Source organism: Urtica dioica, chromosome 9, assembly GCF_054948205.1.
Source record: "Urtica dioica subsp. dioica isolate 48M chromosome 9, U.dioica_male_clone48M_v1_H2, whole genome shotgun sequence".
In the NCBI taxonomy this organism is placed as follows: Eukaryota; Viridiplantae; Streptophyta; class Magnoliopsida; order Rosales; family Urticaceae; genus Urtica; species Urtica dioica.
The window spans coordinates 3,852,671-3,924,759 of NC_142764.1; the positions used below are offsets into that span (position 1 = coordinate 3,852,671).

The 72,089-nt window shown below is 45.5% G+C and overlaps 2 protein-coding genes and 1 long non-coding RNA gene across 3 annotated transcripts; 1 reads left to right on the top strand and 2 right to left on the bottom strand.

The window, feature by feature from the left end:
* Nucleotides 1-24,741: 24,741 nt before the first annotated feature.
* LOC149384646 (adenylate-forming reductase 03009) lies at nucleotides 24,742-34,582 on the bottom strand. The gene is given in 9 exon segments (XM_089625386.1): nucleotides 24,742-24,845; nucleotides 24,848-24,932; nucleotides 24,934-25,108; nucleotides 25,110-25,157; nucleotides 25,242-25,415; nucleotides 25,417-25,564; nucleotides 25,567-25,785; nucleotides 33,932-34,058; nucleotides 34,481-34,582. Coding segments are annotated over 9 exon segments (1,182 nt in total).
* Nucleotides 34,583-41,532: 6,950 nt separating this feature from the next.
* Nucleotides 41,533-43,085, bottom strand: LOC149384647 (uncharacterized). Its single transcript, XR_016301421.1, has 2 exons — nucleotides 42,872-43,085; nucleotides 41,533-41,785 (listed from the first exon to the last, which is right to left on the bottom strand). It is a non-coding gene; the product is annotated as an uncharacterized LOC149384647 (long non-coding RNA).
* A 2,114-nt stretch (nucleotides 43,086-45,199) lies between these two features.
* On the top strand, nucleotides 45,200-46,881 carry LOC149384648 (uncharacterized). Its single transcript, XM_089625388.1, has 3 exons — nucleotides 45,200-45,357; nucleotides 45,774-46,063; nucleotides 46,223-46,881. The coding sequence occupies exons 1-3, from the start codon at nucleotides 45,200-45,202 to the stop codon at nucleotides 46,879-46,881; spliced, it is 1,107 nt and encodes a 368-aa protein (XP_089481514.1).
* Nucleotides 46,882-72,089: the final 25,208 nt, after the last annotated feature.

The following is a 72,089-nucleotide window of genomic DNA, read 5'->3' on the forward strand; positions in this document are numbered from 1 at the left end:
AAAGGAACATAGTATTGTACTAGTTACCGAAGCATGCTTAGTAGCTGATAATGTATCAATGTGGATTCTTGACTCCGCTGCTACTAACCATATTTGTTGTTCCTTGAATGGTTTCAAGAAAACCAAAAGCTTAAAGGAAGGCGAGTTCTGTTTCAAATGGGGTGATGGGAGCCTGGTGTCTGCGAAGGCTGTGGGATCCGTGACACTGTCTTTTGAAGACCGTACTTTAAACTTGAATAATGTTTATTTTGTTCCTATCTTTGGGAAGAACTTAATATCCGTTGCTCGACTTCTTGAGCAAGATTATTGTTTCAAGTTCCTAAAGAATGGAATTCGTATTTCGTTTCCTGATAATTCTTTTGTCACTGATGCATGTATGAAGAATGCTCTTTTTTACATTTATCCTACTCAACCTTCCATCTTAGACACCGAAATAGATAACGATCTAATTAGGGAGCCAGAGAGGATCAAACTTTCTGAATCCTCAGATTTAACAAAATCAACATACCTCTGGCACTTGAGACTTGGTCATATCAGTCTAGATAGGATTAAGAGACTTGTGAGGGACGGTCCACTCCAAGACTCTGCAATAGGTTCACTACCTACTTGTGAATCCTGCATAGAAGGAAAAATGACTAAGCGACCTTTCTCCGATAAGGGTCGAAGAGCCACTGAGTTGCTGGAACTAGTACATTCTGATGTATGTGGTCCGCTCAACCAACAGGCACGTGGAGGATACGAATACTTCGTTACCTTCACCGATGATTACTCACGATATGGGTTTGTCTATTTGCTCAAACACAAATCCGAGACCTTTAACGTATTTAAGGTCTTTAGGGCTTTAGTGGAAAACCAAACTGGCAAAGTGATCAAAACCCTTCGATCTAATCGAGGTGGTGAGTATATGTCTGGAGAGTTCGATGACTTTCTTAAAGAAGAAGGTATCGCTTCTCAGCTTACCACACCTGGCACGCCTCAACAAAACGGAGTGTCAGAGAGAAGAAACCGAACTCTTATGGAGATGGTTAGATCAATGATGAGTTACTCATCCCTCCCTCTTTCCTTTTGGGGATATGCCCTTGAAACAGCCGCCTATATTCTGAACCAAGTTCCGTCCAAAACGGTTCCTGTTACTCCTTATGAACGATGGACTGGCCGTAAAGTGAATCTTGGCCGCATCCGAATTTGGGGTTGCCCTGCACACGTGCTGAGGCAAAAGACTAGCAAGTTGGCTAGTAGGTCAGAATTGTGCCTGTTTGTGGGATATCCAAAGGAAACCAAAGGTTTTACTTTCTATAGTCCCGAGGACGATAAGACTTTCGTTAGCACGAATGCTCGTTTCCTTGAGGAGGACTTTATGAAAGATGCAAAACCTAGAAGCAAAATTGTGCTTGAAGAAAAGTTGGGTGAGGAAGCTTCTACCTCATCTGTAAGAACTGTTCTTACCCCAACTGAAACACAACCTAACTCATCCGAATCTCGTCAAGTAGTACTTAGACGTAGTGGGAGGGCTACTCAAAAGCCTGACAGGTACATGTCTTATGGAGACTCTCTTGTAGCCGTCTCTGACATGGATGATCCTGTTTCCTATAGCCAAGCGATGGCTTCTTCTGAATCAAACCTTTGGCTTGACGCCATGAAAGTTGAAATGCACTCGATGTATGTCAACAATGTCTGGAAACTTGTAGACCTTCCTGAAGGGATTAAACCCATAGGGTGTAAGTGGATATACAAGAAGAAAAGGGGTCCTGATGGGAACGTCAAGACGTTCAAAGCATGACTTGTGGCGAAGGGTTATACCCAACAAGAAGGGATTGACTATGAAGAAACCTTCTCGCCAGTCGCGATTCTTAAATCCATCCGCATACTCCTATCCATAGCTGCAGCTATCGACTATGAGATCTGGCAAATGGATGTCAAGACAGCCTTTCTGAATGGCAATCTTGACGAGCGCATTTACATGGCTCAACTAGACAGTTTCGTGGAAGAAGGTCAAGATACCAAGGTTTGTGAGTTGCTTAAGTCCATTTATGGATTAAAGCAAGCATCTAGGTCATGGAATATTAGATTCGATGAAACTGTAAAGTGCTTTGGCTTTGAACAGTCAATAGATGAGCCTTGTGTTGACAAGTTAATGCACGAAGGTAAAGTTGTGTTTCTGGTACTATATGTCGATGATATACTACTCATTGGTAATGACGTGGGTAAGTTATTTGGGGTTAAGGTCTGGCTGGCAAAGCAATTCGATATGAAGGATCTAGGAGAAGCCGCGTACATTCTGGGGATCCAAATCTTTCGAGATAGGAAAAACCGGACCCTGTCGCTCTCTCAAGCATCTTATATTGATAAGATAATGGATCGCTTCTCGATGCAAGACTCCAAGAAGGGCCAAACACCCTTTAGGCATGGAGTTTCACTCTCTAAGGACCAGTCTCCCAAGACTGCACAAGAGATTGAAGACATGAGGAAAATTCCTTACGCCTCTGCCGTAGGAAGCCTCATGTATGCTATGCTTTGCACTAGACTTGATATATGTTTCGCCGTTGGCGTAGTTAGCCGTTTCCAATCGAACCCTGGACCCGAGCACTGGATTGCTGTTAAGCATGTTCTTAAGTATCTTCGAAAAACTAGGAACTTGATGCTTACATACTCAGGTACAGACCTGACTATGACGGGATATACCGACTCCGATTTTCAAGCGGATAAGGATTCCAGGAAATCCACTTCGGGATCTGTGTTCATCCTTAATGGTGGAGCTGTTGTGTGGAGAAGTATTAAGCAATCTTGCATTGCTGACTCCACAATGGAAGCAGAATATGTGGCTGCTTGTGAAGCATCCAAAGAGGCTGTATGGCTTAGAAAATTCCTTAAGTATTTGGAAGTTGTTCCAAACGTCGACGAGCCCATGACCCTTTATTGTGATAATAGTGGGGCTGTCGCTAACTCAAAGGAACCTAGAAGCCATAAGCGCTCTAAGCATATTGAGAGGAAATACCATTTGATTCGAGAGATCGTGCAGCGCGGAGACGTGGAAGTAAAGAAGATCTCAGCGGTGGACAACCTCGCAGATCCATTCACCAAGGCCCTAGCGAACAAGGTCTTCGACCAACATCGTGAGGGATTAGGCATGAAAGACTACACACATCTTCTTTGAGTCAAGTGGGAGTTTGTTGTCAATGGTGCCCACAAGAAGAGTTGTAATCTTTATTTTGTACATTTGATGTAATAAAGTCTCATGAAGACTCTTGCTTGTAATTGCCTATTCATTCATTAATAAAGTTGAAACGTTCATTCATTCTTTCTTTGTTTGAAGCTTTATGATAAAACCTTAGTCTTTTAGTCCATAAACAAACTTAACAACTTACGAAGAGACAAATGTAGATTTGCATGAACAAACTCTTCGTAGTTTGCTTAAAACGATATATTCGCAATCTTAGGGTCAAAGGACTATTGACCTCAGTACGATTGTTAGAAGAATCTATGATGTCTGGTTATGAGGCATTGAGAGTTGGAGACTCTATAGTTCTTCTAGGTATCTTCCGAAGGTACTGAATTGACCAGTGCACTTATAGAGACAAGATAGGAACAAACCATTTAACCTCTTATGTCTCGAAGTCACTATGTATGAATTGCATCATGCTTACCTTAATCCTGAAATAAGACATGTCATTTCACACCTTAGTATTCTCATTTGAGAAAGTCAGAGTTCGGGCTCACTATGTGATTCCGAACAGGGCCTATTGGTGAAGTACTAAGTTGTGAGTATGTCATGAGTAACTTTGTGAAGTTCTCATAGATATGGAATTCATGTACAAGATTTATGAAATATTGGTATGTCACCTCATGCTTTGTTCCTTGGAGTGTGAATAAATGAACTGGCCAGTGTCCAAATTGAGTCCTGACTCTTTTGGATGAAACAATGTGACTTGTTAGCTCCTCGTCAATACATTGTTTCTAACTTATTCACAGCTAGAAGGGTAAAATGGTAATTTAGTAAATCCCGACTAGCTGATGACATTCATGAAGGGTAAACATAGATAATATTCAGTGGATCCGCTCATCATAATTAGGTCGAATTCTTGAGTAGAAAATAAATTCATTTGAACCGAGAGATTTTCAGTGTCAGCTCTTTAGTGGAGTCAGTTGGCATTAAGCTAAACTTGGAAAAGGTTTGTGAACTTTTGAGTCCGAGTGTTTAGCTCAAGCTTTGTTCATTTGGGTCCATGAGGTCACTGTCACGAATCACATCGATAGGAATAGTTAAACTGGAAGCTAAGTCAAAACGAGAACGAAAATAGTCAAAAGGGTAATTTTGTCTTTTGAGACAAAGGATGAAATGAATGTCAATAAATTTTTTGACAAGTTCATTTGATGACTTAATGTCACTCGGCCATGACTTGATCATTGGGCCTCGTGAATTAATTTCATTTCATAAGAGTTTTATTGAAAATTCTTAATGGGCCTCTTTCATGTTCTCATGAATAAATGAAGAAGCTTCTAGAAGCTCCTTCTAGAGACATGTTGGGCGCCTACCCTATAGGGAAATAGGAGAGTTTATTTTGTGCATAAATGTATTTAGATACTTGCCAAAAGAAAAAGAGGAAACAAATTTGCATAAGGATGCATAAGGAACTTCGGCCATGTTGAGAAAAAAGGCAAGCCATGAACAAAATTGGAAACAAATCAAGGCTTCTACAAGCCCTTGTTGGCCGAGTGTCTCAATAGGGAAAAGAGGAAATTGGCTCATGAATATGTGATATTCTATAGAAGAGGAAACTACCTTATTGAAGGTGAGACCTCTCTTATAAATAGGAGCCTCATTTCCTCACATTTCATTCATCCAAGTTTAAGAGATTTGAGAGACTCTCTCTCTAGAACTTTGGCCGAAACTCCTCTCTCTCTCTCTCTAGTTCATTTTCGATTATTCTTGTTTTGGCACCTAGGTCCTCACTCCACCTAGTGTTTAGCTCTGCGACTTCAAGACTTGTTCTTAAGTCGTAGTGTTTAAAAGTGCCCACTCACTAATTCCTTTTATTTCGAGTGATTTAGTGATAGAAACTATCGTGGTTGCTCGAGGTGCCGAGGAAAGAAAGAGAGACGTGTTGCGAGGAGACGAGCATTGCAAACTTTCCAAAAGCTGCTACAAAGTTCAAGCTTCAAGAAAGGTTAGTAAACTTCTATACTCATAATAGTTTTTAATTACATGTACTTGCTCTTTGTCTATGTTAGTAAAAACCATTTTTACTTGAAAAGAAATTTTTAAAATTCCGCCGCTTCCCGAAGCGTTTAATCTTTTTCTTAAACCCTAGATCAATTCCAACAACCGCATGGAGGCGCGGGCTTCGTCTACGATGGTGCGCTCTCCGCGTGCCCTGACTTTTCGCAATATTCTCCCTTTGACCAAGTCGGTCAAGGGCCGAATGTCGGGAGTTCCCCTCTTAGGAGGCCACAGACACATCCCATGTCTTGGGTAAGGGGTTCGAAGGACCGATTTCAGTCATAGCGGGGAGTCCCCCATCCTTCGTGAGAGAAGTCTCGATGTCCTCCGAATCGCCAGTACCCTTGTAATCAGGGTCGCGGTCGCGACTTTCCTCATTGAGGCTCTCGGGATCCCTATCAGGGATCACCGCCTCATGCGTAGGTCGTTTCGGAGCCAGTCGGCTGTGGTACCTCGCGTTCTTCGCCTTTAGATGGTAGATATTGTCCTCCAACTCCATGATGCGATCGTCCCTGCTATCTGGAGTTGGAGATGGTGAGCGGGTCGAGCTCTCTTCAGGGAGCGACTCTTCGTCACCATGCGCTTGGTAGGGCAAGAAATATTTTTTGGTCCCAGTAGCGTTATCAGGGTTGTTAACGCCTTCAGAACGTATGGGTGGCTGACTACTCATCTTTTCTCGAGTCCGAGAAATTGAGTCTTCAAGAGAAAAGAAGAAGATGGACAGAAGGGATTTCGGGCTGAACAAATTGGGAAGTCCTCTCCTTCTAGCGCCAAAATGTTGTCGCAGGAAAACGAACAACTATTAAAAGCTTCGGGCGGTTCGACCCAAGGTCGGACCAAGTGGCCGCACCCGAGCCAAAGGTGTGAACTCGAAAGTCTCGACCTGGGTTCTCTCTAGTCGGATGGCTTCTCAGAGGAGAGAATAGGTGAATAGGAAAAGTGACCGTGCTTTGTTGGTGTAGGCTGCCTATGTACCTGTAAGTGGGATCAGGTCAAAACGTAGTTCAAGGCGTATGTAATGCAGTGTGAGGCGCGGAGCCTAGAGAGTTTTTTCAACAAAGGAGGCGGAGCACGGAGGAGTCCTCGGCGACGTCTCAGAACTTCGTGGGATGCATATGATGTACAAGTGATTTTCTGTCAAAAATCGCGGACGCGTCTAGTGTGCTAGACGCGTATGGGATTTTCAATGGAAAACCCTAGGAGCGTGCCTAGGCACTAGTCTCGGCGTTCGATCAGAGAGAGCGACGTCCGAGAGTCCCCGAGAGTGCTTCGGAAACCCTGAGAATGACGGAAACTTGTAGAGAGCCCTTCATGCCAAAGATGACATCAAGAGAAGCAGAGAGGAGAGAGACTATTCAAGAGACTCAATGGGTTGCTTCCCCCTCAATGAGATGGGTATTTATAGCAGTTGGAAGGCCTTAAGAGGCTTGTTTCTCGTCCATGTGGGACTGGGGGGGCGCGCCCCGCCAAGAGGAGGAGCGCAGTGTGCGCGCGGCGCACATAGTGCCCCGCGCGGCGTGCGGCGCGTGGGAAGTCTGGCGCGGCGTGTTTGGCACGGTGCGCGCCTGACTGGCCTTTGGTGGGTCTTAATGGTATTCGTTATATTTGGCCCGCTGGGCCATCGGAGCTCCGGATATCGTGCAAGTCGCGTGAAACATAAAAGTCTCTACTCGAGGAGTATGACTCGACTCGAGGAGCGAGGCCTAACTCGAGGAGAGTGACTCGACTCACAGAGCAAGGCTCCACTCAAGGAGAGTGACTCGGCTCGAGGAGCAAGGCTCGACTCGAGGAGAGTGACTCGACTGGAGGAGCTGAACGTTTCGGCACTAGGACTTGCTAGTGACTCGTGACGGACGGCTTTCCGCTCTTCAAGACCTCCGGCCTGACCATCGGCCCTTTGAGCGTTGTGTCTTCTCGGCGTTCCGGGTTTTCCGAAAATGACAAAGAACAAGGTCACTGTCACAAGTCATATCGAATAGAAATAGTTAAATTAGAAGCTAAGTCAAAACAAGAACGAGACAAGTTTTATGAAAATTGTCTAACGGGTATTTTTGTCTTTTTGGACATAGGACGAAATGAATGTCAATAAATTTTTTGACATTGTCATATGATGATAAATAAACCACTCGGCCATGATAAGATTTTGGGTCTTGACGATTTATTTCATTTCATGGAATTTTACATGAAAATTCTTAATGGGTTTTTCTTATGTTGTCATGAACAAATGAAGAAACATCTAGAAGCTCCTTCTAGAAGCCCTTGACCGTCCAACATAAGGAGAAAAAGAGAGATTATTTTGTGCATTAATGTATGAACATACATGCCAAAAGAAAAAAAAAGGAAATAAATTTCCTCTACATGGAAAGGAAGGGGGCGGCAAACACAAGGCAAGAGAGAAGCAAAAAAAAGAGGAAACAAATCCAAGGACTTGCATAGCAAGGCATTGGCCGTGTGACATAACTGAGAAGGATGGAATACTTGCTCATGAATATGTGATATTCTATAGAAGAAGAAACTACCTTATTAAAGGTAATCCTTCTCCTATAAATAGGGCCCTCATTCTCATTGTTTTCTCATCCCACATAAGTTAGAGATTGAGAGCCTCTCTCTCTAGACATTGTGCCCGTCCTCTCTCTCTCTCTCTAGAACTCTCTTTTCGTTTTTGTTTTGGCACCTTGGTCCACATTTGACCTAGCGTTTGTTTTAGCTCTTCGACTCTAAGACTTGTTCTTGAGTCGTTGTGTTTAAAAGTGCCCACACACTTATTCCTTCTTACCTCGAGTGATTTATGTGATAGAAACTTTTGTGGTTACTCGAGTTCCCGAAGAACGAAGAAAGACGGGCTTAGTGGGGAGAAGAGCAATTCAACATTTCCAAAGGCTTCTCAACGATCAAGCTTCGATTAAGGTTAGTAAACGAGTAATGCTCTTTAATAGTTTTAATTTAATAATATCATGTGCTTGCTCTTTGTCCAGGTTAGTAAAATTGTTTAAGTTTTTTAAAAGAAATTTTTTATTTTCCGCCGTTTGCTCAAAGCGTTAAATCTTTTCTTAACCCTAGATCAATTCCAACAAACATGCCACAATCCCCACTACAAAATTGGTTGCAAAAGTAGTAGTTAGATTGAAGTAACTCATGATCGCAGACTATTAATAGTGTAATAGGGTTTCATTACCCGTTACGTTGTTGTAGCATGAAAGTCTCGTACACGACGTCGAAAGGCAGTGAGCTATGATATTTCTCGGTGAGAACATTCCAAACCCGTTTACATAGTATGATTAGAATCAGCTCCGCCATCTGATCGATCAAATCGTATCTCCGGGTCCTCAACGAGTCGTAAATTGTGACAGACCTCTCAAGGATGGAAATCACAACAAGGACCAATGATTGCCTTGTACATGGACGGGAATATATATAGTCTCAGCAACGGCCTTTTTGCTCTATTATGGGGTCTCTCAGCAAGGATTAACTAAATCAACGAATGTCACCCAGTCCAGTCGTAATCATCCTTGTCTTCGAGTTGATCCCACTCTTCGTATGCTTTTTTGACTACCTGACAAAAGTGAGTGTTCGTAGTTTTGTATTTATGCTTCATCAGTCTTGCCTTTTTCCTCAGGTAGTAGAAAGCCACATTCAAGTGCTGCACAAGGACGTAAGTAACAAAAACAACTTCATTAATTAGTTATTCAGAGGTAACTAAAACGGTTTTTTTAGTTATTCATAGGTAACTAAAAGTATTTAATTAGTTATTCATAGGTAACTAAACTGTTTGTTTAGTTCCTCAAAGGTAACTAAAACTGTTTGTTTAATTATTCATATTAACTAAAACTATTTCATTAGTTATTCATAGGTAACTAAAACTATTTAATTAGTTATTCATATGTAACTAATTGTTTGTTTAGTTACTCATAGGTAACTAAAAAATTCTATACATTTATGTAAATCACTTACAGAACCACTTAGTCACGCTGCCGATGTCCAAATCTTGTAGAACCATGTCTTCTGTGCAATGACCTTCACACAAAAATCGAACGACTTTGGTCCTAATTCTTCTTCAAATTTGTTGTACATAAGGTCATCGTCAATAATCCTCTTTAACAAATATTATTAATGGTAACATAAATTTACAACCAATATTCATCCTCAAACATAAAAAAAAGACTTGCTTCTTTAATCCTTTCAAAATCCAATCCTGCATGAGTGCCACATCGCCATCGTTCTGGGGCGCGAAAGGGTTCGCCAGTGGATCTTTAATGGTTTGGGAAGCTCTCTTGTGAACTTTGAGTAGATATTTGGCTCCATTGTTGGAGTAAAGAGTATTGGAGAATGTCTTACACTTGTTTGTCTTTCCGAGGAGTCATAGGGAAATCCCCCGGTCGGAGGTCACCTTAGACGTCTCTCAATCCACTTTTTAAGAGCTTTCGGGTAGAGTGAAATTATATTCAGAGCCCAACAACAAATAGTTGCCCTCAAGGAAAGACTCAACCCCTCCATAAGAATATGACTGAGGTGAGCGAAGAGCTCCTACTGTGGTAGATATGCCATCACTGTCATCGTCGTTGTCTGAGTCCAACGCTTCTTCGAGACCTTTTCCACCACCACCACCGGGAACCACATTTTCAGTTGTTTTATCTTCTTTTTTCTTGCACGGTCCATCATCGGTGTCTATCTTGCGGGCTTTTTTGTCATTGCCTCTATTTTTGTCATCTTCATCATCATCTTTTTTTTATGCAATCTTCTCAGCACTTCGTCCCCACCTCCTATTTTTCTGCTTGTTTATCTTCCTCTTTCTCATGTTCTTTATCTTGTGCTTCCTCTTCTTCTTTCTTTCCGTCTTTTTCTTCCTCTGTTTCTTCTTCTTTCTCTTCACCTGCTTCTTCCTCTTTCTCTTATTTACCTGTTTCTTCCTCTTTCTCCTCTTTCTCTATTTCTTCTTCTTCTTCCTCTTTCTCTTTCTCTTCTACTATCTCTTCTTTCTCATCTTTCTCTTTCTCTTTCTCTTCTACTATCTCTTCTTTCTCATCTTTCTCTTTCTCTTTCTCTTGGTCATGTTCTTGTTCCTCTTCTATCTTTGTTTCTTGTTCCTCTTCTTTCTCTTCTTGCTCTTCTTTCTCTTTCTCTTCTCCTTTGATTGTTGTTTAATAACAAACCCCTCACTTTTCCCTCTCTCCTCTGACAGCTTTTCTGCCTGGTCCTCCAAAAGCTTTTGCTTCGCAACCTTTTGTGCCAGGAAGATGTTCAACGTTTGCATGACATACTTCATGTCCTCTGAAATCCTTCTCATTTCTCGATGAAGACCAATGAACTCGGTATGCATATAACTAAACACTTTCTCCAAATTTCCTAATCTCTCCTAAAATAAAGGAACATAAGTCTTTGAATTAGTTACAAACACGTAACTAATATATACACATTTGTTACATAGTAGTAATTAAAATCTGTGAATTAGTTACAAACATGTAACTAGGATCTATGAATTAGTTACAAACATGTAACTAAAATATATTTATTAGTTACGTAGTTGTAACTACATTCTGTAAATTAGTTACAAATACGTAACTACATGTCTGTAAAAGTAACATGTATATTACTAACATTTATGTAATTAACATGAAATATGTATACGAGTTTTACCTCATGATCAGCAGATGAGTTTTCCTCCTCGTAGGCAAACATTGTCAATTTCGTTGGAGTACAAACAATAGTAGGGATGGGCTGAGAGGGGGGCTCTATGAATGTCACTGCCAATGGCTCTAAAATCTACTTAGGAAACATAAAAAAAACAAGTACTTAGGATATGTGTGTCTAGCAAAAAATATTTTGCAATGTAAAAAGAAGTACCTCTTGTAACCGAATGGATTGTATTGCAGATTCGGATACTCTGAAGGAAGATGACCATCGCAGAATCAACGATCTCGCATCGTCAATAGAGTGCATAATCACATAGACTCCAATTTGGATATGCACTCGTACGCCTATACCTACAAAGGCAGTAGAAAGACGCTTTTAAATGGACCTTCTTGGTCTTCGATGGACTACTTGGGCTCTTTGTTTTTTCATAAAATTCTTCACGGTGACCATGAAGGATCCCATACAACATTTTCCCACGGGAATCCGTTGAATGTGCAAGGATCATCAACCATCTTTATGTATGATTTATTCTTCATGGCAACTGTCCGTTGGTCTGGGAGAAGCACATTGTATAGAAAGTGGAGAAGAAGAAACCAGACATGCTTCTCATCGTCCTTCCAGTCCTTGGTGTCCTTTGATAAGTGTTGCAATGTTCCCCCGAATGGCAAGTGCCCCTTTCTCGAACGTTTCAGCAAAAAAGCCCCCGGGTACAATCTCGTCATATTCGTTGGCTTTATAAGTAATCTATCATCTGATTTGGGAACTCCTCGAAGTAACCCATCCTCGACATAAGGATACTGAGGATCTTAGAAGAGCGGGTTATCGAAAGCATATCCAGAAAATGCCCAAAGCACTTCTCTCTGAACAGGTCTGATTCTTGCTTCGACATCACAACTTCTTCTTAGAACGACATGACGTTTCCATGATAATTAAAGTTGAACTGGTTGAGATAATCCTCTGAAACGTATCGAGTCCAACCCTATACATAAAAAGCAGTAAGATAACTAAATTAGTTACATTTTACAGGATTCAGTTACATAGTTATCACATACTTTGATCTAAATTTGTCACTAATAAATAAATATAATTTACATATTGGTAACTAAATTCTGTGTTTTAGTTACATGTTTGTAACTAAAATCTGTGCTCTTGTTGTTGTCAATGGTGCCCACAAGAAGAGTTGTAGTCTTTATTTTGTACATTTGATGTAATAAAGTCTCACGAAGACTCTTGCTTGTAATTTCTTATTCATTAGTAAAAGTTGAAACGTTCATTCATTCCTCCTTGTCTGTTTGAAGCTTTATGATAAAACATTAGTCTTTAGTCCATAAACAAACTAAACAACTTACGAAGAGACAAATGTAGATTTGCATGAACAAACTCTTCGTAGTTTGCTTAAAACGATACATTCGCAATCTAAGGGTCAAAGGACTATTGACCTTAGTATGATTGTTAGGAGAATCTATGATGTCTAGTTATGGGGCATTGAGAGTTGGAGACTCTATAGTTCTTCTAGGTATCTTCCGAAGGTACTGAATTGACCAGTGCACTTCTAGAGACAAAATAAGAACAAACCATTTAACCTCTTATGTCTCGAAGTCACTACGTATGAATTGCATCGTGCTTACCTTAATCATGAAATGAGACATGCCATTTCACAGCTTAAGTATTCTCATTTGAGAAAGTCAGAGTTCGGACTCACTATGTGATTCCGAACATGGCCTATTGGTGAAGTACTAAGTTGTGAGAATGTCATGTGTAACTGATGTGAACCTCGCTGCCTTTGCGATGAACGAAGCTCAAATCGTTACGGAACTACGTGGGTTGCCTCAATAAGTCTTTGCTTCAATTTGGATGAAGGTTTGCGGTTTTGTTGTTGTAAGGAATTTTTGGTGGTTTTTGGATAGGTTAAAAGGAAGTGTCGGTTTGGTGTTTTGGGTGGAGTGATAATCGCCACAATAGTTTGTAATTTGAACTATTGATAAGATTGAGGGGGGAATGAAAGACGCCACAATAGTCTATGGAATGAAACTATTGATAAGTCTAGAACTCGAAGAACGCCACAAAGTTATTTGCCTTGATAAGTTCAACGATTTAGAACCTAAGAAATTAGAGAGTATTTTCTCACAAAGTGTTTCAGAAATGTTCATTCATAATCTATCCATTACAAAATAGGTGCTCATGATTTATAGATTCATCAAGAGACTTTTCATAATCCAAAAACTGAATATTAATGCATAAATTAAATCTACTTAAACACAATAATAAAAGATATAATTAAATTAATCGAGAAGAACACAAAACGTCATTTTGAAAGCCCAAACGTCCGAATACGGCTTAAATCCCGAGACCCCACGTTGTGGGTCTTGTTTACTAGTTCGATTTCACTCAGAAAACACTACTCTTTTGTCCGTTTCGGTGATCTCAACATTCTTGAAACTATAGCCCACTTTGCCCTGCATCATTCTCCCCGTGTTTGACAGAATTCGTCCTCGAATTTGATGCATTCTTAGGTGGTGCGAATGAAGAATGACAATCTTGATGAACTCCAAAATACTCAATTCAACCTCAAATAAATAAGACACGGCAACGAAAATTGTATCACCTCCATCGGATTGATTGATAATTGGAGAAAGAGATATCTTCGTGTCTTCCTCGTCTTTGTCAAAGATTAGCTCATCGAAGATCGGATAGTTAAATATTGGCTCTTTGATGTTATATTTTTGGAAAATCGATTCGTCGTTGAATTCCTCGTCATGGAGTTCCTCGTCGTATATTGGATCACCCAATGGCTCAAAAAAATGTTCTTCATCTTCAGCGTCGTCATTGAACACGTATGACATGGGGTGGTCTTCAATGAACCCAGCAAAAAGTTGCATGATTCACGATCGTCTTCGGCTCTGATACCAAATGATGTGAACCTTGCTGCCTTTGCGATGAACGAAGCTCAAATCGTTGCGGAACTACGTGGGTTGCCTCAATAAGTCTTTGCTTCAATTTGGATGAAGGTTTGCGGTTTTGTTGTTGTAGGGAATTTTTGGTAGTTTTTGGATAGGTTAAAAGGAAGTGTCGGTTTGGTGTTTTGGGTGGAGTAATAATCGCCACAATAGTTTGTAATTTGAACTATTGATAAGATTGAGGGGGGAATGAAAGACGCCACAATAGTCTATGGAATGAAACTATTGATAAGTCTAGAACTCGAAGAACGCCACAAAGTTATTTGCCTTGATAAGTTCAACAATTTAGAACCTAAGAAATTAGAGAGTATTTTCTCACAAAGTGTTTCAGAAATGTTCATTCATAATCTATCCATTACAAAATAGGTGCTCATGATTTATAGATTCATCAAGAGACTTTTCATAATCCAAAAACGGAATATTAATGCATAAATTAAATCTACTTAAACACAATAATAAAAGCTATAATTAAATTAATCGAGAAGAACACAAAACGTCATTTTGAAAGCCTAAACGTCCGAATTCGGCTTAAATCCCGAGACCCCACTTTGTGGGTCTTGTTTACTAGGTCGATTTCACTCAGAAAACACTACTCTTTTTTCCGTTTCGGTGATCTCAACATTCTTGAAACTATAGCCCACTTTGCCCTGCATCAGTAACTTTGTGAAGTTCTCATAGATATGGCATTCATGTACAAGATTGCTAAAATGCAATGTATATCACCTCATGCTTTGTTCCTTGGATTGTGAATAAATGAACTGGCCAGTGTCCAAATTGAGTCCTGACTCTTTTGGATGAAACAATGTGACTTGTTAGCTCCTCGTCAATACATTGTTTCTAACTTATTCACAAGCGACAAAGAAGTTAAGGAAATAACAGCTAGAAGGGTAAAATGGTAATTTCGTAAATCCCGACTCTCTGATGACATTCATGAAGGGTAAACATAGATACTATTCAGTGGATCCGCTCATCATAATTAGGTTCAATTCTTGAGTAGAAAATAAATTCATTTGAACCGAGAGATTTTCAGTGTCAACTCTTTAGTGGAGTCAGTTGGCATTAAGCTAAACTTGGAAAAGGTTTGTGAACTTTTGAGTCCAAGTGTTTAGCTCAAGCTTTGTTCATTTGGATCCATGAGGTCACTGTCACAAATCACATCGAGTAGGTATAGTTAAACTAGAAGCTAAGTCAAAACAAAAATGAGACAAGTGCTTCGAAAATTGTCAAAATGGTATTTTTGTCTTTTGAGACATAGGATGAAATGAATGTCAATAAATTTTTTGACAAGGTCATTTAATGACATATATCACTCGGCCAAAATTAGATTTATTGGGCCTTGTGGATTAATTTCATTTCATAAGAATTTTATTGAAAATTCTTAATGGGCCTTTTTTATGTTGTCATGAACAAATGGAAAAGCTTCTAGAAGCCTTTTCTAGATGACCTTGGGCGCCCAACATACCCAAAGAAAGAGAGAATATTTTGTGCATAAATGTATCAAGATACTTGCCTTAAAGAAAAAGAGGAAACAAATTTCCTATACAAGGCAATAGGAATTTCGTCCAAATGGGTCAAGAGAGAAGAAAATAAAAGAGGAAACAAATCCAAGGATGTGCTTGGATCCTCTTGGCCGTGTGCCTCATGAAAGAAAAGGGGAAATTGGCTCATGAATATGTGATATTCTATAGAAGAGGAAACTACCTTATTGAAGGTGAGACCTCTCCTATAAATAGGACCCTCATTCCACACATTTCATTCATCCAAAGTTTTAGAGATTGAGAGCTTCTCTCTCTAGACTTGGCCGCCTCTCTCCTCTCTCTCTCTATTCAATTTCGTTTTATTGTTTTGGCACCTAGGTCGTCATTTGACCTAGTGTTTAGCTCTTCGACTTCAAGACTCGTTCTTAAGTCGTAGTGTTTAAAAGTGCCCACACACTAATTCCTTTTCTCTCGAGTGATTTAGTGATAGAAACTTTCGTGGTTGCTCAAGTTGCCGAGGAAGGAAGAGAGACGTGCTGCGAGGGGAGACGAACGTTGCAACCTTTTCCAAAAGCTTCTCAACGTTCAAGCTTCTAAAAGGTTAGTAATCTTTTATGCTCATATTAGTTTTTATTTACATGTGCTTGCTCTTTGTCTAGGTTAGTAAAAACTGTTTTACTTGTAAAAGAAATTTTTTAAAATTCCACCGCTTACTGAAGCGTTAAACTTTTTCTTAAACCCTAGATCAATTCCAACACTTGTTACATGTTTGTAACTATACACATAATTAAGTTACATATATGTAACTAAATTACTACGTAACAGCTTCAATCATGGGTACACTTTATTAAGCTATACCAAACCAATTTAAACACCATCAAACTACTCCAAACATCTACCTAAACAAATTCAACTAAATAAAAATACTCATTTGTCACATGTTTGTAACTAATACACGGAATTTACTTACATATATTTGCTTCTAAATTACTACATAACAAATTCAGCCATGGGTGTTCGAAATCAAAGTTCTAGTCACAAACAAATTAGTTAATCATAAAAAGTTAGACTTTATTAATCTATACCAAACGAATTTCAACACCTTTACAACCAATCCAAACATGTTCCCAAACAAATTCAACTAAATGAACTAAACACTTGGAATTGGGATTCTCTGCCTTCAACTAAACTTATAGTCATTCATGTCGCACGGGAATCGAAATATTCACCGTCTCTGGCTCTCAGCCACTTTGCATTGGGGGTTTTCATTGCCGGACTCATTCGCTTTTGACCTAGATGATTCTGCCACGGCCTTCTTGTCTTTGTATGCTTCTTCTCCGGCTTTTTCAGTGGCGACGACCCAACCCTAATACTCCGGCGCGGTGGAGTTTCATCGGGAAGTTAGGATTTTTGATTTTTTTTTTGGGAGTTTGCATGTCCTTTCAAAAGCTTTCTTTTCGTCATTGTACATGCCGATTTGGGTAATCTGTAAATGGTACGAGATTCGGAGAATGGTGGTGGTGGTTGAACTTGAAACTTGCGATTTGGGGTTAGGGTTTCACTGCAGAACACACCCCAAAAAAAAAAGAGAAAGTGGGAGAAAAATGAAAATATAGCGGACAAAATGAAGGTGAAAGGTGGTCTCGGCAGCAGTTTCTTTAAAAGTCGGCTCGATTTGGCATGCTTCGGCGAATAGATGGAGGGAAGCGGTGGAGAAGGAAATGAACAGTCGCGAGAGATTTGATTTATAGGGAACGGTTATGCAATATAAATGAAAAGGGGGATATAATTATGAGGACATATTTGTAAATATACACCTCATATTTAAATTCCTACTCCTAGAATTTTCATATTTCAAAAAATATAGTTATGTGTCTAATGGCACTAATTTACACCTACTTGTGGCAATTTCTAATCCTGGTGATAAAAAAAAAATTAAAATTAAAAAAATAATAATAATATCAAAACTAATCACAAAATCATCGCATCCAGTACATAGGCAATGGAATAGAAATAAAAAAATATTAACGTAACCAATGCGCAACTTAATCCTTTGGAGAACGTGGTACCTAGGATAGCCTAGTGGTAATTTCACACCATCTCATGTGTGGAGGTCGTGGGTTCAATCCTCACCGCAGCAAAGCTGCCCTAAAAAAAATCCTTTGGAGAACTAATTTCCCATAATTATTACTAAGAAGAAAAAAAAACTCACCTGAGTCGAAATTGGCCTTGGGATCAACTTCAAGGGGAATTTTTTTTTTTTTATTTAGGCTTTAGCTGACTATTATAGTTGATTTCGATAACAAAATGCCGCTTTTCTCTTATCTCTCTCCTGATGTTGGCGTTGTTAGCAATATTATAAATAATATTGATAGGAAAATAAAGACACATGCAAGGAAAAATTAAAATATAAACCGGAAATGAAAAGAACAGGAAAATGGCGAGGAAAAAGTCGAGGCCCGTTTGACGGTTTCCTTGAAGCTTTTTATCGCCCTCCCATGGGTGCTGGATTTCGTGAGCGAAAGCCTCCCAGGATACAACGAATACTAAGACGAGCAATGCACCACAAGACTCGGCTTCGGCGAACTAGAACCCGAGCGTCAGAAGCTATCACCGGACTACAAAAAACAAAACAATTTCAAAGCGAGGGAGAGATGAGTGTTGTTATATATGTTCGAATGAGAACTCAGGCCTTGCTTTTATAGGCACAATTGTGAGCAGATTTGAACAAGAAAACGCTCCAGAATAATGGCACTTGAACGCACTTAATGCTCCAGAATAAAGGCACACATGAATACTCGTCAGTTATGAACGTGAGCAGCCTTGGAAGCTCGCTCAAACGTCTCCCTTACGTCTCCTTTACTACAGAATAAAGGCAAGTCGTAATGCATTAAACCCATGCAAACCTTTGCTCCCAAATAAATTAATTCCCAACATAACACAAAAGTTATTTTATAGAATTAAAAGAAATCGTAAGTGAATTTTGCAATAAAAAGTTAAGGATAAGCCCATGGAGCCCAAAGCCCAAGCCCAAGCCCGAGACCGAGACATTCCGAAACCCGAACCCGAGCCCGGCTCGGCTCGGCGGCGGCGCGGGCGTGTGTGTGTGTGTGTGCGCGCGCGAGGGGTTAAGAGATAACCCACCCACACTCTCCTCTCTTGCACTTGCTTGACCACTAAAGAGAGAGGATAGTATATAAACACCACACAACACACTTACCCAACCCATGTGGGACTCTTGCAATTCATTCACTTCATTTACACATAACAAATGTGTTCTTTAAGCATACTTTGAGAATCAACTTCTCATTCATAATAGTAATGATTTTTGCAAATAAATAATCAATCTTATACCCGTCGCAACGAGGAATAAGAATACGCAAGAATTAACAAATTCTGATGAGTAGACCCCACTCAAATATTAGCCAAAAATCATCTATACACTTGTAAATAATGCTCTTTATTTACAATCCTTCCAACAATCCCCCACACGAATGAAATTATGAGACAACAATTATAAAGACACGACACGACTCAAGGTAGTGATAGATTCTACGGTTAATACCAGTATAGGATAGGTAGGTAGAGCCTTTGTACCTTCCCTCGGAAAGATATGTCATCTTTACTGACTACTCAGTAGACACGATGTCCTTGAACTGTTAGTCGTTTTGTATAAACGATAAACATATCTCCCACTGATATCTCCCTGACACAGGTTCAATTCTCATGGTTGTGTTCATTTTGGCCCTGAACATTCGCCTGGTTCTGCAAGAGTTTCTAAAGAATTAAGCCCAATTAATTCTCTTTCGAAGCGGCCCCACTTCTCTCTCACATAGGTGATTCTTTTTATCAAGAGTAATCCCGCATTACTCATTCGAAATCTCAACAATCCGATTTCACAAAATCATTAAAAGCTCTAAGCTTAACCTCGTACGGGAGTCACTGTTTTTAATAGGAATAGGATCAGGGGTTAATCCCACAGTGACCTTACTTAGCCATTGACAGTTAGATTTTCCCTTTGAACCAAGATCTTGGGATCTCCAGTCATCATGGTTGGGTTTCCTTTCCCTTGGCTTTATTTGCCATGGGCTTTAGTCCCATTCCTTTAGATGTCTTCTCTAGTTGGTTCCTATTTAACCCTTTGGTTAGCGGATCCGCAATGTTCTCTTTGGACCTAACATAGTCAATACTTATGACTCCAGACGAGAGAAGTTGTCTAACGGTATTATGTCGTCGACGGATATGTCTAGACTTACCATTATACATCACACTATGTGCTCTACCAATAGCAGATTGGTTATCACAATATACACATATTGCCGGCACGGGTCTAGTCCAATTAGGAATATCTTCTACGAAGTTCCTAAGCCATTCAGCTTCTTCACCACATTTATCCAACGCAACAAACTCAGATTCCATCGTGGATCTAGTGATCACAGTTTGTTTGGAGGATTTCCAAGATATAGCCGCACCTCCCAGAGTGAATACATATCCACTAGTGGCTTTAGAATCTTGAATATCAGATATCCAACACGCATCAGTGTAACCTTCAATGACCTCAGGATATCTTGTATAGTGTAGACCGTAATCACGAGTGAATCGTAGATATCTCAGCACTCTCACGATTGCTTTCCAGTGTTCAGCACTTGGATTACTCATATATCGAGCTAGTCTACTAACGGTTTAGGCCAAATCAGGTCTCGTACAACTCATCAAGTACATGAGACTGCCTATCACTCTCGCATATTCAATTTGGGAGATGCATTCACCTTTATTTTTAGACAAGTGTTGACTAATGTCAATAGGAGTTCTAGAGATTCCAGAATCGTTCTTTCCAAACTTGTCTAGAATTTTATCAACATCGTGTGATTGATCTAAGACAATTCCATTGACCGTACGAGTAATCTTGATCCCTAAAATTACATCAGCAAGTCCTAAATCTTTCATATCGAATCTTGAGTTCAAGATATCTTTCGTGGACTGAACCATGCGATTATTGCTACCCACAATCAGCATATCATCAACATATAAACATAAAATCACATAACCATTATCAGTGACTTTAATATACACACATTTATCACACTAATTGATTTTAAAACCATTTGACATCATCACAGTGTCAAATTTCTCATGTCATTGCTTTGGGGCTTATTTAAGGCCATAAAGCGACTTGACCAATTTACACACTTTCCTTTCATGTCCACGAGCAATACAACCCTCAGGTTGAGTCATATAAATCTCTTCTTCGAGATCTCCATTAAGGAAAGCAGTTTCTACATCCATTTGATGAATTTCTAAATTTCGTAATACAGCAAATGCAATTATCAATCTTATGGATGTTATTCTCGTCACGGGAGAATATGTATCAAAGTAGTCCAACCCTTCTTGTTGTCTATACCCTTTAATTAAAAGTCTTGCTTTGTACTTATCAATAGAACCATCGACTTTCATCTTCCTCGTGAAGATCCACTTAGAACCAAGTGTTTTACTTCCAGGAGGAAGATCAACCTACTCCCAAGTATGGTTTTGCAAGATAGAGTCTATCTCACTCCTTATGGCATCTTTCCATAAATGAGCCTCTAGCATATAGGTCAGAAAATCTGAACGAAATGATTTTTCTACCCTTGCTTGTTTGCTTCGTCTAAGTCCCTCGGACTCTATCTCGTCCTCAGACTCGTCATCATTTTCTTGAGTTATTTCCTCAATATCGTCAAGTAATTGGTTTGATGAACTGGGTACATCTTCCTTAGACTTATAAGGAAACACGTGTTCAAAGAACGAAGCGGTTTTAGATTCCATAATTTAATCTTTGTGTATATCGGGGTTTTTCGAGTCATACACAAGGAATCTATATGCATTACTATGTTGTGCATATCCAATGAAGACACAATCTACAGTTTTTGGTCCTATCTTCATTTTCTTTGGAGGAGGAGCTATTACTTTGGCCAATATTTATAGGAAGGTCTCTTTCCTTTAAATAACTCAGACGGAGACTTATCCTCCTTCTTTCGGGGTATCTTGTTCAAAAGGTAATTTACAGACAAGATTGCTTCCCCCCACATTTCTTGGGGTAACCCAGAACTCAACAATATCGCATTCATCATCTCTTTGAGTGTGCGATTCTTTCATTCGGCAACGCCGTTTGATTGAAGAGAATAAGGAGGAGTGACTTCGTGAATAATACCATGTTGTGCACAAAATGCCCCAAAAGGCTCAATATATTCACCTCCTCGGTCACTTCGGACCTTTTTAATCTTCTTATTAAGTTGATTCTCAACTTCTAATTTGAACATGGTAAATTTCTCAATTGCCTCATCTTTGCTCTTAAGCAAGTAAACGTAACAATATTTTGTATAATCGTAAATAAAAGTCACAAAATATTTATTACCACCTCTTGTTGGCATGAACTTTAAATCACATAAATCGGTATGGATTAAGTCAAGAGATTCGTTACTTCTTTCAACGTTATGGAAAGATGTTCTCGTTAATTTTGCTTCAACACAAATTTCACATTTATGTTTTGAGTCAATATTAAACTTTGGAATGCAATCCAAGTTAATTAACTTTCTCAACGTGTCATAATTCACATGACCTAGTCTACCATGCCATAAATTAGAAGACTCAATCATATAAGCGGAATAATTATTCTTATTAATTTCATTGCCCTTGATGGCAATTACATTCATCTTGAACATCCCATTCTTAATATAGCCTTTGCCCACATACATCCCATTCTTAGATAGTACAACCTTTTGAGACTCTAAAACCATTCTAAACGCATGGTTGCACAGCACAGTTCCAGAGATGAGATTCTTCCTTATATCGGGCACATAGAGCACGTTCGTGAGCTTCAACTCCTTCCCAGATGTCATCTTCAGAAAGACGTCGCATTTTCCCTTGACTTCAGAGGTGGTAGAGTTGCCCATGAACAGCGTCTCTCCATCTTCCATCGACTCAAAGGTAGAGAAAGAGTTTCTATCAGAGCATATGTGGCGGGTTGCTCCAGAATGCAGCCACCATTCCTTGGGGTTCGAGTCCACCATGTTCACCTCGGAAACCACAGCGACGAGGAGTTCATCATCCCCCTCCACGACATTGACCTCCTTCTTCTTCTTTGGCTTCCTACAATCGGTAGCACGGTGACCTTCTTTGTCACAGTTGAAGCATTTGCCAACGAATCTTGGTTGATGCTTCTTCTTCTTGATCGTCCCTCCCTTTGGCCCAAGCTTGTGGGCGGGTTTCTTTCCCCTCGAGCTCTCGCCATGTTCAACGACGTTGGCCTTCTCGGAGTCGGTCTTGAACCTCTTGTCGGAGCCACGGTTTTATCTTCTTCAATTCGGAGACGAACAACCAAGTCTTCAAAACTCATCTCCTTTCGCTTGTGCTTGAGATAGTTCTTGAAGTCCTTCCACCCCGCGAGTAGTTTCTCGATGGCAGAGGCAACTTGGAATGACTCGCTAATGGTCATCCCCTCGGTATGAATCTCGTGGATGATAAGTTGTAGCTCTTAGACTTGACTCACCACGGTCTTCGAATCCACCATTTGAAAATCGAGGAAGCGACCCACGATATACTTCTTAGAGCCCGCGTCTTCGGTTTTGTATTTCCGATCCAATGATTCCCAAAGCTCTTTGGAGGAGCGTTTGGCGCTATACACATTGTACAGCGAGTCGTTGAGACTATTCATCACGAAATTCCGACACAAGTAGTCGAAATCCTTCCATCCGCTATACGCCATTAGCACATCACGATCGGTTTCGTCCTCGTGAGGAGTCGGCGGATCTTCGGTCAGGAACCGTGCAAGACCGAGCGTCGTCAAGTAGAACAACATCTTTTGTTGCCAACGTTTGAAGTTCAACCCCGTGAACTTCTCGGGCTTCTCGGCCGGTATGACGGCGGGCACGCGTGCCACGGAACCGCTTGAACCGTTCATGGCCATCAAAGCCATTGGTTGGACAAGACCCGCAGGTCCATTCCCGGCCGTAGCCGCCATCGAGTCTTGACCCAAGGTCACAGGAAATTGACCAAACATCAGGGCAGTCGGGGTATTCACCGCGGAGGGATTCTTGGTGAGGCTCCCATCACCACTCACATTCGTCGTGTCGTTTGCGTTAGTCATTTTTCTACAAAAGAAATCAACAAAAAATTAGTAACCTATAAAACCAAATCCGGAAAAGAAACACAAGATCAAAATACTTCTCTTCCTCGCAAGCTGTCTTTAAAATAGTTAAAAAGCTTCAAGATTGTTAGCAATATTATAAATAATATTGATAGGAAAATAAAGACACATGCAAGGAAAAATTAAAATATAAACCGGAAATGAAAAGAACAGGAAAATGGCAAGGAAAAAGTCGAGGCCCGTTTGACGGTTTCCTTGAAGCTTTTTATCGCCCTCCCACGGGTGCTGGATTTCGTGAGCGAAAGCCTCCCAGGATACAACGACTACTAAGACGAGCAATGCACCACAAGACTCGGCTTTGGCGAAATAGAACCCGAGCGTCAGAAGCTATCACCGGACTACAAAAAATAAAACAATTTCAAAGCGAGGGAGAGATGAGTGTTGTTATATCTGTTCGAATGAGAACTCAGGCCTTGCTTTTATAGGCACAATTCTGAGCATATTTGAACACGAAAACGCTCCAGAATAATGACACTTGAAGGCACTTAATGCTCCAGAATAAAGGCACACATGAATACTCGTCAGTTATGAACGTTAGCAGCCTTGGAAGCTCGCTCAAACGTCTCTATTACGTCTCCTTTACTCCAGAATAAAGGAATAAATTAATTCCCAACATAACACAAAAGTTATTTTAAGGATAAGCCCAAGGAGCCCAAAGCCCAAGCCCGAGACCGAGACATTCCCGAAACCCGAACCCAAACCCGAACTCGAGCCCGGCCTGGCCCGGCACGGCTCGGCTCGGCTCGGCGGCGGCGCGCGCGTGTGTGTGCGCGCGCGAGTGGTTAAGAGATAACACACCCACACTCTCCTCTCTTGCACTTGCTTGACCACTAAAGAGAGAGGATAGTATATAAACACCACACAACACACTTACCCAACCCATGTGGGACTCTTGCAATTCATTCACTTCATTTACATATAACAAATGTGTTCTTGAAGCATACTTTGAGCGTCAATTTCTCATTCATAATAGTAATGATTTTTGCAAATAAATAATCAATCTTATACCCGTCGCAACGAGGAATAAGAATACGCAAGAATTAAAAAATTCCGATGAGTGGACCCACTCAAATATTAGCCAAAAATCATCTATACACTTGTAAATAATGCTCTTTATTTACAATCCTTCCAACAATCCCCCACACGAATGAAATTATGAGACAACAATTATAAAGACACGACACGACTCAAGGTGGTGATAGATTCTACGGTTAATACCAGTATAGGATAGGTAGGTAGAGCCTTTGTACCTTCCCTCGGAAAGATATGTCATCTTTACTGACTACTCAGTAGACACGATGTCCTTGTGAACCCCGTGAAGTGGACCCCACGCACCCACACGTGGCTCGGCAGCTCCGCAACGAGCTTCCTCGTGAATCTCCCAATGCTCCGGCCACCATCATGTGACCCGTCTCTCTGTCCGAGACATTTATGAACGCGTGCCACTCCAGAAGTGGAGACCGGCTTAATTATCCGCCCCACAATCCCCGTCCTAACTCCGCCGCCCTAGAATCTCAGGATCGCCGCATGGTTCCCCAGCGGAACGTCGACGCTCACTGGGACCCGCCTAGCTATGACCCACGGCAGGACTATGAGCGCAGTTGTTGCGAGGGTCAATCCCAGCTCCTGGCTCCTCAGCGCGTCTTGACTCTTGGTCAATAGTCAGAACTAGGAAGGCCCAGAGGAGAATGAGAGCAGCCCAACCGGCGACGTGGTGAGTCGCCTCGAAGGCGTTGTGGTAGAGGTGCCGAACCAGACGGAACGCCATCACGGAAGATAGGACGAGGAAGCCGAGGATGGTCGACGAGAGCGCCACGATCTCCGGATGAGCTTTCGGTGTCTGGCTTAGAGAGAGAAAAACGGCATAGGCGAGCCAGGCGACGGAAGATACGCCGCCGTCATTGTGGATTCCTCCGACGCTCTGGAGGAGGGAAGACAGAGGGCTAGACGAGGAATGCGACGGCGAGGAAAAGGATGAGTCTCATGAAGGCCTTGCTCCGGCAGAGAGTGAGGACGAAGATGTTGCCTATGGAGATATTGCTTTTACTATAAGAAGGCCTTTCCCTTCCGTAAGGGAAATTCCCAATGGCTGCTAGCCCAGGGCTGTAGTGTTTACGGCGAGAGAAAGCGCAAAGAGTCGCTTGTAAACCGTGAACACACCTTGGTCGCGTAGGATTATTGACAGCCTCGACGATGACCATGCTGGCTTCTGCCCCGCAGCCTTGTGCTTGGTTTGTTTTTTACTAATTTTCCATGGAAGACTCGGCTTCTTCTTCTTCTTCGAGGTCGCAGAAATGGGAGCTTGCTCTGCTGGCTGACCTGTTTATAAAAGCTGGGGAGATTCTGGAAGTGATGGAGATTAGTTATCAGATTTAAAAAAAAAAAAATCTTAATATTTTATACCCAAAATATTTTGTAATTAAAATTGTTTTGTTATATTGAGTAGTTACTTATATAGTAGTACGTATGTTATATAGTACTAATATATATTGCCTATGATATTCATTACATACATATTAGTTCTTCTATATATAATAGAAATTATGCTTTATGGTACGTATCTTATTTATATATATATATATATATATATATATATATATAATTAGGTTTATTTAATATCAACGTATTAAGATATTTAATCGTTTATTATATTTAGTTTCTGGTATTAAATTCGTATTAGTTATTCGGTTTCATATAGATAAGCTTTTACGTCTCTTTGTAAAAGAAGATTTGATGAATGAAAAAACTCCTAAAGAGAAAGTTCTATCCGATTTTCTTGTTTTTGGTAATCTTTGTGTATCAACGAGTTCAAGACACTCTTAATCACGTATTTAAAATCTATCGGAATTAACAAGTTTTAGGAAAAATCTTTAGTCGGTATTCGTGCGCGAATCAATTGTTACCGGTCCATCCCGGCCCGGTGAAGCGACGACGGCCGCAATAGCGGCCGTCCAAGGACTCTCTCGACGCACGGCCGGCTCAGAGCCGGCGCTCGTCCGATGGCCGGCTCAGAGCCGAAGCTCGCCCGATGGCCGGCTCAGAGCCGGCGCTCGCCCGATGGCCGGCTCAGAGCCGGCCCTCGCCCAATGGACGACTCAGAGCCGTCCCTCGCCCAATGGCCGACTCAGAGCCGGCCCTCGCCCCATGGCCGACTCAGAGCCGGCCCTCGGCGTAGGGACCCCCCAAAAACGTCCCTAGGCCGCCTATAAATAGGAGGCTCGACCCCTCGAGTCAGGTAATCCGAATTTGAGTACTGAAACGCTATCGAACTCGTAACTCGCTCGTTTCTCTCAAGCCTCGGCCTCTAATCGCTCAAACCCTCTACATTCTACCTTAACCCTACTAATGTTGAGCGTCGGAGATGTAAACAGAGGCAACCCCTCTGTTTCCCCTTGGTATCGAGACGAGGTGAGCTTCATCTACCGCTAAGGGACGACTTGGGATACCAAGTCCGACACGCTCGAGCCGGAGTGAGACCAATTGGTCTGGCCTTGGGTCTAACCATTTTGGGCTCCTAAATAGTTGTCCGAAAACGAGCGACAACATTTTGGCTCTAGAAGGAGGGGACTTCCCGGCCTTAGCACGCTCTCCCTTCCATTCCTCACTTTCACTACACCTACGACTCTCGAGAGATGAGTCACATTCCCACTGCCTCCGTTGGTACTCGAGCGATGAGCTCGAGGTACGGTCTCCGAAACCTCGCGCACCGTCTTGAAGGGCAACCTCGTGATAACGAGAGCAAGCCCCAAGACCCGGTGAATGACCCCGAGGCCGCGCTCCGAGAGGACACGGCTCGGCGGCTCGCGGAGCTCCTAGACCGTCCCGGCGTCGACGGCACGCTCATCTTCATTCTCCTCGGCTACGACGTCGAGGATAGATCCGCCTGGGACGACTCCGACCCCGACTATGTGGGGGAGTCAAGAACCGACGGGGCAACGCCAAGCCTCGCCCCCTCACGGTCCGAGATGACGAACGGCAACTTGGCCGGACCGGCGCGGCAGTAGGCATGGTCACTATCCCGAGGACTCGCCCCCTCGGTTTCAAGAGGCGGCCAGACACGGCCTCTTGCCGGGGAGAGAGTGACCTTGGGGGACGACGGGGCTGATAGCCGTAGCGCCCGCCGGACAGTCCGGCCAAGAGCGGCCTCGCCCCGCGAAGCGCCGAGCATGGACCTTAGAGAGCGCCTAACGGTGCAGAGAAACTCCCGAGGGGAGGATCTCCGCCAAAGGCTCAACTCTCGGAGGGACGCACTCCCCGCCACGACTCTCGGCCGACGCCGGGGACCAAGCGTCCAACGAGCGCCAACAGGCGACTCCCGCGGTCCCGGCGGTCAGCCCTGCCAACGGGCTCGACATGGTGACTATGATTCAAAGCCTCCATAATAAAATCATCGAGATGAGGGAATCGGGGAGGCAAAGGCCTTACAGAGGGATCGAAGAGTCATACTCTCCCTTCGCCGCCCAAATCCTCGCGCAGCCTTGCGTGGGGAACTTCAAACAACCATCCATTCCCCCTTACGATGGGCGGACGGACCAAAACTTCCACATCCAACACTACGAGACGTGGATGACAGTGCAAGGATAGTCGGACGCGACCCTCTGACAAGCCTTCAGCCTGACCCTTACGGGGTCGGGATTTGAGTGGTTCCGAAGCTTGAGGCCGAGAAGCATCCCGTCCTTCCGGGCCTTGCGAGAGGCTTTCCTTGCTCGTTTCGCCACACTCGTGGCGCAAAAGAAATCGAAGACCTACCTCCTGTCTATCCGGCAGGGGAGAGACGAGACCTTGAGGCAATACCTCGCACGTTTCACCGAGGAGTCTCACAAGGTCGAAGGGTTCGACGACAAGGACACCATCACGACCATTCCCGAGGGAGCTCGCACGAGCGACTTCCTCAAGTCTATTGTGGGAAAGGTCCCGCGGGACATGGCGGAGCTAATGTCGAGAGCCCGCACATATATGGGAATCGAGGACTACCTCGATGGCCGAGACAGCCGGAAGTCAGGGGGACAGGGTAGTCGCCGCCGCGACAAGCAAGATGGAGATCGTCCCGATCCTCGAAAGAGGAGGAACAAGGGAGGCCAGGCCCCTAATGGTCGCTCCCTCCCTGGGCCGAGACCACTGCATGTCGATAGCTTTCGAAAGTTCTCTACATTTACCCCCCTGAACACTCCACAAGAGCGGATCCTAGCTTTGCACTGCGACAAGCTAGGAAGCCCCGCTCCACTCACGAAGGATCCCGCGAAGCGGGATCGAAGCAAGTTCTGCGAATACCACCAGGATCACGTGCATCTGACGTCCGAATGTTACCAACTCAAGCGTCAGATCGAGGCCTTGATTCAAGACGGGAAATTGAAAGAGTACGTCCTTAGAATGATCGGGACGGCCGCGGCGCACGGAGAGCGCCCGCGGCAAGAGAGGAAAGGTCCGGCGACGGTGACCGTCACGGACCGAGCAACAATCGAAGAACCGGAGAGCTCACAGCTGCATATCGTGGGCTCAATCATGGGCGGCCCAGAGTTTGGAGACTCGAGCATGCAAAGGAAGAAGTATGTGCGAGAAGTTTCCCAAGGGAAAATAGCGCACTACATCAACCATACATACGAGGCTCCTCCTCCGGCCCCATTCGAGTCCATGTTCTTCACCGGCCAAGAGGCGGTGCGAGTTCTCCACCCGCACAACGACGCGATAGTCGTCTCGGCCCCGGTCGCCAACAACCTCGTCCGGAGAATCCTAATCGACAATGGAAGCTCTGCCGATATAATCTTCAAGTCGGCGTTGGACATGATGAAGCTATCCGGGATGCGACCGACCCCGATCTCGACCCCACTCTTCGGCTTCTCCGGGGAGAAGGTCATGACGGAGGGCACCATCGACCTCCCGGTTACCTTCGGGACGCCGGGGGGGATCGAGGTCACCCACATTGTGTCGTTACTGGTCGTGGATCAGCCCTCAGCGTACAATATCATCATCGGCCGCCCGATCCTCAATCGGTTGAAGGCCATTACGTCCACCTACCACTTGATGATGAAGTTCCCGACTGATAAGGGGATTGCCGTAATGTTGGGAGACCAATCAATGGCAAGGATGTGCTACATCCAAGGCGTGGAAGGGAAAGGAAAAGGAAAGATGGTGAGCACCATCTTCCAACTCGGAGACAAGCTCCCGTGCAAGATAGAGGAAGGAGGCACCTTCGGAGAACTGGATCGGAGGGACGATGTCGAGCGTCGGAAGGTGGAGACACTGGACGACCTCGTTCCCGTCGTGTTGGACGACGCCAAGCCTGACCAAGTAGTCAAGGTAGGCGCCCAACTCCCGTCCGAAATCCAAACCCATGTCGCCTCCTTCCTCCGCGAGTTCAAAGACGTCTTCACGTGGACACACGCCGACATGCCGGGAACGACCCCGAGATAATGGTCCACCGTCTCAACGACGACAAGAGAGTAGTTGAGCGCGTTCAACCGCGACGGGCGTTCAGCGGAGAGAGGTACCAAGCCATTGGTGAAGAGGTTGACAAGCTTCTCGCCGCCGACTTCATTAGGGAGGCGGAGCACCCCAAGTGGGTGTCCAATGTGGTGATGGTCAAGAAGCCAAACGGGAAGTGGCGGATCTATATCGACTACAAAGATCTCAACAAAGCCTACCCGAAAGACAGCTTCCCTCTCCCGAGGATCGAGCAACTTGTGGACGCCATGGCGGGCCACGAGTTGTTGAGCTTCATGGATGCCTACTCAGGCTACAATCAGATCCGCATGCACGAGCCGGATTAGATCAAGACCACCTTTGTTACGAACCGCGGACTCTATTGCTACAAGGTCATGCCTTTCGGCCTCAAAAACGCGGGAGCAACGTATCAAAGGTTGGTGAACCGAATGTTCGCCAATCAAATTGGCAAAACTATGGAGGTCTACGTGGACGATATGCTTGTCAAAAGCCTCAAGCCCTGCGACCACATTCGAGACCTTAGGGAAATGTTTACAATCTTGCGGCGCTACAAGATGAAGCTCAACCCCAGCAAGTGCGCTTTTGGGGTTGAGTCTGGAAAATTACTGGGCTACATGGTTAGTTGCCGCGAGATTGAGGCGAACCCCAAGAAGATTAAGGCGATCTTAGAGATGAGGTCGCCACAAAAAGTCAAAGAAGTGCAGAGTTTGATGGGAAGGATCGCCGCCCTAAAGCGATTCTTTTCCAAGGCAACCGATAGGTGCCAACCGTTCTTTAAGGCATTGAAGAAGACCGACAGGTTTGTATGGACCGAGGAATGTGAGGAGGCGTTCCGCGAGATGAAGGCCTACTTCAGCTCCCCCCCGTTCCTCGCAAAACCGAAGGATGGCGAGACCTTGTATGTCTACCTCGCGGTTTCCGATAGGGCCGTGAGCGCAGTTCTCATACGCGAAGAAGACAAGGTAAAGTGGCCGGTCTACTACGTTAGCAAGGCGCTCCTCGACGCCGAGACTCGATACCCGGAAATCGAGAGATTGTCCCTCGCCCTTGTCATGAGCGCGAGAAAGCTCCGGCCCTACTTCCAAGCGCACCCCATCGTGGTACGCACGGGACACCCCATCGAGAAGGCCTTGCAAAAAGGGACCTCCTCTCGAATGGCCATATGGTCCCAGGAGCTGGGCGAGTACGGGGTCGACTTCCAGCCGAGAACCGCCATCAAGGGCCAAGCCCTCGCCGACTTCATAGCCGAATTCACAGGTGCACCCTCAACTGACAAGGGAGACAAAGGCAACGAGAACAAGGAAGACAAGGAGAACGACCATAACGGGTCGTCGAAGAAGAGGACCAACAGCCCGATAGGGCCGGTCTGGGACTTGCACGTGGATGGTGAGCTGGCGCCGGCGTTGTGCTCACAAATCCCGATAGGGAAAAACTGAGATACGCCCTACGGTTCGAGTTCAAGGCTTCCAACAACGAGGCAGAGTACGAGGCTCTGATCGTTGGCTTGGAACTGGCAAACAAGCTAGACGTCCGAAACCTGCGCATCCTCTGCGACTCGCAGTTGATTGTGAACCAGGTTAAGGGCGACTACGCCGCCAAAGAGCCGAACATGATCGCGTACTTGTCGAAGACCCAAAAGAATCTAGAAGTTCTGTCATGGTTCGAGATAGTCCAGGTTCCCCGAGAGGCGAACATCGACGCCGACGCCCTGGCGCGCCTCGCGTCCGGGATAGATGAGGAGGGAGAGGGCAGCGTCCCCATAGAAGTGTTGACTCGACCCTACGTCTCGAGAGGCGACGTAGGGGAAGTTGACGGGACTCCGCCCCCCTCATGGATGACGCCGCTCGTGGAATTCCTTAAGCAAGGATTCGTCCCCGAAGACGAAGAAGATGCCAGAAAGCTGAGAAGCTTGGCGCCGAAATACACAATGAGGGAAGAAAACTTGTTCAAGAGAGGCTACTCCATGCCCCTTCTCCGTTGCTTGACCGAAGTCGAGGCGAAGAAAGCGCTCCGCGAAGTGCACAAAGGGGTGTGCGGGAACCATGCCGCCGGACAATCTTTGGCGTTGAAGCTCCTAAGGCTCGGATATTTTTGGCCAACCTTGAAAAAGGACTCCCACGAGTGGGGGAAAAAATGCGACAAATGCCAAAGGTTCGCCCACATCCCGCGCCAAGCACCGGCCCCGTTATGCCCGATCATTGTGCCACGACCCTTCGCAAAGTGGGGAGTCGACCTCATCGGTGAGCTACCTACGGCCCCGAGGCAATATAAGCACGCGATCGTGGCTATCGACTATTTCACAAAGTGAGTAGAGGCCGAACCGTTAGCAAAGATCACCGAGGCAAACACGACGAGCTTCATCAGGAAGAACATTGTCTGCCGCTTCGGGATCCCCGCGTCAATTGTGACCGACAACGGAAAGCAATTCGACAACGCGCGCCTCCGGGACATGTGCGAACAATTGGGCATTAGCGAGACTTTCTCTTCTCCCCGCCATCCACAGGCCAACGGTCAGGTCGAGGCGGTCAACAAGACGATCAAAGAGAACCTGAAGACGAAGCTGGAAGAAAGAAATGGGGCTTGGGCCGACGAGCTTCCCATGGTCTTGTGGGCATACCGAACCACCTCACGAAATGCGACCGGCGAAACCCCTTTCGCTCTCGCGTTCGGCGTCGAGGCCGTGGTACCCGTCGAGACCAAGCTGTCAACCTTACGCATTGAGGAGTATGATGAAGCCGCCAACGACAACACAATCAGGCTCGAGCTGGACCTCATAAACGAGAAGAGGGCGGACGCACTCTCCCGCCTTGCCGAGCAGAAAAGGAAGGTCGAGAAGTACTACAATTTCAAGATCAAGCTGCGGAAGTTCGCCGACGGAAGCCTCGTCCTTAGAAGGGTGTTCCAAAACACCAAGGTGCAAGGGGCAGGAGTTCTGGGCCCCACCTGGGAAGGTCCGTACCGTGTGCATCGAGCCATCCACAACGGCACGTACAAGCTCGAGAACCTGGAAGGACTCGTATTCACACACCCGTGGAACGCGGAGCACCAGCGACAATACTACCAATAGAAGCCCGTTCCCGATTGCCCTGTGTTTTGTTATTTTCATCTTATTTTCGATTTTAGCAAAAGACAATTTCAAATTTCAAGTACGGCCAACGGCCTGGGAATGTAATTTTTAACTATTTCGACATGATAATTGAATTACATTTCACTTCGAAACCTTTATCCTATTGTATTATAATTTCTAGTCTCCTCTACGAGTACACAAGAAACTCGGGAGGCTAATGAGGATAATAGAACCATTTTTCGCGCGACGCACTCGTGCGACTCCACGTTTCACGCGCCGAGAGGTAGCGAAACATCAACCAATCTGATCCGCGCATCGGATCTCCGACCCTCACGCGACGCTCTCGCACGATTCGATGCCCCACGTACCGATAGGTAGCTGGGTGTCGGCCTATCACGTCCGCGCACCGGACCGTCGATCCCGGTAGTCAAAACCCAAGACATGACACGCGTACCGACAGGTACCACGCTCACTGGGAACTACGTTTACAACAAACCCATCCTGGTGCATAATGCGCACGCCGATAGGTAGCGTTCCCACCAGAGGATGGGCGCGACGGCCGCCCAGCTCGCACACGCCGATAGGCAGCGAGTCATAAATGGATGGCAGAGAGTCGTACTCGCCGGACGAAACTGGTCTAGCCAGCGTCCATGGGAAACTTCGCCGCCAGGTGTGGCAGTAAGCCGTGCAAACCGGTTACGCTAGACATAGTAAACCGAGGATCGTAAGACACGCACTAAACGGATTGCGCAAATCGATTACACTAGGCATAGTAAGTCGAGAAAATAAGACGCATAATACGGAAGCAAACGATATCGCATAAAACAACTCAACAAAAAGATTGCGAAAGTACGGCGAATATCCAACAAGGAAAACATAACAAGTATCTGAAAAGAAACGCAATGCGAGCGCTAAACAAGTGCGCGAAAAACCAAAGAAAAATTGGCTACTCTGAGCCGAAGTCGATCTGCTCCTCATCGTCCTCGGGGCGAAGGGCCCCCGACCCGTCGGTAGCTTCTCCGTCAAGTTGGCGGTTCGTCGATTGGGCGGCCTCTGCGGGGACTTGGGGACGCGGGTCGTTCGCCTGTGGCTCATCGACCAAAGGAGGGAGCATAGCATGGAAGAAGGAAAAGGTGGTCCCGCGAGATGCGTTCTCCTTCGCGGTCGCGTCTCGCACCCGTATGGCCGCTTCGTAATGAGCCACCTCCAACGCGAGGTCCCAATCGTCCTCCAGGTCCGTCTTGGATCGCACGGCGTCGTCTTTCTCCTCGACGAGGGTTCGCACCTCCACCAGCAAAGAATCCCTCTCCCTCTCGGCCTTAACCCGGGAGATCTCGCTCGCCGATAATCGAGCGTGGACGATGCTCAGCTCCTCGTCTCGGCTCGAGAGTGCCGCCTGGAGCTTCTTCGTCTCCCCTAAGAAGGGTCGGCCGCCTGCTCCGCCTTCTCCCGGGACGCCTGCTCGGCTACGCGAAGCGATTTCTCGGCCGCCGACTCCTCGCGAACCCGCTTCAGCTCCTCCTCAAGTGCTTGAAACTCCTGGGCGGTCCGAACCCCCGTTAGAGCGGCAGCGTGGTCGGCCGCCGCACTCTCCTTGTCCTTCTCCATAATCTGCATGCGCCGCAACAAGTCCCGGAGAATGCGGTCGCTTCGTTCTTGGCGCGCGAGCATCTATAAGAGCAGGAGATATACGCATGATCGGAACGAGCATAATGGCTGCACATGAGGCAAGCGAACGAATCATACCTTTCGGGCGTCGCCAATCCCGTGTTGGAAATGCTCAAGGTCGCTCGTCGTCAGCAGACCCTTGAAATCCTGCAGAGAGGTTTCAAGGATCCATCGGGAACATTGGTCCCTCAGCTCCGCCGCCTCCGCCAGGAGCATCGAATCCATGCTATCCGGTGCCGCCGACGTATGGGCACGCTTGTGGCCAGAGGGTGAACCGAAGGAGGTCGACGATGACGGTCGCTTGTTGGAAGAGATCGCCTCGTTCCTCACCCGCGTCGGCGACCCCCCGCGACGAGCCTCAGCTCGGGAACGAGCCGCGGCCGCGGCTTCGACAGTAGGTTCCACTCTCGGCACTCGCGCGTGCGATCGATGTCGGGCCATGGTATCTGCAAAAGAGAAAAGGCGTCAGTCGGTTAGAACATAGCAATAAGCATAAGACAACGAAAGAGGCAATAACGCAGAAGCATGTGTATGACTAGTACCCCCCACGTCGGGGGGAGGGGCGGACGAACCCCCCACCTCTGATTCAGGATCCTTCGCAACCTCCGCACCAAGACAAGAGGAGCGTTGTCGCCAGGCACGAACCACCCAGTCCTCGCCATTAGGTTGGGGGACTCGAAGAGCGATCCCTGACGCCTCGACTCCGGAACAGCTCTGATTACCGCGTTGAGCTCGGAGCCCTCAACGTCGCCTACAAGCAAAAAATTGGCCACAGGACCAAAGGTGAGGGGCACGACCCCGAAAGCTGACTCTGACACCCACACCCAGGGATATCTGTGCTTCGAAGTGATCTTGGTGATGATAGCCAGGCGCTTCCGATGTGATACTAGATAGGAGCCCGGCTTCCCGGGGACCCCTCGCACCATCATGAGGTCCTGAATATCGTCTGCGGTAACGGCCCTCTTCTTTGCTCGGTAGAGCATCATGTGGCACGCCGCAACCACTTGGTAAAAGGATGGGGACATCTGCGAAGCGTGTACCCCTAATCGAACTAGCAACTCCTGGATAACCGGTTAGAAGGGCAATCTCAGACCTCCGCGAACACTCGCCTCGTGGATCGCGGCGTACCCCTTTCGCGGGCGAGTCGAAAGGTCGTCAGATAATGGTCTTAAGATCGACACAGACTCTGGGATGCTGTAACATTTCCTCAAGCTCATGAAGCTAGTGATCGAAAGCGAACTCGGGACGTCGATGCCCGAACAATCAAGATCGCAACGGTTGGCCGACTCTCCGATCGGGAAAGTTAAGGCCCGCGTTTCCTCCCGCGCAGTTGAGGAAAGAGTCACTACAGGTGTGACGTGGCGGCACGACGAATCGCTCGAATTCTCGGCGTCTGGGGCGTTGCTCGGGTAAAGGGGGACCCCCTCCCGGCCGCCTGATCGAGCCGGTTGGCCTCCTTCGGCCTCGGCATGGCTGCCCGGGCGTGCGCCCGGCTGCCGGCCGGCCAGGCTGCCTTCGTCAGGCCGGCCAAGCCCCTGACCGGCCGTGCTCCCTCATGTGCGTGCGTCCAGCCCGAGGACCCAGCTCACCTCCTGGCTAGTTGGCTCCTCCACAAGCAGGCCCGGCCCAGGCAATCCCTTGCCTCCAACGCGCGCGTCTGGCCCGTCGGCCCGGCCCGGCTCTTGGCCGGCTGAGCCTTCGGCCCGCGGACCCTGCCCGGGCACCCCAGCGCTCGTCCCGTGCTCGCCCAGACCAGCGGCCCGGCCCGGCTCTTGGCCGGTTGGGCCCTCCTCGTGCGCGCCCAGCCCAGCGGCCCAGTCCGGCCCCTGGCCGGTTGAGCCCTCCTCGCGCGCGTCTAAACCAGCGTCCCGGCCCGTTCCCTGGCCGGCCGGGTCCTCATCGCACAGGCCCGGCCCAATCGGGCCTAGGGCTTGCCCAGGGGTTGGGTAGGCCGCCGCCCCTTGGCCGGCGTCACCTGGCCGGGCCACCTCCTGCCCGGCGTCGGCCCCTCCGTGGGCGGTGTTGCCCGGCGCCGGCGGCTCTCCAGCGGTGCGCGTCATCGCCGGCGCGGCCAGGCCCGGAGCGCTCTCCTCCTGGGCGCGATCTGCAGGCCACCCGACGGCCTCGCCCGGCCGAGCGAAGGTCTCCCCCGCGCGGGACCGACCCAGAAGACGTCGACGCCGGCCGGCGCGCCCCTCCTGGCGCCGGCCTCGCCAGGCGCGACCGCCCCGGATCCGCTCGCTCCGCCCGGGCGTTCCCCTTCGCTGGCATGCCTAGTGGTCACCCAGACGGCCCCACCCAGCCGAGTGGGGGCTTCCTCGGCGCTGGGGTCAACCCAGATCGCGCCGCCCCTGGTCAAGGCGTCTTCCCCGGCGTCGTACTCCCCCGGCGCGTCTCCTCCAGCACCGGCCGCACCAAGCGCGGCCTCCTCCGGCGCAAGCGCGTCGCCCAGGCCACCTGTGCATGGTTGGGCGTCGTTACCCGGCTTGGGTGGGTCCTCCCCGACACCTCCAGCACCAAAGGCTCCGCCCTGAGCTGAGACGCCTCCTCCGGCGCGCGCGCCGTCCTCAGCGTCCACCTGCCGGCGCTGGCCGTCTCCACCGAGGAGAGATCTTCCCCGGTCATCTCTATCGCGTTGATCGAATTCGACGAATGCAATGTGTCGGAGATCGTTTAAGGGGGCGAAAATTGGGCCCAAAAGTTATCCAAGTCTACGTGGTTGTCCCCGAACAGGTGAAGCAAATTATCATCAATGGTCCCACACCCCGATAAGCGGTCGGTGGGGTCCATGGGCGCAAATAACGAGACAAAAAGTGATCGGTGAAAAGGAAAAATAATAATTAAAGACGTCTGAACATACCTCTTTGCGACGGGCTACTCCGATGGGCCAACGTCAGCGGGGACTTTGAGTTTACCACGCGAGTTACACTCGATGATAAACTCGGGGGGCTAATGTTACCGGTCCGTCCCGGCCCGGTGAAGCGACGACGGCCGCGATAGCGGCTGTCCAAGGACTCTCCCGACGCACGGCCGGCTCAGAGCCGGTGCTCGCCCGATGGCCGGCTAAGAGTCGGCGCTCGCCCGATGGCCGGCTCGAAGCCGGCGCTCGACCGATGGCCGGCTCGAAGCCGGCGCTCGCCCGATGGCCGGCCCTCGCCCCATGGCCGACTCAGAGCCGGCCCTCGCTCCATGGCCGACTCAGAGCCGGCCCTCGCTCCATGGCCGACTCAGAGCCGGCCCTCGCGCCATGGCCGACTCAGAGCCGGCCCTAAGCCTAGGGACCCCCCAAAAACGTCCCTAGGTCACCTATAAATAGGAGGCTCGACCCCTCGAGTCAGGTAATCCGAATTTGAGTACTGAAACGCTGTCGAACTTGTAACTCGCTCGTTTCTCTCAAGTCTCGGCCTCTAAACGCTCAAACCCTCTACATTCTACCTCAACCCTACTAATGTTGAGCGTCGGAGTGGTAAACAAAGGCAACCCCTCTGTTTCCCCTTGGTAGTTCACGTACTCTCTACTGTTTCTCAGGTATTGAGACGAGGTGAGCTTCATCTATAGCTAAGGGACGACTTGGGATAACAAGTCTGACAAGCTCGAGCCGGAGTGAGAGCACTTGGTCTGGCCTTGGGTCTAACCACTTTGGGCTCCTAAATAGTTGTCTGAAAACGAGCGATAACATCAATAATTATGGTTGTCTATCTTTCCGTTACATCAATTGGTGTCAAAGCCAAAGACGATCGTGAATTATGTGGTATGTCACCGGCTTTGCCGATATTATCCCACTGTCATACGTGTTTGAAATTCATAGCGAAGAACAATAATATTTTTTTGAACCATTGAGATATGCAATTTACGATGAAAGTGTTGGAAAAGGTTTTAGGTAAATTGTTTGAAAATTTGGAGGCTTGTTATTAACTAGAGAGATAGGATAATTACTTTGTAGAAAAAAAACGAACTTTTTATTTTAGATTGATACAAAAGTGTAGGATTACATATCTATTTATAATATTCTAAGGAAAATTTTTTATATTCCATTTTCTAGAGAATTCTCCTAATTAATTACTAGCCTAACAATTACAAAATTATTCTATAATTTAATCTCTACATACTCTAGGTGTATCAAGAATATTCTACTTAACATGACAGTTTAAATAGGCACAAAATACTAAAGGTCCAAACTACAACTAGAAATAACTAGGCCCAAATATTATAACCCAATTATTCTTCAATGCTTCACGGAAGTCTCAAACTTGGGCGGTTTTGTATATACGCATGCGCCTTGGTACTTATACTTCATCTTGACTTTCTTTCTTTTTAGAAAGCCATTAAGAATCATCGAATTTTCATCCATGTCGTAGATTCTCCATCTATTTTGGTCTACCATAAAAATAATTAGTATTCTAGTTTCGAATCGATCAACGGGAGCGAATACCTCATTGGAATCAATGCCTTGTCTTTGACTATAGCCTTTCGTTAATGGTCCATCTTTGTGTCTCTCCATGTCTTCGTTAGCATTCTTCTTCGCCTTGTATTCCTGTTTTACTCCAATTGCCATGTGTCCCCGTGCTAGTGTAGTGAGTTCCCACGTACTATTCTTTGTGATGCACATGATTTCTTCGTCCATGGCGTCCTTAACTTCACATTTTTCACCGCTTTTTGATAGTTTAGAGGTTCACAATCCTTAGAAAATTTAATTTCATTTTGGTCTTTATTTACCTCATAAAGCTCTTCAATGTTGATTAGTCGCAGTGTCCTCTTACTTGAGCTTGCTTCGAACCTTATTGTAGGTGGAGTAGTATGCTCTTGAAGCACTTCTATCTTTGGTTGTTCCATTTCATCTTTTTCTCCATAGCAAGGAAGAAAATTGAACTTGTCTTTTAGAATGTTCCAATCCCAAAGATCTTGTATGAAGATTTCATAGGATTTCTCTTTGTTTTTCATTGGTATCTCCGAGTCATCTCGAAATGTGATATTACAATTTGTCTCTTCATTGAACTAGATAAACTTGCTCCAATGTCCATATATATGGATGTTTTCACCAGTATCAAGGTACCAATTATTTTCTTGCTCATCAATTTATCTTTGGATGTGAGTAATAGTGTTTCTTCTAGTCCGCCTCTTTCTTCAATAAAATTAGCTTTCTCTTCGACCTTCTTCGAGAATCTACACTCGGATGCGTAATGACCAAACTTGTTACAGTTGTAGCACTTGATATGAGATTTTTCGAACCTTGACCATGAATTTCCTCTTCCACGCACGCTCTCTTGTCGTTTCTCACTTATTTCTCCATTGTTGAACTTGTTTGAGTAGTTGTTGTAGACGCCTCTTCCGTCTCCTCCTCGTCTTCTTTCTCGACCGCCACCTCTTCAATGTTGTATTCGACCGTGATCTTCAACTATTAAATAGAACTGCATCTTGAATGTGTGCTTAACGGTGTCTTCCTTCTTTTTCTCTTCTTCGTAAACTTGGAGAAACCCCGGGAGTTGCTCCATTTTCATGACCTTCAAATCTTTTATCTTTTCGAAGATAGTGACAATATACTCGAACTTCGAATCCACGGATCTAAAAACCTTCTCCATTTTTCTCACATCAACTAACTTCTCGTCGTTTCTTTTAAGGTTATTGGTAACTGTCAAAACTCTAAAGATTCATTGCCGTGGAGAAAACAAATTCATTGCCGTGGAGAAAATAAATTCCTTGCCGCAATGAGAAGAAATCATTGCTCTCGGTAACTTTCTCGCCGCGACGAATGCTATTTCTCGCTACGGCAAGAACACACACACTGTATTCTTTGTTCATCCGGAGATTACGGCTTGGAAAACTATGGTGTCATCCTTGGAGATCCAATCGACGAAAGTCCTATCGTCATTCCCAAAGTTTCATAATCAAGAAAGGAGATCCAGATTGATAAAAATAGAAGATTCAAGACTAAAGATCAAAGCTTGAAGATCGAGTAATTGGAGCTCAAAATGGATTCACAAAGAACTCGAACAAAGTTTTAAGTAGCTAGCTGAATACCAAACACGAAAGTTTTCTAAACATCCTTTCGTCTCTTATGCAGCGCTTGGTTAAAATTGCTCTCTATTCGTTAGCATTCAATTAGAAAATCTAGATCGTTTATATAATCGTTTAGTTAATTACCGCGAATAGCATAATTTTATATATTCCGCAAGGTTATATGGATAATAATTCCCAACACCCTCAACATTTCTAATTCCTCACAACCAAGGAAGAAGATCTCCCAGTCATGATGTGTGAAGTCGGAATCCTCTGTTGGAAGCACGTTGTAAATGATGTGCGAAAAACCGCATTATCAAGCATCGTACACCATCCTAAAAAAATGGACCCAATTTTTAATTGTTGGTCCTAGCCCGCTTGGCAGATTGATGATCTGCAGAACTGGAGTTACACTGTGAGCGGCCCCGAGCTGGAGATTGAGACCTTACCCCCGAGCCCAAATCGAGGACCGCAGGGCTAACTTGCACGGCCAAACTCAATCCCGATGTAGCTTTCCCCTTACCCCTTGAGGTATTGACAACACCGGACCTGACTTCTACTTGATCTTCGACCAAAATTCTCATCTTCGTTCTTCCAGTGACCAGAAGATTGGCAGCCCGCTTCAACAACCTGCTCCTCGTTCTCGCGAATAGGATCCTTATCCATCTCTTCCTCATCCCCACACGATCTCCTCATTGTTTGTGCTCCTTCTGCTAGACAGCCCGTTGCGAGAGTCTTGCTCGGTGCGAGGATTGTTCGACATACTCCAGAACTTCTTCGCACGGGGCTTGAGAAACGACAACAGCCAACGCAACGAGAACTTGATTCTTGGTGACTCGCTAGGATTGGCCTGCTAGACAGCAGTCGTTCTCTCAACAGCAAGCTCAGCGCGGTAAATAGCATTGATATCCATATCAGAAATATATTAAGTGATCAGAATCACAGACATTATATTCAAAATCTATCTCGCGATAACTAAGATTAACAGAGAGATCATAACTTCCTCCCTCAAGATTTGGTACTTTTCCCACGATCCTGAACGACGAATACGATCGTCAGTGAATCTGACCCATGACATCCTCTGAGCTGGAAAAACTCCAAGCCATCTTTTCTAGGAATCCGAAAGTTCTGGTATACCAATATTGGCTGCAAAATAAAGAAGAACCATCAGACCATATCTCGTATAAAATATTAGGTAGCCCATAGAAACACGAAAACCAAAATTCTACCCAAATAGTTCGCCCAAGAAAGAGGAAATCCCTCATAATGGGGACCCAGGTGATCTTGTTAACCGAGAAATAAAAGAAATTATCAGTCCATGGATATGAGTAATCATGCTTTGACCACTCTTGGCCGCATAGGGATCTCACAGACAGTATGAAATTGTTCAAGTTCCCTACCGCTTAACGAATATACTAAGTTACGGGGTTCGGCCCAAGGATCGCCTTACCGTTACCGTTACCGTACCGGGACCCCAATTTTAGGGGGATACCGCTTACCGAAGAGGAAACCGAGGGGGATTCAAGAAAAAAAAAAGGAAACCGATACCGGTAGGAACCCGTTTACCGGTAGGAACCCGGCAAAAAATGTAGGAACCCGAGGGGGATTCAGACAAATATTTTACAATAATAAAAATAGTTTTCATAGTTCATAACTTCATAGTTCATACTTCAAACAAAGGTTCATACCAAACATAAACTGAGTTCTTAAACATAAAATACCATAAGTAGAGTATAAAATTATTACAACACGTACAATAAAACACACTAATTATCACAACTAATCTCGAAATTAATTAAAATTCAACAATATCATCGCAATAATCATCAATTCATAAGTACAAATTGAAAAAAAAAATCATAAAAAATGAAAAACTCGGATGATACCTCGGGTTCCCCGGGATCTGGACAAAAATGGCTTCGGCTGGGAGGGATCCGGCGGGTTCGACCGGGATTCGACCGGGTTTGGTTCACGGGACCGGTTTATGCAAGTTCCGTCCCGGTCCCCTCCGGTTCAGGGGATCCCGACCGGAACCCGGACGGAACCCGCGGGATTGCGAACCTTGGTTCGGCCACATTCAAAAGATTAGACGAAGATGCCATGAGAAAAATACATTTCTATTAGAAAAAGGCGAGCAAAAACAAACAAAAAAGGGTGCAGAACAAGAGCGTAACAATGGTGGAGAATATTGAGGGAAATATAACAAAATAAAGGAAGAATAAGGGCGTGTACCTGATAAATGGAAACCGAAGGAGATAAAGCAAACTATTCTTAATGACTGTTCGCCTCTTTCAAAGAGTCAAATCAATTTCAATCATACTCGTGAAAACCACCTCCCCATGTTATGTGGATAATCTAGGGAATTTAGAACGATTTGGAAAATTATTTATGGCGTACTCAGAAGAAAGTGGGGCGCCTGGCGATGCTTAGAACCGTGACATGTGTGAGTTTCTGCTGCCAAATTTCAAAGTAAATCTCAAACAACGCAGTAATACGATATTACTAAGGATAAAAGACATAGTTACCCCCTGAACTCCCGTGAACTATGGCGGTGACGAAAATACACCCCTTGTACTATAAAATCGATCAATTTACCCTTTAATATCAGTTTTGTAACATTTGTGGTCCTTCCGTTTATTTTTGGATTTGATCTGTTAGTTATATATACACACTTTTGTAACTATATATGTAAAGGGAGGGAATTTTCGTAAATACCCTTAACATCTATTAAAAAAAATTAAAATTAAATAAATCATACGCAATTACAATCTCTCTCTCTCTCTCTCTCTCTATCTCTCCTCTGAATCTCCCCGAAGCTTCTCTGCTCGCAGATAAACCCAACATTAGAGAGAGAGAGAGAATGTATTAATTCTTTATTTTAATTTCTTTATTAATGACTTTCTTTATTAATATTATTTTAATTAATTTATTTAACATTATTTTATTAATCTTAATCAAGATAAAAATTAGAATTACATATAATATCCTTATTTTGAGTGTCACATGATATCCACATGCTTATTTAACGGATGATTTAACAGAATTTTAGACGGAATGACAACATTGAAATTAATACAAAGATGAAGGGGAAAATATCGAGTTTTTAAAGTATAGGGGGTGCAGTCTTATAGACGCCATAGTTCAGGGGGCAAATATGTCTTTTATTACTCGCCACGAAAATAGCATTCAAATCGAACAAAACCAGCATATCATGTAAGTGTCCTACACTTAACTTAACGAACTGGGGGTGGGGGGCTGAGGGTTAGGGTGTTTTCCAACGTTCAAATGACCTTTTTGGCGTTTTTTTTAAAAGGTCGGCAATAGGTCCTCTTCAATTATTTCTATTTATGTAATTACCATTATACCCTTATTTATTTTATATTTATTTTTTTGTAAGGAATCCCAAAAACTAAACCCTACTCTCATCTCTCCTTCTTTCTTTTCTTTCATTTATTATCGGTTTCATCTCCTCCATTGCACTTGTTTCATCTCCTCCATTGTCTCCGTCGCATCTCCTCCATTGCGCTTGTTTCATCTCCTCCATTGCCTCTGTCGCATCTCCTCCATTGGCGTCGTGTCTCATTATCGTTCGGGTGTCTGGATCTCAGCCGGCGTCCCTCCTCCCTCTCTAATTTGACGGCTATCCCTCCTCTCTCTCTTAGTTCGCACCGTCCGTCGTCTTCCAAGGCCACCCACCTTCACTGTCGTCTCTCTCTGGCCGTTCCGGCGCAGCAAGCTCCCACATTGACACTCTTTTCGCTCTTTATTCCGGTAAGCTCCCTCATACATAGTCATTTTGTTACAGTGTTTGTGACCAACGTTGTCACGAAAGCTTCAGCATGACTTCATATTTCGTGAGAATATAGTCACAAAACGAAATTATTTTGTGACTGTCACGAAACTAAATTTTTTCGTGACACCCATAGTCACGAAAGCTTCATCATGACTCCATATTTCGTGACAATATAGTCACAAAACGAAATTATTTCGTGACACTATTGTCACGAAACTAAATTATTTCGCGACACCCATAGTCACGAAAGCTTCAGCATGACTCCATATTTCGTGACAATATTGTCACGAAACTAAATTATTTCGTGACACCATAGTCACAAAACTAATGTCTTCAATGACAACATAGTCATAAAACATGAACGACATTATATAATATGGATTCAAGAGCTTATTATATATCTGCGCAAATAATAAATTTTTATGAGAAAATAATTTAATGTGACTTTATCTCCACTATTTGCAGTTCTGAAAGACATTCATACCTTCGTCGAGCATAGCGGTAGATGGGTGAAACATGAACGATACGACGCTGGCCCTGGGTGTGCAGTGGGAATCTTAATACCGGCAAAAGCAACGTACAAGGATTTTATGCAGTTGTTGTATGTCACGCTCAATCGCTCACCTAAAAATCAAGTCCTCCTTGTTTCTTATGAGACAGAAGGGTCGGTACCGCAAGTAAGTATTGACTCCGACCTAAGTTTGAAATGTTACTTGCATCTTCGGAAGGAGAAACTGGACAGATCCAAACTTAGTTTGATAGTAGATATGGAGCCGTTGAAGCAAGAGCCGTTAGTTTCGGACTCAGGCGTTGGTTCAACTCCGAACACCGGTCAACCAGCACAACCGGACATGTCGTCTCCTAAGTCGGAGGCTAGTTCTCCTGAGATCCCCGACCCGAATCAGAGTCATTCAGGCACACCATGGTAGACCCCTCCGCGCTCAGGCACTCCAAAACGCTTTACGCCTTGCTCTAGAACGAGGAGGATGAGTCAATGTGCTATGCCTTCCACGGATAACCAAAATATGCATCCTGACCTTGATGTGTCGGATATTCACTCTCCACTGAGACTAGTCAAAGGAGGACTGTATGCCAACAAAGCAACTCTGAAGAAACATTTATGCATGTTAGCAATCAACAAACATTTTACGTTCAAGACGAAGACTTCTAACAAACGGTATATACATGTTGTTTGTCGAGATGACACATGTGCGTGGTCTGTTCGTGGAGTAAAAAAGACTACATCCGAGATCTTTGAAGTGAGGAGGTAACTTATTACTTATTTCTACATTGATATGATCGTGATCACCCGAAATTAACATTGCTCATACATTCTTGCAGGTATGATTCTGAGCACACGTGTGCTACACAATTCAGACAAGGAGAACATCATCAGGCTACGTCCACATTTGTAGGCGAGACTATGAAACACAGGTACATTGATCCCTCATGTTCACCATGCAAACCCAAAGACATCATGTCCTACATGCAACAAGATTTTGGAGTGGACATGTCCTACAAAAAAGCATGGAGGTCAAGACAGGCGGCACTATCATCATTGTTTGGCACTGATGATGCATCGTATAGATCTCTGCCTAAATTCATGTACATGTGCTCGACTAATAATCCAGGTTCATCATTCGACCTTGTCACAACTCCTTGATCCCACCGTTTCAAATACTTCATCATGTCGCTTAGTGCTTGGAAAAGGGGGTGGAAGTATCTGCGGCCCGTAGTTATCATCGACGGCACTTTTTTGAAGAGTTACTATAAAGGCACAATGTTTTCAGCATGTGGTATGGATGCGAATGAACAAGTTTACCCCCTCGCATTCGGCGCTGGTGATTCAAAATCTACTGAATCTTGGGTTTACTTCTTGACAAAGTTAAAGGAAGCAATCGGGGAGAGGTCACATCAGGTCATAGTGTTTGACAGGAACGCGGAAATCATTAACAGTGTGAAAAAGGTTTTGACTAACTTAGACCATGGTTATTGCATGTTTCATCTTTTGAAGAACGTGAAGAATCAAATCAAAGGTCTATCTAAAGAGGTGAATTTGACGTTCTATGTTACAGCAAAGGCATACACGTATGCAGTGTTTGAAAAGTATATGCTTATGATAGATGAGGAAGATCCAAGAGTCCGAGCGTATCTTCAGAATGACGTAGGCCACGAAAAATGGGCTCGTAGTTTCTACACGGAGAAGAGGTACTCAATAATGACATCAAACAATGTTGAGTCGCTGAGTGCAATGAATGTCAAACCGAGAGAGTTCCCTATTGCCAACCTATTTGATTTTCTCTGGGAGAGAATGAGTAAATGGTTTTACGAACGTAGAGAAAAAGCGTTGGGAACGTTGACGATCCTTTGCGTTGATGCGAATAAAAACATGAAGAATACCACGCTAAATCTACTGGAATGGGGGTACGTGATAGGCATTCAATTTTAAACTTTTTTATAATATGTTGTTTAATATGTCCAGTTTTTCGTGACAACGTTGTATGTACTGAACAGGATTTCGTGACTACCTTTTTTTTATCACGAAAACTTGTTATCGAAGTATTTCCCAAAAATTATTACTATTATAACCCGTAAACAAAATGGTATTGGGTGTGGAACAGGTGCATCCATCATCGGTGTACAAGTTTGAAGTCATTGATAGAGAGGGCCAAAAGTGGGCTGTAAATTTGAGAGAGAAGACATATAGTTGTCATGTCTTTCAAACTGACGACTTTATCTGTCCCCACGGCATTGCGGCTTGCGGTTTTCGAAACTTCGCAGTTGAGAAGTACATATCAAATTACTACACCACCAAATATTGGAGAAGTTGTTATGCAGGTGTAATTCATCCAATTGGCTGTGAGGAGTCGTGGAATTTTTCAGAGGAAGTCACGCAAAAAATAGTAAATCCACCTCATGTTGCGGCTCGTGCCGCCAGAAGACCGAAAAGAAAAGAATACCCTCTCAATGGGAAGGGGATGAGGATAGAAGGAATAAATGCAGTCGGTGTGGTGGAGTAGGACATAATCGAGCCACATGTCACAACGCGATCCCGGCCCACCATAGCCGACCCCGAACATGAGTTCGATTGTTCTTTTTTTTTAGACTTTTTATTTGATGTGCCAGTTTGGAGTGATACTTTACTTTATTTCTTATTTAGTTTGTTATGTTTGTTATGGATTTTTATATTTCTAATTCATGACGTTTTAGTCCCATTAAACAATCCGTGTAGAAGTCACGAAATCTCAATTCTTCGTGACATAGAAGTCACGACATCCAAATTTTCTGTGACAGAAAAGTCACGAAATCCTCATTTTTCTTGACATAGAAGCCACGACATCCAATGTTCTCGTGACAGAGACGTCACGAATTCCCGAAAGTTCCCAAAAGCTTGTGACATAGAAGTCACGAAGTCCGCGCCATTTACGTGAAACATGATATCTTTCGCTGGTTTGACCGAGTTGGTAATTGGGATATGGATGAGACGTCGGAGATGCCTTCAGGAAGTGCAAACTCGACCGCGCGATACTACTTGATTCCATGTTCGCACCTTCCCAGGAAATTTAAGAAGCGTCATGACATGAGCGACGCTGAATTCAACGAGTATGTAGAGATGCATGCAGGTGAGGATTACAATACTCCGTTTTTGATGGATAACTCTGTTCTTCTCGAAATATTTGGCAAGAATTGGGAGGAATTTTTGAAAGCAAAGGGAGCTATTGTCAAAGACCATAAAGATTTGCCGGCTTGCCAAAGGGGGGTGGACGGAAAGAAATAAAATGTAGTTCGAGATGAGGTACTCAATATTTACAATGCTTTCTGCAATGATTTAATGTTTAGACGATATCACATGTTTTAAAACTATTTGTATAATTCTCCTCCTATTTCATATGTTTAAGACTTTTTATTAATGTATTTATGTTTGGTATGGACTTTTTTTCATGACACGAGTCACGAAATCCTCATGTTTCGTGACATATAAGTCACGAAATCCCGGAATATCGTGACATAGAGGTCACTAAATAGTACTGTTTTGTGACTTGAAGAGTTTTGTTTCGTGACAGGAATGTCACGAAATCCCGGAATATCGTGACATAGAAGTCACGAAATAGTACTGTTTCGTGACTTGAAGAGTTTTGTTTCGTGATAGGAATGTCACGAAATTTCATTATTTTGTGACAGATACAAATGATAAATATAAAAATTAAAAAAGAGGTATTTTACAATACCTCATTTTATTATTTTGTAGTTGTTTAACTTGAGTACGGTACGACCTTCGAACCCGTTACCTAAAGGAAGCCACATAGCAACCGCTAGGCTATCGGGAGAGTCGTGATAGGTGGAGCATTAAATTTATACAATTAAAAGCTGGAGTTCAGGATAGACTCGTTATACTCATTGTTCTTGACATTTTAATAACAACACTTCGAATTTTGTCCCTTTGAAATGATGAAATGGGACAAATGAATGTATGTCAACAATACTTCACAGTACAAAACACAGTAGTTCCTCAAGATGTTCTAGGTAAGTAGAACTCACTTACCATTTATTTTTCTCAATTTTTCTTATTTTTATATTCGTAACAACCATTGATCCACTACGACGTATTTAATGTAGAAAAAAAGAGATTTCTCATTAAATTCCATCAAAGGTTCCAATTTCGTGACTGGGATGTCACGACAAAGTACCGTTTCGTGACTTGAAGAGTTTTGTTTCGTGACATGAACGTCACGAAATCCTCATTTTTCGTGACAGAGAAGTCACGAAGTGTGCACCAATTAACCGAAACATGATCTACTTTGCTCCTTTGATCTCGTTTGGTCCTCATAAATTTCCTTCTAGACTCTTAATTGAGTGGTTTTTGGGAGGATTAACAACGCTAATACGTGATTTATCAATAAATTCCAACATTAAGGAGAAATTAGAGTTGAAAACCCTCGTTCACATATGCTCATATATTTATACTACTTTAAATTATGTCCCTTTGAAATGGGACAAATGAATGTATGTCAACAACACTTCACAGTACAAAACACATTAGTTCCTCAAGATGGTAGGTAAGTAGAACTCACTTACCATTTATTTTTCTCAAATTTTCTTATTATTCTTGGTAAGTAGAACTCGCTTGTATTTTTCTCAAATTTTCTTATTTTTATATTCGTAACAACCATTGATCCCCTACGACGTATTTAATGAAGAAAAAAAGAGGTTTCTCATTAAATTCCATCAAATGTTCCCATTTCGTGACTGGGATGTCACGACAAAGTACCGTTTCGTGACTTGAAGAGTTTTGTTTCGTGACATGAACGTCACGAAATCTTCATTGTTCGTGACATGAACGTCACAAAATCCTCATTTTTTGTGACATGAACGTCACGAAATCCTTATTTTTTCGTGACATGAATATCACGAAATTCTCATTTTTCGTGACATGAACGTCACGAAATCCTCATTTTTCGTGACAGAGAAGTCACGAAGTGTGAACCAATTAAGTGACATCAAGAATCTATTTGGCGTTGTTATGAAATCATATGAATAGTATTTAATATAATCACATCCAAAAGAGTATAGAGTTACATATTTAATAATTTACTGGCCCCTATAGGTACGTATAAAACATCATGTCTTCGTGATGACCTTGTCACACAAAATCTAAAAAGGAGAATTAAGAGTCACACCGCCATCACAAAGACATTCCAAAAAAATACACTTCACCCTATTTATAATATTTGGATCACTAATCACTTCCCCTACTTTCAATTTTCTTCGTCCGACTCAACATTGTTTGCGATCTTTATCACCCCGTGCTTGTACAACTCGGTTGCCATCTTCTTTCTGTACATGGACATATTTTCTTGATGCAAACTAGTGACCGGAATCCCATGGATCATAAATTCGGCGGCCTTTACGCAAAACATGCCACAGTCTCCCCTGTTCATGGTTGCTTACTCGTATTAAATATGCATCAAAATATAACATGACAATCAAATATGAGATGAGATATTACCCATTGCTTTGTTGTGGCATAGGCGCAATTACTATTCTAAACGGCTCCGGGTAGCCATCTGCAAGACCGACGACGCCCAACACTATTGGGATGAAATCCGCCATCATCCGAATGCTGTCATGAACATTGCGTGCATACTTGGAGTCCATAGAGTCGTATATTGTTAGCGATCTACGACTTAAGGAAATTACGACAAGGAGCCAGTGTGCCAGCACGTCGACAGGGATATAGATAGTGTTAACATCTGCCCATGGAGTGTTCGCAAAACCTGTTTTTTCGGCAGTTATGTAGTCAAGCACCACTAAATGTTCCGTCCAGTCAAACACGTCTTTGTTCTTCGCTTTGGACCAAGCGTCATGGCATCGGGTGAGCATTGCTAGAAAGTATGAGTTGGTTGTCGTGAACGGCTTTCGGACATTTCCATACTTCCCCTTTTTTTCTCAGGTAGTAGAAAATGACGTCCATATGCTGCAAAAAAGAACAAATTCACATAATTCAGTGACATACTTCGTGACAAATTCACCCCAGATTCTGTTTACCTCGTGACAATATTGTCACCCGATTCTTTTCATCATGTCGTGACAACAACACAGTTTCTGCTGACAAACGTAATAAACATGAACAAAAAACAAATGTAGTTGATCATTTCGTATAGAATAACAAGCGAAATCCAAGTTCAGAAATTCATTGTCACCAAATATAGAATTTATTACATGAAGTTCAAAAAACAAATAAAAAACACGTCACAACATAGCTACAAAAAACAAAAAACAATCCGAAGTGAACTGGTGTTTGTCATCCTTGGCTCTAAAAAACCTGGTCGAGTGGACGTACCTCTCCCGTAAGCCACTCAACCGGGATCCACATGGCGTAAAACCAAGTCTTCGATGTAATCTCAACCACCGTAAACTGCAACGAGGGAGATAAATTTTCTTCTGGTGACTTTTACTTCACAATGCTGAAAATAAGAAGCATGAGATCCCATTTTTATTTAAAATGAACAGATAATATATGTAAGAAGGAGAAAGATACTTATGCATTTTTGTGATTCGATTTAAGACCAGCTTTAATCCATTTACCCATTGCTGCAAGATCTCCCTCGGAAACCTCGTCTTTAGGGTAGGAGAATGGATAAAATGACGGTGGTCGAAGTGGTCGTGTGAATCTCGTAAACACAGCCGGCGCGGGTGTCGGGGTGTAGACCGTTGGCGCCCTCCTCTGGCGATTAGGCTTTTCTTCTGATGATGAAATCATTATGAGCTTGCTAGGAATCATCAACAACGAGGAACATACCTCATCAACCGCCTGTGGACGTGGCATGGGTGTTTTGGACTCTTGGGTCTCTTCGGCTCGGGTTTGGTCCTCGCCGTCATCAACGTGTGTCTGGTTCCTGTCTATTCTTTTGGCCCTTAATCTTCAGGACCTCTCCCACCGTCTTCGTCATCTTCACGATCATCTTTTTTCTTCTGAAGATCATCTTCTTTACATTTGCCTCCAACAGATGGCCGATCTTCATCGTTTTTCTCGGCTTCTTCGTTGTTGTTCTCCAACTCATTTGATTTGTCCACAACTACTTCTTCATTACCCTTCTCCTCTTCTTTGTCCTTCTCCTCTTCCTTGTTCTCTTCTTCTTCTCCTTGTTTCTCTTCAACATCGACGTCGTTCATGGGAACTTATGTCCCATCATTCTCGTGCCCTTCTTCTCTGTTCACATCTTCCATATTCTCTTCTTCCTTCTCCTTCACCTCCTCTTCATATTTTTGGAGGTTGACAAAATCATCATCCTGAGAGACTTGTTTCTTGTCCACAACCTCTTTCAAGGTTTCTGAAATGGCTCGCATTTCAGTGGACAACTGCTTCTTCCACTCAAGTAACTCTATTCTGAAATGTTTCAGATCTTTTTCCATGGCGGACATGCGTATCTGCAATGTACAAATAATTTTGTATGAGAGTAGAATCACGAAATGAAGTATTTTCGTGACAGTAAAGTCACAAAATCAATTATATTTGTGACATTTAAGTCATGAATTCAAATACTTTCGTGACATAGATGTCACGAAATCAAGTATACTCGTGCCATGAAAGTCACGAAATCAAATATTTTGGTGACAATAATAATGTCACGAACATACTTGATTTCGTGACTTTTATGTCACGAATATATTTGATTTCGTGATTTTACAGTCACGAATTTACTTTAAACTATAATAAACTAATTACTTAAGAAACCATTACCTCAGTTGATGATGATGTGGTAACAATGTCTTCCTTTTTCTTCTTCCCCCTCTTCTCAGTGGGGCTCACAACAATCCTCGCAGTTGTCGCAGACTCTACCTCACCACCGATCGGCGTGAATTCGATCTGGAAGACGTCTGAAGTTAATTAGATTTGCATGTTCTAATAAGTAAGAGATTAAAATTTAATTAAATGTGCATCTTCTTATCAATCATATTCATACCTCTTGGAATCGAATCTTTTGTAGTTGGGACTCCAAGACCTTCCCTGATTTAGTAGCCCAACGCCTCATCAGCGGCGTTGCGTCGGCAACGCGTATCGAGGCGAAGTCCAGCTCCACGAATCGTGGGATGCACTCGTAACCCCATATCTGGAGTGGGAGCACGAAACCCGACAGGTGGAGTTTTGGGTTCTTACCCTCCTTGATGGTCTTGGCCTTGCTCACAAAGCCCTTGATACAATCTAGAAAGAAGTCCCAGGCGACGTTTCCCCATGGGTAGTTGTTGAAAACAACCGGGTCGTCCACCATCTTGATGTAGCTATCGCAAGGAAGGTTGACGGTCTTCTCGGCCGCCAAGAGAACATTGTACAGAAAGTGGAGGAGGAGTAGTCTCACCCTTCTCTCATCTGGCCATTCCTGGCTACTCTCAAGGACTGCACCAATGTTTGCCCTTTTCCGGCCAAGAGCACCATTGCAGAAGGTGACATTGTATAGCCCTCCCTCAACCACATTAGCGTACCGTGGTTGCTCTGCGTAGTTTTCGCTAAATCTTAACCCTGTGATCAAGGAAAAGTGCTCTTTGGTGAACTTGCGGGGTCTTTCACCAATCTCCATGACCAGAGATTCGTTCGATGCACCGGCCCCATCATAATAACCAGATCTCAATACCAAATGACTTATTATTCTGGATGATTTTGTTATCAAGGGCATGTCTAGAAACTGCCCAAAACACGTCTTTTTTAATAAGTCTTTTTGGTTGGCGGTCATGCCGGTCTCCTTTTGGAAGGCGTCCAAGTTCCCATGGAAGTTGAACGAGTAGCCTGAGTCTATTTCATCTTCTTTTATCCTTCGTATGAAACCCTAAAAATTAGAACATTAAACACATAAAAGTTAGAACATTAAACACATATAAGTTGGAACATTAAACAGATAACATTGTGGTGTTCGTGACAATTGTGTCATGAAATTTCAGGATTTTGTGACACTTGTGTCACGAAACTTCTGCGTTTCGTGACAATTGTGTCACGAAATATCTGGGTTTCGTGACACATATGTCACGAAATTTATGAATTTCGTGACAATTGTGTCACCAATTTTAGGGTATCGTGACATAGTTGTCACGATACCCAAAAATTCGTGATATAGTTGTCACGATACCCAGAAATTTCGTCACATAGGTGTCACGAAACCCAGATATTTCATGACACAATTATCACAGAAACCCATAAATTTCATGACACAATTGTCACGATACCCAGAAATGTGTGACACAAAACAATTCACAGAACCTACATCTAATATAAGCAAGCCTAGAAAAATCTAATTTTCTTACAAAATACATACATAATCCCCAATAACATAAAAAAATGAACACTTTTTTCAAACTAACAGTTACATCAAACACACAATACACATGCAAACCCATGAATCAACACAAAATCCACACATAATCAACACAAAATTAACATGCAAACCCAAAAGTTTTCATTTTTATCACGAAACAAAAAATTAAGCAACCAAAAAACGGAAACCACCAATTGCAAGTAAAAAAAACTCACCTTGTGAGGTCTCTCATTTGTACAAGGGACAGAGGAGTCAGAATTTGAAGGCGACTCAAGAACCACCTTCCCCTTCCCCTTCTTCTTCGGCGGCGCAAGAACCTTCTTCCATTTCTTCGCCGGGGAGTTTCGCGTTGGTGGCTCCGGGACAAAAGCCACACGCGGACTCCGACGCGGGGATGCATGCGTCACTGGAGGTGGAGTTTTGGCCGATGATTGAGGAAGACTCCTCTTTTTAGGGTTAGGTTTTGGAACTTTTGGGGGGAGTTTGGTCGGCGAACTATTCTTTTTCTTCATTTCTTGGGCGAAGAATGGACGAGAGTGACGAAATGAGTGAGATTATGGAGTTTGAAAAACAAATCGAGACGGTTTTTGGAGTGTTGGTTAAGGGTTGTTGGACCGTTTTTTTCGCTCTCTCTCTCTCTCTCTCTCTCTCTCTCTCTCTCTCTCTCTTCTGGTTAAACTATCTCGGTCAATAAAGAAATGAAGAGGAAGGTGACGTGGAGGCAAGGTAAGTGAGAAATTGAATTGGGCGGGCTTAATAAGTGGGCCCGTTTTTCAGCCAAAAATCCGGATTTGGTTTGTGATTTCTTATTTAAATTTTAATGTTCACGGGGGTAAAAGGGTAATTACATAAATCCAAATTAATTACGAAGTCCTATTTGTGACCTTTTTGAAAAAAAGTCCAAAAAAATCAAAACCCTTTTTTTTACTCCTATTTAGAGCAATTTCCCAAGATTATATCCTCCAAATTAAGAAGCCCAATTACGGCCCGTGGTATAATCAATGAAGCAAAAAGAAACATTATTCCTATTCTATGACTTGTACAATGATTTTGGACCAAAATCAAATAAGTCAAATTTTATCCTAAACTATGACTACCTATTTTCTTTAAGTATAAAAATAACCTCACTTTTATTGACATTTTATTTTCTTTTTTATTTTAGTATTTGACTTCTATTACTTTTTAATTGGGATTATTTTTTTATTGTATTATGATTTAGTCAGACTTCTCTCTCTCTCTCTCTTCCTCTCTCTCTCTCTCTCGCGTGTTTACAAGTACTCTCTCTTCCTCTGTTCGTCTCTCTCTCTCTCAACTCGTGTCTCATCTCGTGTCTCTGTCTCTCATCATCAACTCGTTTTTCAGTGGGTTCATGCTTGAGGAAAGAAGGTTTGTTATCATTTTCCTTCATCTATCACATTGATTATGGAAAAGCTTTGTCATGAAAAGAGTTCGTCACTTTGATTAGGGTTTAATGGTTTTCATGAAAAAAAAAGTTTTTGTGATCTTTGAAGTTAAAAAATAATGAAAGAACGATTCTTGAAAGCATGGAAAATCTGAAAAAAAATTCTAAAAATTTCTGGGAATCGTTGAAGATTTATTGACATTGTTGCATTTTTATTGACATCAACTCGTTTTTCAGTGGGTTCATGCTCGTGGAAAGAAGGTTTGTTATGTTTTCCTTCATCTATCACTTTGATTATGGAAAAGCTTTGTCATGAAAAAAGTTCGTCACTTTGATTAGGGTTTAATGGTTTTCATGAAAAAAAAAAGTTTTTGTGGTCTTTGATGTTAAAAAATAATGAAAGAACGATTCTTGGAAGCATGGAAAATCTGAAAAAATTTCTGAAAATTTCTAGGAATCGTTGAAGATTTATTGACATTGTTGCATTTTTATTGACATTAATGTCAATAAATCTTCAACGATTCTGGGAAAATCCTTTGAAGATTTATTGACATCAATGTCAATAAAAATTCATTTTTATTGACATCAATGTCAATAAATCTTCACAATTTTTTAATTTTTTTTGTTATGATTTTAAATCTTTATAAAGGAATTTTAAACATTTAAAATAGGAAATTAACATTTCGATTACACTCTTTATATGCAGTAATGAGTGATATTTTAGTGTATGTCAAGCATAGTGGTACATGGGTTAAACCATGTGTATACAAGGAGGGTACATCGTTTGTACTTGTGCTTTCGGATGGTTTTGAATACCACCATCTCATGGACGCCTTGTACGCTGAGATGGGGCTCTTACCGTCCACTCATTCCATTGTGGTCAAATATGAGACACTATTTTCAGCATTGCCAATAAAGATTACAAACGATAGCCACGTCATAAGTTACTTGTATTTGAGGAGCCGAGACCATTCCATGTCATATTATCATCTTGTTATTGAGATAGTTAAGCTAACTCCCGATGAGGCAGCAAATCAGCCGTCCTCGTCTCGCCTATAATCAAGTCCAATGAAGGGGGAGTCTAGATTTGAAGAGTTTACATCTTCGTCCACACTTGGATTGGAAGAATACACATTTGAACAGTCGCGTGCGTTGGCATCGCAGCCCCCTTCCCCGCCATAGAGGCCGTCACAGCCAACTCCACCGACGCATAAACCACCTCCACAACCTCATTCCTCTACACAAGGACCTCTCAACCCACTCCCTCGACACAACGACCTCCACAGCCCCCTACCAAACTGTCCAGGATTGACCGTGAGCACACTGTGGAGAATGAAGTGATTGATTTGAACTCGCCTATCAGAGTCGAGCTAGGAGTTCTATACGCTACCAAACTCGCCTTGAAGAAGCATTTGACCATGTATGCGATAAGTAAACACTTAGCATTCACGACAAAGAGTTCTTGTAAGAAGTATCTCCACGTCGTTTGCCCGGGTGACAATTGTGAGTGGGCAATTCGTGCGGTTAGATTAAGGGAGACCGAGGTTTTTCAGATCAGGAGGTATGTGTTTCTCCCTACCTTTCTCTTTTTTACATCATTATTTAGTTATATTCACGAACCTTAATGCACAGTATTTATTGACATTAAATTCAACAAACACTGTGATTTATTGACTTTGATACCAATAAACACTGTGATTTATTGACTTCAATGTCAATAAAGACTATGATTTATTGACTATAATGTCAATAACAACCTCAGTTTTATTGACTTTCATGTAAATAAATAATGTGATATATTAACAATCTTATTTTATAGGTTTTTGACCTATTAACTGACATTCATTTATTCTTAATATAGGTTTGATTCTAAGCATACATGTTCCGTAGAGTCTAGAAAGAATCTAAAAGCCACGGCACTATTCACAGGAGATGTTGTGAAACACAAGTTTGTGGATCCTCGATAAATGAATTGTAAACCAAAAGAAATCGTTGGTTACATGGAGACAGATTATGGAGTTTGTATGACGTATAAGAAGGCATGGCGAGCAAAAGAAAAGGCCCTTAGGTTGTTATACGGTACTGACACTGAGTCGTACGCATTTCTGCCCACTTTAAAGTATATGATTGAGACAAAAAAAATCCAGGTTCTGTTCTGGAGCTTATTGCTTATCGTGAACACAAATTTATAAATTTTTTTATGTCTCTTAGTCCCTTCATAAGAGTATGGAAGTTTTGTGAAATATAATTAGCGGCGATTTAGTCGTCGCTACTTCGCGCGCGATATAGCGACGGAATAGTCGTCGCTAATAACTTCACTCATTACAAGAATTAATTATTAAGTTCTTATTTTTTTTTCGTTTATGAAATTCTAAAATGAAAAATCAAATAAAAACCAAATTATATTAACGAAAGCAACTTATATATAAAATCCAGTTACGATTTCGATAAACGATAAATATGTTAAAATACATGTAAATAATAATCTACTATACACAAAATATCTAATAAAAGACTAGCCGCGACCTTTGGGTTGTCGTCCTTTTTTTCCTCCGCCTCGACGTGAAATGCTCTACTGGCGCTAATACTCTGCAAGGCTCGGCAGAATAATGTGCTCATCACCTGACTGACTCGGACATCCACGGTGGAAGGTCTGGCTACCGTCAGGAGTCGTCAGCTGGCCGCCCATCGGAGTGTGGATGCCGGGCGTCGGAGTGTGGACGCCGACCGTCGGAGTCTGCTGGCTGTGGGTCGAAGGAGCCTGCTACTAACTCTGTGGAAATTGGGGCATAAACGAGCTCAGGTTGAGGCTTGGCACCTGACTCTGTATTGCCTCGGCGAACAAGGCAAGGGTCGACGTGAACACCTCCTACGAGATATATCCTGGATGCGAAGTCCCAGCCTTCGAACCGTAGACTTCGGCGATTTCAGCCGCCATCCGCGCTCCTTATGGCAACAAGCATCCAACGCTGGTCAAGTGATCACTCCGCAAACCCATAATATCGCGAATCGCCTACTTCTTTAGGACGGAAATATCAACGTTCGCTCCTTGTTGCTCAGCCTCCACTCGTAACGTGTTGAACCTATCGACCAATCGATCCTGATATAATTAACTAGTTAGTATATATTTATCGAAAAATAAGATAAAATAAATGTAAATTTACGTAACGTGCGGAGGCTTCAGGAGTCAGCCATTCGGACTTGTCGGACTGATGTTGGCGCTTGTAGTTCGCAAACAAGCTCTCGAAAGCGCCTGTCTCGGCGCTCTTCTGCATGTAAACAAAATTTCAAGTGTTAGATAGTTTTAACGATTTGATGTATCATATAAACATAAAACTTACGTTCTTCATGCGGTGGGTCAAGAATCCAATCGTCCCATGTCGACTCTTCATCTTCTTCTTCGCGCGATTCGCCTTATTCTTCGCTTATATGGCCTGAAATATAAGTAAACATACACGTAAATAACAAATTGTATAATAAAAGAGTAAACACATATTTAACGTAAATGATTTGATTATCTTAAACTCATCGCTCGTATATCGTTGTATAAGTGTCTCCCATTCGGTGTCGAGCTTAACGGTCCTCGGTTTCATCGACCGCGCCACCTGTACGATGCTCTTGCAGTCGATGTCAAACCATGACCGCAAGGTATGCCTCAAATCAAAAAGACGGGTCTTCGCGTCTCGAATGATTGCCGCATCGAAAATCGCCTTCTTCTTCCCGGTTGTGTCACCATCGACTCGAATGTCGTACTTGTCTCGAATCGCTTCTCGGATCTCATCCTCCTTCGCCGGCCCCACGTTCGCATGCGTCCACCTTGGGACCGTAGGTGAGATCTTGTCTCGGACAACCAACCCGATGGTGTTCGTGAATGTCGTGAGATCCGGATCCATCTCTCGCTCTGGCTGCAAGAAAGACTGAAACTCCTCGTTATAAATAACGACTTCCTTCACCCCGGGCGCCGTGCACGCTCAGATCGAATCCGGAGCGTCGGCCCACGCACGGTCGGTTCGATCTCCTCGTCTTCTTCTTCGCCGCCATCGCGTACGGGCGCCGACTCGCAATAATTCGGGAGACGCGCTAAGTAGTCATCCCCGCCTCCGCTGCCTTCAGCTCTTGTAGCCGTAGCCATCTGAAATTCAAAACAAACTTTATTTAGTTATGCATTCGTAATAATTTAAATATGTTAATTTAGTAGTTAAATGAAAAACGTTATATACTATCAATCATCATCGTCTAACAAATCATCTTCTTCCACCAAATCATCGTCGTCAGCTTCTTCGTCATCGATGGACTCTTCTTCTTCAATATTTTCCAAGTTGAGTCCGTCGTTGCTCACGGGCTCTGGTATCGCAGACTGATGACGCGTCAACAATGAATCCAAATGTGACGGTTCCACCGACAACTGAACTGATGACGAAGATTGACCAAGAATGAGGTCAATATCAGGAAGATCCCACACATTTTGATGATTACACTCTTCGACGATTCACCAATCAAGACCATTCAAGTTATCTTCCAAGTAGAAAACTTGTTTTTCCTGAGTTGCCAAAATAAATGGCTCGTCTTTGTACCATTCTTTTGCCACATACACGCTTGTCAAATTGTTGTCGTTGCGTGTCCTTTTCCTCGAATCTTGGTCACCGAACCAACGACATTGAAATAAGACGACACGACAATCGTTCTGATAAGTCAAGACAATGACGTTTTCTACTTGACCGTAGAAGTCGTGACTTCCTTCACTTGGTACACATACCTCGCTATTCAGAGTCGTTCTTCTGCTATCACGTTGATGGGAGATAAATTTAACTCCATTCACTACACAACACGAATACGCCTGTGGTACGAAATGCGGTCACAATGCCAATCCGAATAATTCGAAGGATACGGGTAATCCTTCTTGGCTCATGCGAAACACCTACATATAACCATTAACGAGTCGGTTAGTGTCGAATACCTACATACGGAGTTTAATCATATTATTTAAATCAGTCAATACCTTTTCCGAAAACCATTTTGGGAACTCAAGTCAATGCGCTTCTTCAACATCCGGTCGACCTTCTTATTTCCATGAGATCTATGTGTTCACTGAGATAAAATTCATGTTCATTTAATACATCATTTAGTGTAAATAATTGAAGTTCATTTATTTCACTCATTTACCTCATGAAATCGTCAATTTCGGGACAATTTCTTAAAATGTACCACTCAGCGAGCAATCGTAGATTCTCATCTAAGCGTATCGTGGTCATCTTCCTGTAAGGCCGACAACTTGATGACTGAAACACCGATAACTCCCGTTCGACACCTTCGAAGTTAGAGGCGACGTCTGTTCGTTGGGGCATGTTGAAACGATTCTCAACGCCTTCTAGATACATTGAGCAGAATGTCAATGCTTCATCTACAACATAAGCTTCGGCAATTGAACCCTCTGGTCTAGCTCGACTACGCACAAAGTTCTTGAGCGTTCCAAGGTATCTCTCAAATGGATACATCCACCGCATATGAACCGGACCTCCTTTCACTGCCTCCTCCGGTAGATGCATTACCAAATGAACCATGCTTGTGAAGATATCAGGCGGGAAACTTCGTTCCAACTTACACAATATCAGCTTCACATCCTTCTGCGCCTTTTCGATGTCTGAAATTACCAACGTTCTTGAGCAAATAAGTCTGAAGAAGTTGCAAAGCTCTATTATGGCATCTTGAATGGTTCGATCCATAAAAGGACGAATAGCAGAAGCCAATAGTCGCTGCATAACCACGTGACAATCGTGAGACTTCAAACCCGTCAACCTCCCATCCGCGGTAACATTCTTCTTCAAATTCCCCGCAAAACCATCGGGAAATCTGACAGATCTCAAGAACTCAGTAAACCGCTTCCGTTCTAAGGCGGTTTCATCCATCTATCTCCCTCTTGGTACAAATGAAGCTCATGCCTTATGTTCCAGTCCGCCAGAGTCAACTGTGCCTTATATGTGTCTTTCGTCTTCCCCTCGATGTTCAGCAACGTACCCAGAAGATTGTCGCATACATTTTTTCTATATGCATTACATCGAAGTTATGCTTTAACGTAAGACTTGACCAATACGGTAACTCGAAGAAAATAGTTTTCGTTGTCCAATTCAGCTCACTCGCATCGCGCTTTCGTTTCTTCCCACCGAAGTCAAGGTGCTTCCCTGGCGTTGCATCTCTCACTAATTGCAATTGTCGAACTATGTCGCTCGCCGATTTTCTCACTCGTGGTGGTCGTTTCTCATTTCGTACCTTGTACAGTTTGCTCTTCCTCATCGGGTGTAACAAGGGAAAGAATCGACGATGGTCGCAGTAAACAATCTTGTTTCGAGCCTTGAAAGACGGTGTGTTGTTGTTGCACGTCGGACAAGCAAGGTACCCTTGACCACTCCATACCGACAAACTGCTTCTCGCTGGAAAATCATTCACCGTCCATAGCAGTACGGAAAACAACCTGAATAGCTCACCAGTCGAACCATCTCTCAACACAACACCGGTTTCCCACAATTCCTACAGCTCATCAATAAGCGGTTGTAAAAAAACGTCCATGTCTTTTCCCGGCGCACTACGACCTGGTATAAGCAATGTTCACATCAAGTACGATCTTTTCATGCACAACCACGGTGGTAAGTTGTACGCAGTCAAGACTATCGGCCACATACTGTACGATAAACTCATGTCACCAAATGGGTTGAAACCATCGACGGCAAGTCCAAGCCGGACGTTCCTCGGTTCTGCCGCAAACATGGGATATTTTCGGTTGATCTCCTTTCACGTTGCTCCGTCAGCAGGATGTCGTAGTACACCACCCCCCTTAATGCGTTCATTCTCATGCCACTACATCTCTAGAGCTGTGTGCCGACTCACATGCAATCGCTTAAGCCGATCTTTCAGTGGAAAGTAACGCAACACCCTATGTGCTACTTTTTTTTCACCGTCTTTCTTCAGCCACCGGCTCTCATTACAAACTGGACACTCGTCTTGATTGGCGTTGTCCTTCCAAAACAACGCGCAATCATGTTTGCAGACGTGCATCGACTCGTAACCCATACCAAATAGACGCAATTTCGCATTTGCTTCATAGTGTGACTCTCGAATCGTGTTGCCGATCGGATGAGACTTTTTCAGTACTTGTAGAAGCTGATCAAACGACTTATTCGTCCACTTGTTCATCACTTTCAAATGCATCAACGTGACAACAAAGGAGAGTGACGAATACTCCGTACAACCCGGCCATAATTCTGTGTTCAGGTCGTTGAAAAGGTCATCAAACTGTCCACTCTAGTATTCTGCATTCGGGTTAATACTGTCATCGTCACCGTCTACGTCGTCACGATCTAAGATATCATGTACAACATCAAACATCCCACCTCCTCTTCCGTAATCCGTCTGATAATGCATTACGTCATCTTCTTCCTCCCCGTGAAAGATCCACCTTGTGTAATTCCTCTTAAATCCTGTGATAAAGAGATGATTCTCTATATCAAGAATTTTTGCATCAACACGTTGTTACACCTCCTGCATTGACACTTAACTCGTCCTTCGATGTTTACGTGCTGTCGAGCCATTGCCATGAACTCTGTCATGCCAGCCGCAAACTCAATGCTTATGTTGTCGCACGAAAATGAACAACAATTAAATACCTCGGGCGGTTCGATTCAAGGCCGGACCAAGTGACCACGCCCGGGCCAAAAATGGGAGCTCGTAGACCGAGCTGCACCCTCCAGACCCTGAGGTGTGTTTTGGGGGGGTGTGACCGTGCCAAAGGTTGGCTACCTACGTACCCTTTAGTCGAGATCAGGTCAGAACGTAGTTCAATTTGTATGTTGGGGGCTATCTTGGGCTCGGAGGCTTGAGAATCCAAGGCTTTAGGGCAGCACTCGGCTCGTAGCTTCTAGTGAAGACTTTAGAGGGGTCGCTTGCTCGTAGCTCGGAGTTCTAGCTCAAGCGCCAAGAAGCAGGAGAGCAGTGTGTACTGCAGAAGCTCGGGTCGCAGTAGAGGAGCGCGTTCCCTCTCGTAGAGGGGGGTCCTTGTGCTTCTGAGCCGAGGGAGGAGGAGTGCGCGCTCTTGGAATGTCACAAGAGTACGAGAGAGAGTTCTCAAGAGAAGAGAAGTGTTGTGGAGAAAAATGGGATGATTGGAATGAATTTTCCTTCCCCCTAGGGGGGGTATTTATAGCATTTGGAGGAGGCCTTGGGCCGTCCCCCTTGAGGCCCACCGGGTGGCCGGGAGTGGGGTGCGCGAGGCACAACGCCCGGGAGGACGCAGGGCGTGTCGTCTGGACGAGCGCGGGGTGCGCAGGGCGTGAGACCTGGTCGGGCGCGGCGTGCCCGGCAGCGGGTGTGCTCGGCCGAGGCAACAGGGGCACTCGACCGAGGAGGCAGGAGCACCTGGCCGGGGCATTAGGGGCGCCCGGCCGAGGCGGCAGAGGCACTCGGCCGGGCAGCAGGGGCACCCGGCCGAGGCAGCAGGAGCGCTCGCCGGGGCAGCAGGGGCACCCTGCCGAGGCAGCAGAGGCGCTCGGCCGGGGCAGCAGGGACGCCCGGCCGAGGCGGCAGGCGTGCTCGGCCGGGTTGCTGGAGCGCGCGCGGGTCGGGACGGCCAGGGCGCGGGATCGCGCGCGGGCCGGGACGCCCGGGGCACGGGAGCGCGCGCGGGCCGGGACGCCCGGGGCACGGGAGCGCGCGCGGGCCGGGACGCCCGGGGTGCGGGAGCGCACGCGTAAAGCCTCTGGGCCGGGGACGTAGGCGCGCGCGCACAGGGCCTCTGTGCCGGGGACGCAGGCGCGAGCGCGCAGGTCCTGCTAGGCCGTGGGTGCGTCAGGGCGCTCGGGCCTGGTTGGCCGGGGCCCGTTGGGCTTCCGGCCGGCGAAGCCTGGCCGGTCTCGAATCGTTTTTGAATTTCCGGTGTCCCGAAAACGACCGGTAACATTAGCCCCCCAAGTTTACGGCTTACGGGGCGTCAGTCGTGAACTTTAGAAAAAGAAAGGGCGATGAGGTCATTTTACCTTCGATCATGCGTGACCGTACGCACGCATATCTTTTTTTTTTGTTGGCTGGACCCTGGGGGATCGGACCGGGCCGGCTGGGCAGCAAGGCCCGCGCGCGGCCTGGCACCGGCGGACTGGCGCGCGCGCGAGGCTGGCATGCGGGCCGGGCCTTGTGTCGCACGCGCAGGGGGGGGGGGGGGGGGGGGGGGGGGGGGGGAAGGAGCAGGGTTTGCTCCTTCCTCTCCTATAAATAGGAGAGCCCCCTCCCTTTCTATTCACACCTGGCAGCCTTTGGGTAATTGGAAAATTCCTTTGAGTTTGAAATTCCCTCTGGGCAGCCAACGTTTTTACCCTTTTTTAATGGGGAGTGAGCTTCTTTCCCATGTTGACGATCCCAAGGTTGACTCTTCCTGCCCTCTCCCAGATTTTTGGGGGGCGGCCAAGGGTTCCTATGAGGAACTCGACGGGATTCCCATATTTGTCAAGGAAGACTCTGGTGCGGCCGATAAGTGGCTCGCGGAGTTGGAGACTGACGCCGCGGCGATAGCCGAGCTGGCGGGGCCCGGGATTGGCCTAACTACTAGGTGCGGCCCCGAAGGGGAGAAAGAAGGGTCCAAGGACTCGCGTTCGTCACGGCTGGTGATCAACCTTGTTTCCCGCGAGGCGTCCTTTGACCCCCCCCCCCTCGCTCAAGCAGCGAGGTGAAGCGATGGTGAGTGCCGGGCTTCCCCGGGCGTCTGATTTAGATGCCTCGGGTGCCGGGCTTTTGATAGTGCCGTCCGAATCTTTTTTGGATGAGATTTATTCCGACGACCCCCTAGGGTCGGGCTCGGAAGGTCCCGAAGAGGATTTGGGGGCTCCTTCCGCGAGGGGGAAGGAGAAACGTAACGGGAAAGTGTTGGAGACGGCCTGGTCGGCTTTCGAGTCTGCGGAGGCCTCGGGCTACACCTATGCCAGGTCTCTAGAGAGGACTCGCATGTACGGAGTAGGCGACTCTGTTGCCCCCGTCTACTTAGACTGCATGGGAATCGATGCCGCGAGCACGCTCACTTCCCGAGTCTTTAGCACGCTCTGGGAGACGTATAACATCCCTCCCTCGGTGGGGCTGCTTAGACCTGCGCCCGAGGACAGGCCCTCCCGTCCAAGGGACGGGTACGTGGCCGTGACGATCGGGAGTCTCGTTTGCGGGTTGCGCCTCCCGTTTCCGACGATCGTCCAGCAGATTCTGACTCGACTAGGGGTCCATGCATGTCAAATGAGCCCGGCGTTCTATCGCTTGTTGGCTACATGCTTCATGGAGTGGCATTCCCAGACGCAGCGTGCCATGACCGTGGACGACTTCCGCAATCTGGTTGCCGTCTTCCCGGCGCCAGGGCAGCCGGGGTTTCATATGGCCCGTGCCCGGGGCAACGTGAGTTTGGTCGAGGATAGTGACCCGCCTAGCCGCCGGGTGTGGGTGTGGGTCACCTCGGACGTCTTTGGCAAGGCGCCCCTTCGCTTCGGTCGTTTGGCCGACTTTCCAGCGGATGATGGGTTAGCGGAGCTCCCCTTTGTGAGAGAGATATCGAGGATGTCAGAAGCCCGCAAGGCTGGCGAGCGGTTCCGTTCCCCCGAGCTGATGGCGCTTACCGGATGGTTCCCGCCCTTTGCTCCAGGCACCGAGGAGGTGCGCCGGGCGAGCAGGCCCCCAAGTCCCGAGGCTCAGCCAGTCGCTCCTGCTTCTCGAGGTAACTTTACGGTCTTGTAAATTTGTTTGTTGACAGGAACCTGACCTTCGCTGCTTTGCCATGTGTAGCTGCAAAGAGGCGAGCTAGGAGGCTGGCCCTCGCTTCTCGGGACCCTGAGTCGATGGCGGAGATTCGCTCTAGGGTCGCTGACCCTGAGTCGATGGCGGAGATTCGCTCTAGGGTCGCTGACCGCAAGGCGAGGGGAGAGCGCGTCGAGACTGCTGGTGTAGTTGAACCAGAGCCCCGTGCCTCTTTCAAGAGGGCTTCGACAGCGGCGCCTCCTGACGAGCGTTCCGAACCCAAGAGGGCGAACTCGGCGGTGGAGCTGGAGGCGATAGAGGCTCGAGGGGATTGCTTCCGTCATCTCGAGGGATCCCCACTGTCCTGGTGGAAGGGCGTGGTGTAGAAGAGCGACATTGCCTTCTTCCAGGTGGGGGTTACCGATGCTCAGAGGGTCAGTATTTCTGTTTATTCTGTCATCAGCGTAGGTTTAGTTTTAACCTTTGCTCTTTGTCGTCGCAGGCGTATGTGAGGGTCGTGCGGAGCGACAGGATTTTGCACGATTTCATCCGGCGCTTGGGGACATCCCAGGAGGAGCTTGCTCGGACGTAGGCTAGGCTGGTTCAGGTCGAGCCAGGTTCGCACCTGGGGACGGAGACCGAGACACTTCGAGACCAGCTTCGCGAGGCTAAGGTGGAACTCCAAATCGCACGGGATCAGCGTGACGGAGCCCAAATGTCGGTGGCCAAGATGGCGGGGGAGCTCACCGAAGAACGGCGAGCTTGTGAGGTGGCGACCCGATCAGCAGAAATTTTTTGCACTGAGGTTACCGACCTTCGGAGACAGCTGGATGCTCGATCCGATGCTTTGGAGACGTCGCATCGCCAGCTTACTTCGAGCGAAGCGGCGCGTGTTCGGGCGGAGCGCGAGCGCGACTCTCTGGCGGAGGAGAATGCTCGCCTCTCATCCCAACTTGTTGAAGCGGAGCCAAGAGCGTCCGACTTGCAGGATGACTACGACATAGGGACCGAGGAGGCCCGTCGTGTCGGAGCGGTGGAATGTCGAGATGCGACCGCGACCGAGAACGAGGCCCGGGGGGTCACTTTTGACTTCTTCGACACCTTGTTTCCCCTACTAGATGAGGGTGTTGCGTGAGCCGTGTGGCTTCTTTTTTTTGCGCATATGTTTAGCGCTTTGCTTTCTTTTTCCTTTTTTCAGGATTTTGTTTATTCCCCATGCACTTTTCTATTCAGCACGTGTTCATTGGATTTAGAGCTGTGGCTCTTTTTATTTATGAGATACTTTTGTTGCATTCATGTTGAACGCTTATCTCACTTTTTGAGCAGTTTTGCTCGTATATGCCTTCTTTGCGGGCTAACGTGGCCCGAAGGGCTTGTATCCTTGCCAATAGTTTTGGCACCTTTTGCGTCCCTAGCTAGGATTCATCCTCCGCTCGCTTTATCGTTACGACTTATCGTCGTTCAAGGTTCGAGGCGAGGGGGCGTTTGTGCCCAGTTAGGTGATTGGCCGACCCGTGTTTGAATGGTGATATCGGCCTGTCGGATTAGGCCGACGATCTAGTGTGCCTAATGTGGCCGTGGCCCAGTGACTTCGCTTCGTGCCTTTCGGCGATCGAAGAGGTCGTACCGGGTAGTTCCCGGGGGCTCTGCGTCCGCGCCATCGGCGACAGGACGTGCATGTCCCGCCGGATTGGGCCGGCGTCCTTTGAGTTTGTGCCCTGGAGCAAGCAAACGTAGATCGCACCAGGTTAGGCCGGCGTCTTTGGGGCTCGTGCTGTTGAGCGACCGAGCATATACGGTGCGCCGGCTGAGCTGACGTCTTTTGGCGTCCGCGCCCTGGAGCCTCTGAACGTGGATTGCGCCGGGTTAGGCCGGCATCTTTGGAGCTCGTGCTGTTGAGCAACCGAGCATATATGGTCTGCCGGCTGAGCCGACGTCTTTTGGCGTCCGTGCCCTGGAGCGTCTGAACGTGGATTGCGTCGGGTTAGACCGGCGTCTTTGGAGCTCGTGTTGTTGAGCGACCGAGCATATACGGTGCGCCGGCTGAGCCGACGTCTTTTAGGTTCGTGCCCTGGGGCAAACGAATGCGGTTGCGTCGAGTTAGGCCGACGTCTTTTTGGTTCGTGCCCTGGAGCAAACGAACGCGGTTGCGTCGGGTTATGCCAACGTCTTTTACTCAAACCCTATTGCGCCGGGTTAGGCCGGCGTCTTTGGTGCTCGTGCCCTGAGGCTAGCGAACATTTGTTTGGCTCAAATTTGGCCGTTTTTGGGGTTTGAGGTAGCGCTTTTACGCGACTTACATGCGTCTCGGGAGACGTCTTTCACCTGCGCCTTTACGCGTCTTACGGCACGCCGGGAAGGCCGACGTTTTACTCTAACCCGTATGCACGAAGGGTCGTCGGGGTCCGAGCTTCCTAAGTCTGTATCCCCGTGGGGGACTTAGGCCTGGGTAAAAGTGTTCGTGCTGTTGAGCGACCGAACTTATGTGTTGCGCCGGGCTGGGCCGGCGTCTTTGAGCTCGTGTTGTTGAGCGACCGAGCATATGTGTTGCGCCGGGTTAGGCCGACGTCTTTTCTCAGACCGGTATGCTTGATGAGCCATCGGGGTTCGAGCTTCTTAAGCCTCTGTATCCCATGAGTGGGGGGCTTAAGGTTTTTTTTTTTTGGCCGTGAATTCTTGAGTGTATGTCGCAGGACCCATTAGCCCCCCAAATTTTTAGTTTACAGGTCGTGCCGTGATGACTAAAAACTTTTAATAAAGTGGGTAAAAAAGACCGCAAACTTTATTTTTTATTAATTTTTGCTAACAGGGAACATCCTCAAACAGTGGCACGTAGGCCTTATTGAATAAGGGAAATCAGAGCAATAAATGGGGGGACTCGGTCACTGGTGGTACTGCCTCAAGTGTTCGGCGTTCCACGGGTGCCGGATTGGAGTTCCGTCCGTGTGTTCGATGTAATAGGTTCCGTCGTGTATGACTTGTCGAACTCTATACGGTCCTTCCCAATTCGGGCCCAGGACCCCGGCGCCTTGTACTTGGGTGTTCTAGAACACGCGCCTGAGTACGAGGCTGCCGACGGTGAAGATCCGCTTTTTGACTTTGGCGTTGTAGTATCTCTCAACCTTTTTCTTTTGTGCAGCGAGTCTGGTGAGGGCCTCGAATCTTTTCTCGTCGATTAGATCCAATTCGAGGCGTATGGCTTCGTCATTTTCTTTTTCATCGAAAGTGTCGACCCGGTAGGTGGGGACTTCCGTTTCCACGGGGACCACTGCTTCAATCCCAAAAGCTAGGGAGAAAGGGGTCTCTCTGGTGGCGTTTTGAACAGTCGTTCGATAGGCCCACAGGATGAAAGGCAGCTCCTCAGCCCAGGCGCCTTTTTTGGCTTCGAGCTTTTTCTTGAGGTTGCTTTTAATCGTCTTGTTGACGGCTTCCACTTGGCCATTAGCCTGTGGGTGTCGCGGAGATGAGAATGTCTTGCTTATCCCTAGTTGGGCGCAGATTTCTCTAACCCAAGTGTTGTCGAACTGCGCGCTGTTGTCGGTCATAATTGACGCGGGGATGCCGTGGCGGCATATTATGGACTTCAAGATGAAGTTCGTAGTGTTGGCCTCGGTGATTCTGGCCAGAGGCTCGGCTTCGACCCACTTAGTGAAGTAGTCGATAGCGACGATGGCGTATTCGTATTGAGCTTTGGGAAGCTTGCCGATAATGTCTACGCCCCATTTCGCAAAGGGGCGTGGGACGACGATGCTACTCAGGGGAGATGGCGGCTGTCGTGGAACGTTAGAGAAACGTTGACACTTGGCGCACTTTTTTGCCCAGTCGTAGGCGTCTCTTTTCATCGTCGGCCAGAAATAGCCTTGTTGAAGCGCTTTGAGCGCAAGGGACCTCCCAACGGAGTGGTTCCAACAGAGGCCTTCGTGAATCTCGCGGAGGACCTTAGTCGACTCACCGCTGTTGAGACATCGGAGCAGCGGGGTTGAGTACCCGCGCTTGTATAAGGCTTCGCCTCTCAACACGTATTTAGATGCGAGGGCTTTCAGCCTTTCGGCTTCTTTGCGGTCTTCGGGAAGTACCCCTATTCGCAAGAAGTCCGTAAGCGGAGTCATCCAAGTCGGATGAACGGCACTCTCAATCATTCCAACCTCGTCACGTGAGACGGATGGTCGCGAGAGAGACTCGATTGGGATAGTTCCCAACCCATCTTCGGTGATACCGGATCCGAGGCGAGCTAGGGCGTCAACCTCGGAGTTCTCTTGTCGTGGGATCTGGATGATCTCGAACCAGGAGAAGGCATCTAACTTGGCTCATGTTAGGCTCTTTGGCAACGTAGTCCCCTCTAACCTGATTTACGATTAACTGCGAGTCACAGTGTATTCGTAAATTCTGTACGTTGAGCTTTTGAGCGAGCTCTAACCCTATGATGAGGGCTTTGTACTCGGCCTCATTGTTGGAGGCTTGGAATCCGTAGTGGAGGGCGTAGCATAACTTTTCCTGGTCGGGATTTGTTAGAATCACGCCAGCGCCTGCTCCCTGGGCAATAGATGCTCCGTCTACGTGTAGTTCCTAGATGGGACCCGTAGGGTCGACCTTTCTCTTTCGAGCCGACAAGTCGTCAGTCGAGTCATCTTCTGCTCTTCGCATGTCGGGAGTGTTGGAGAATTCTGGCACGAAATCGGCTAGGGCTTGAGCCTTTATTGGCGGTCTCGGGTGAAATTCAATCCCGTACTCGCTCAATTCTTGGGACCAGATTGCCACGCGAGTCGATGTTCCCTTTTAAAGAGCTTTACCGATGGGGTGTCCGGTCCGGACAACAATTGGGTGAGCCTGGAAGTAGGGGCGTAGCTTTTTGGCGGCTACGAGGAGAGTGAGAGAGAGTTTCTCTATCTCTGTGTAACGCGTTTCGGCGTCAAGCAAGGCTTTGCTCACGTAGAAGATAGGCCATTGAGCCTTATCTTCTTCACGGATCAGCACAGCGCTCACAGCTCGTTCGGAGACGGCGAGGTAGATGTAAAGCGTCTCGCCTTCTTTTTGCTTGGAAAGGAACGGAGGTGTCCCGAAGTAGGCCTTCATTTCTTGAAAGGCCTTCTCGCACTCGTCCGTCCATATAAAGCCGTCCGTCTTCTTTATTGCTTTGACGAATGGTTGATACTTGTCGGTTGCTTTGGCCACAAAACGTGAGAGGGCGGCAATCCGACCGGTTAGACTTTGGACTTCCTTGACACGTCGCGGAGACTTCATGTCAAGGAGCGCCTTGATTTTCTCGGGGTTCGCTTCGATACCTCGTCGGCTAACTATGTAGCCTAGGAACTTCCCGGATTCGACCCCGAACACACACTTGTAGGGGTTGAGCTTCATTTTGTACCGGCGGAGGATTAAAAACATCTCCCTTAGGTTGTATACATGATTGGTAGCCAGTAGGCTTTTAACGAGCATGTCGTCCACGTAAACTTCCATAGTCTTGCCGATTAGGTCGGCGAAGATCCGGTTTACCCATCGTTGGTAAGTAGATCCTGCATTTTTAAGGCCGAAAGGCATGACCTTGTAGCGGTAGAGGCCGCGATCAGTGACGAAGGTCGTCTTGATCTGATCGGGCTCGTGCATTCGAATTTGGTTATAGCTTGAGTAGGCGTCCATGAAACTTAGCAGTTCATGCCCTGCCGTGGCGTCGACCAGTTATTCGATGCGTGGGAGTGG

Bases quoted from the DNA above. Each gene is read 5' to 3' on its own strand.
- LOC149384648 (XM_089625388.1), top strand. From the start codon at position 45,200: ATGGAGCCGTTGAAGCAAGAGCCGTTAGTTTCGGACTCAGGCGTTGGT. The intron at 45,358-45,773 runs GTAGACCCCTCC...ACATTCTTGCAG, and splicing joins AGTCATTCAGGCACACCATG to GTATGATTCTGAGCACACGT. The intron at 46,064-46,222 runs GTTCATCATTCG...CAATGTTTTCAG, and splicing joins GTGCTCGACTAATAATCCAG to CATGTGGTATGGATGCGAAT.